Source organism: Microtus oregoni, unplaced genomic scaffold (assembly GCF_018167655.1).
Source record: "Microtus oregoni isolate MIOR12 unplaced genomic scaffold, Mior012 000001F_ref0000356, whole genome shotgun sequence".
In the NCBI taxonomy this organism is placed as follows: Eukaryota; Metazoa; Chordata; class Mammalia; order Rodentia; family Cricetidae; genus Microtus; species Microtus oregoni.
The window spans coordinates 65406715-65478803 of NW_024543060.1; the positions used below are offsets into that span (position 1 = coordinate 65406715).

The 72089-nt window shown below is 39.7% G+C and overlaps 4 protein-coding genes and 1 pseudogene across 4 annotated transcripts; 4 read left to right on the plus strand and 1 right to left on the minus strand.

The window, feature by feature from the left end:
* The first annotated feature begins 10962 nt into the window (after positions 1–10962).
* On the plus strand, positions 10963–11898 carry LOC121462122 (olfactory receptor 6C2-like). The gene has a single exon (XM_041673529.1). The coding sequence runs from the start codon at positions 10963–10965 to the stop codon at positions 11896–11898; it is 936 nt and encodes a 311-aa protein (XP_041529463.1).
* Positions 11899–20045: 8147 nt separating this feature from the next.
* On the plus strand, positions 20046–21042 carry LOC121463603 (annotated as a pseudogene).
* A 9124-nt stretch (positions 21043–30166) lies between these two features.
* LOC121463609 (olfactory receptor 6C4-like) lies at positions 30167–31099 on the plus strand. The gene has a single exon (XM_041675874.1). The coding sequence runs from the start codon at positions 30167–30169 to the stop codon at positions 31097–31099; it is 933 nt and encodes a 310-aa protein (XP_041531808.1).
* An 8091-nt stretch (positions 31100–39190) lies between these two features.
* LOC121461683 (olfactory receptor 6C2-like) lies at positions 39191–40144 on the minus strand. Its single transcript, XM_041672825.1, has one exon. The coding sequence runs from the start codon at positions 40142–40144 to the stop codon at positions 39191–39193; it is 954 nt and encodes a 317-aa protein (XP_041528759.1).
* A 19552-nt stretch (positions 40145–59696) lies between these two features.
* Positions 59697–60635, plus strand: LOC121461035 (olfactory receptor 6C3-like). Its single transcript, XM_041671740.1, has one exon. It carries the CDS (start codon positions 59697–59699, stop codon positions 60633–60635), a length of 939 nt encoding a protein of 312 aa, XP_041527674.1.
* The last annotated feature ends 11454 nt before the right edge of the window (positions 60636–72089 follow it).

A 72089-nucleotide genomic window follows, 5' to 3' on the forward strand; every position in this document is an offset into this window, starting at 1 on the left:
TGGGAACAGATGGGCTGTGTGCTCAGATGAAGGCTTTAGTGCCACTCGAATACTCAGTGTAGGGAGGGCAAGGTGGCAGCCAGCTAATCCTAGTCAAGGATCTCAGCAGGGCTGCTTGTGACTGTGCATTCCAGGTGAGGAAGCTGCTGGGAGCCTTCTGCAAGGGCTACTCTCTCAAGTCAGTTCTTACACAATGCTCTGCTTCAGCAAACATCCCAGTCTCAGGTTGGAAGAGGGCTGTGGAGGAGGCGGTGACAGTCCCTTGGCCCCGAGCCCTCTTTGATATGGCTTTGCTCACGGGCAGAATGCGCAGGCATGTGGACGCACACTTGCCACCTGCAGTATTTTCACCACTTTTCTTTTCTAAATGTTTCAGAAGTCTTACATTAATAAAGTCTTTGGTCCATTTTAGAATTGTGCAGAGTGAGAGGTACAGGAAGCTTGTATTGTTCTTGTACATGTGTCATGAGTATCCTATGCTGAAAACATAGGTGAGCATATATGTGTGAACTCACAGGTGCAATTATTTACATGGCCAATTTGCCAGATGATTACCCCTCCTCTGGTCAAATTGAATGAAGAATCTTTTGTTCCAATAACACTTAATTTTAATTCATAGCAAACAACACACAATAAATATATCTGTATGTGTGTGACAGTTACAGAACACATACAAGTTAAAAAGTCTGCAGTAGAGCTCAAAACTTTCAGAAGTGGCCTGGGAGAACGTGTTGGTGATGAGCAACCAGGAGTCAAACAAATCTCTGGTAAACAGATAGGAAAAAGTTGCTTCCTGGTGGTGGTGGCACACACCTTTAATCCCAGCACTCGGGAGGCAGAGGCAGGCGGATCTCTGTGAGTTTGAGGCCATCCTGGTCTACAGAGCTAGTTCCAGGATAGGCTCCAAAGCTACAGAGAAACCCTGTCACAAAAAACCAAAAAAAAAAAAAAAGATTTGGTGTGTGTGTGGGGGCTTTCTCTGTCTTTGTCTGTTTTTCTGTCTGTCTATCCACCCATGCCTCACCCTGTCCCCATATGTATATGTTTGTGTCTATATGTGTGCATGCATGAATGTGTGTGTGTGCTTCAATAAAATCTGGACCTAGTTTTTCCTATCTTTTGTTTTCTATAAATCAACAGAAGAGGGTGGAATAGTGGCTCAGCAGTTAAGAGCACTCTGTTCTTGCAGATGTAGGATGCAGGTTTTGATCCCAGCACCCACATCATGGCTGACAACTGTCTCAAGTTCCAGTTCCAGGGGACCAGAAGTGCTCTTCTGATCTCAAAGGGCACTAGGCGTGTATGTGGTACACATACATATATGCAAGCACAACACTCATACATATAAAATAAAAGTTGAATCTATATTGACTTCCACAGAGAATGAGAGAAGAGGGACAAATAACACCAAGGTTGTTGGATAAAGCCTCAAGAGATCAGATTACTTTTTATTTGCCTAAATTATACATAATACATATAAGAGTATGTGCATACATGCATGTACCTACATAACTTTGTATATATATATATATATATATATATATATATATATATATATATAGCGAGAGAGAGAGAGAGAGAAAGAGAGAGGGGGGCATTTAAGCCAACAGTTCTCCCCACAAGAACTATACACTAACAGAAACCTCAGTACCAGTCACAAGAAACCTCTCAAGGGGTTAGTCAGGGTAGTCCAAGTGACTCTCAAAGCAATACAAGCTATGACGCTGTCTTTGGTTGCCTCTCAGATTGTTAGTCTTTATTGCTGAAGATACCTCACACTTAGGACACTGGACTTGGGTTTTTTTGAGCTGACTCTAACATCAAAGTCTCCTTTAGTTTTCATCGTACCAGGAAGTATCTGATAAGCTTCCAAAGGAGAGAAGCAATTAATAGTCATACCGCTGTGACATCTATAAACCACAATGCGTGACAAGACAGCATTAAAGGGGCGGTAGTGGCTCTCACGTGTTCGTAGCAAGCAACTGCTCTCTAAGTGGACGTAAGGCACATCCAACAGAAGGGAAATCAGGCTGGCACTACAAACCTAACCAGCTTATATGGGCTACCGACATCTTTGAAGATCTTAGAAGAGAATCTGCTACCACAACCTTGCTAGAAAGCATACTGTAGTAATAAGGGCAGCGGGGCTGCGTCCCCAGCACCCCGGCTGCCTGCTCTGCTAGCTTATGCCCCGAAATAATTACACGGACACTGTATTCTTTTAAACACTGCTTGGCCCTTTAGCCCTAGCCCTTACTGGCTAATTCTGTTATCCCGATCAACCCATCTCTAATAATCCGTGAGCACCGGTCTTACCGGGAAAGGTTCAGCATGTCTAACCTGGCGGCTTGCTTCATGGCGTCTGTCTGCCTGGGAGCTGGGAGTATGGCGTCTCCCTGAGGCATCTGCTCCCGAGAGCAGAGCTGTCGAGTCTGAGCTCACTTCCTCTTCCTCCCAGCGTCCTGTTTTGCCTACTCCTCCCATCTATCCTCTAACCAATAAAATGGGCCAAGGCAGTTCCTTTATTAGCCAATGACCTTCCTCCATCAGCATACATACTAACTACATTCTAAATCTTATCTTTATACCCATGAGTAAGTGTAGCTATCATCCTTCATCAAAGAAGCTTCTCTCCAGCAAATGGAAACTGTTATTACATACACACGCGCGCACGCGCGCGCACACACACACACACACACATCTGGACACAACGTGTAGAGACCTCAGCCCTAACGGACAGTTCTTGCACCTACAGCTTAGGGAGCATCATAGAAGAGGGAGCAGAAAGATGTTAAGAGCCAGAATACCAGGAAGTCTGCAGTGAGACTGTCTCTGCCAGAAATGGCTGAATAACCTAATCAATAATACTATCAAAAGATATGTCAATGCATAAAAAACTATTGCTGAGAGAAGAAAAATTAACTTCTCTCAGGGATAACCATAACTGGTAATCCACTGCAAAATTGTCAGCCCTGAAACAACATACACACAAACAACAAAAATGTATTCAACAAATTGTATTTATGTATTTGAGCACACACACACACATATGTACACATATGTATTGTGTGGTGTATAATAATAATAATTGAAGAAAAAGTGGCTATCAATTTTAGAGTGATGGGGACATGAGAGGAATTATAGAGATAGGACATGGGAAGAACTAGAGGGGAAAAAAGGGAAACTGATATAATTATATTTTAATTAACGTATGTTTTAAAATTACACTTTCATAATATATTTAATATACAAAAAATAAAATTAAGGAAAGCAACTAAAAAATAAAATCTAAAAATCATAAAGTCAGCAGGGGAAAAAGAATCCATTCTTAAAACTCAAGGTGACATCATGCTACAGGCATCTGTAAGAGAAGGAACCGGACAAGTACTAGGAGGGAGGTGCTCCAGGGACAAGCATGGAGTCCTCCGTTATTTCTTGACCTAGACACCAGGTATCAGATGATAGGTTGGTATGAGATCAAGCCATTGCAATGTTAAGTGTCTGTCACTCTATTGCATCCAAGCAAGGGAGTTATGCCATTTCCCTAGTCTGTAAATTCTTGGATTGGTATCTCTGGCATGATTTTAATACACTAATGTGTCCATAAAATCTCAATCCACCCCCAATAAACTTAGAGAGTGGCTCCCTCTCTATTTTCAAGAACAAATCATTTATCAGTCTGTGTTGGATGGGCAGTACCTGGAAGATGGTACTGTGTATGGATCCATAAATGGAGTTAAACACTGTTTTTCAATGAGTCTCCTAGGGCAAGGCATGGCATGAAAAACTGCTTCACGCACTATGGAGTGCAGGCAAGGGAGTGATGAGCCTGGTCTCATCACGGTGGCTATCAAGTTTTACCAGGACTAAGTATTGAAAAGGCTGTCTGTTCTCCCACGGATACTTGTGGTAGGTTCCTGTAGGACTCAGCCATGATAAGCTTAATAGAAACAGAGCACTCAAAGGAAGTTCTTTACTTCCAACCATTATCACCTGCCAGAGTTGGACTCAGCCATGATAAGTTTAATGGAGGCCTGAGTCTCAGTAGTTTCCCCTGAGGCAATACCTGGTTGCAGGAAGGACCATAAACCAAGATAGCTGACCTCCACCCAAGAACAGATCATCCAAAGGAAATGCCTAACATTCCAACCATTGTAGATAGGATCACCTGCCAACAGACATTCACCAGGACACCCCCCAGACAAATGTCAGCCAATCAGGAGTCCTGAACCTTAGAAATCCCTCACCCCCACATTTTCTACCATAAAAACCCAACTCTAACTGAGCTCTGGGTTCTCTGTTTATTTCAATACGTTGGACATGAGGAGAGACCGGGTTTGCAAACTTGCATAAAATAAAGGCTCTTACAGAGACCCACATTGGAGCACAGGACAGAAATCTCAAGGTCCAAATCAGGAGCAGAAGGAGAGAGAGCACGAGCAAGGAACTCAGGACCGCAAGGGGTGCACCCACACACTGAGACAATGGGGATGTTCTATTGGGAACTCACCAAGGCCAGCTGGCCTGGGTCTGAAAAAGCCTGGGATAAAACCGGACTCACTGAACATAGCGGACAATGAGGACTACTGAGAACTCAAGAACAATGGCAATGGGTTTCTGATCCTACTGCATGTACTGACTTTGTGGGAGCCTAGGCAGTTTGGATGCTCACCTTACTAGACCTGGATGGAGGTGGGTGGTCCTTGGACTTCCCACAGGGCAGGGAACCCTGATTGCTCTTTGGGCTGACGAGGGAGGGGGACTTGATTGGAGGAGGGGGAGGGAATTGGGAGGCGGTGGTGGGGAAGAGACAGAAATCGTTAATAAATAAATAAATTTATATAAAAAAAGAAAAAAAATGAAAAAAATAAAGGCTCTTTGCTTTTACATACTAGACTCGGTCTCCTTGTTGGTTTTTGGGGGGACTTCAAGGGTCTGGGCATAACAGTTCCCATGAGCCCTTCCTCCACTCTGACTGTGGACAGGGAGAGTCTTGTGCTGACTCAAGGCAAGTAACTACTGTGAGATCATGACTGCAATAACTGTGTGGGGCCCGTAGGACGGGTTTACAGCCTTTCTCCATGTCTAGTGCCTTATCTTTACCCATCTGGCAGCACTCTGTCACGATATGTTGGCAGTGTGAAATATGTTTACATATGTAGATATGCACGCATGATCTAAGTTGTGACGTTAACTGTAAAACTAGTAGAAGTAATCAGTCCCAAAACTGGGAATATTCACACATTTTCTTGCCATGACATCTGAATTTTTCTTCCTTTCAATTACAATGTTATGATGAAAGGAAACCAAGTCCTGGTGATCCTGTCCCCACCCCAGGAGGAGTGGAACACACGTCGGCAGGGCAGTGGGTCCTGGTCGTCAATGCTATGTTGGCTCGCACTCATTGCAACTGCGGCATCTCCCTTTCTCTGAGGACACTGTCCTCCCCGCTACGTTTATTTTGGGATTTCTGCCAAGTTCATTACACAGAAGATTCATTAGTGGATCTCAAAACTGGGTCACCAGTGTCCCTTGTGGCTATTTTACTACAGCTTTGACAAATAAAACAAACGTTTACCCTGCTGTCATATATACCCTTCTCACCCGTTCACAAGAATCAAAATATCTTCTCTTTCAAAACCAGAGAAAACTCCTAATATCAAAAAGAAAAAAAAGAACCCCATATTATGTTCTGGAGCATTTAAAAATAGGTGAAATCCCTAAACATGTCCAGGGTACCATGTGGGAGATGAGAATCCCAGCAGACAAAGTCATTGCAGTGTCCCTAAGGTGAATGGGGATGAGAAAGAGCCAGAAATTCAACACAAGCCCTTACTAGCAAGATCTACCCCAAGTCCAGTGCAAGAAATCTGTTGCTAGTGTCCAGTGAAATTGGCTCTCCAAAGAGTGAGTATATCTTCCTAGTCGTGCTCACCTTTCTTTATGAAAGATTAGGAAAAATGTTTCAGAGAAGCACATTTGATACACATTTGTCAATATCATTCGTGTATGCAATATTATGAAGTATTGTAAAGGAAGCTTAAGTGGGAGTTGTCCCTTTTGTACAAGTCGGAAATTTAGTAAATTCGGTTAGTTGTCACTTAGGGAATAATAAACATTGCCTAGATTGTTACTTCAGTAATTGGACGAGAACCCACTTTCACTTCACAGTGAAAATAGCGTCCGTTCACAGGAAACCATTTCTGAACTGTGACTGGTTATCTAAAAGGTTACATGCTGAATGTCCCCTACATTAACTTTCTTTTTAATCTTCCAAATACATATGGGGAAAATAACATGGCTCAGTGCCAATAATTTTTTTCAGCTTTTTATCTCTTGTTTTTCATATAAGAAGAGAGTCTCCAGGATTGGCAACAAAGATAGGTATTTTAGAACAAGGGATTCCATTCTGAGCGCCTAAACGTGTGGTCGACAGACTGAGCTAATAGCCAAAGAACAAGCGTGAGGGCTTGGCAGGAGGCTGGGTGAGCTGTAGAGACAATCTTCCAGCACCTCCAGATTCTGTCTACTGTTCTCTGCAATCCCTGGGAACTTCCTGGACCATCAGAAATCTCAGGCACTCCCTTCCTCTATGATGCTGACTGTAGCCATGGGCTTTATTGGATGTTAGATAAGCTGGGTAGCTACCCTTGCTCCCAATTCTAAAAGAAGAAAACTTGAAAGTTGTTTTTCTGTTTTTTATTTTTGTTTGGTTGTTGTTTGGTTTGGGTGTGGGTTTTTTGTTCCGTCTTGTTCTGTTTTGAGACAGGTTCTTTCTATATAGCCTTGGCTGTTCTGGAATTTACTGTGTAGACCAGGTGGGCCTCAAACTCAGAGAAGTTTACCTGCCTCTACCTCCCAAGCATTGGGATTAAAGACATGCATTACCGTACTAGCTGAAAAAAATATGCAAACTGTTCACATTATAGTCTGCTTGAGACCTACAGTGAATGTTCTTTCTACTCACGTATGTAAGCAAATCTCAGACATTGCACATGCTGGCTCAGGATTAAAAATACTTCAGATTAGGATGTAATTGAATTCTGAAAGAATGAGCATGAGGTCCTTAAACATGAACTTGTCATAGGAAGAATGATTGAAGAAGTAAACATGGTAACAGGGAGAAAAAGATGATATTATTAGGGGATCATTTGGCTGGAATGTTATGGTTAAGCTAGGCGTTGTCAAATAGACATCAAAAATATCCAAGTGATATTTTAAAGTAAATAGCCTATGACAAGTTACATAGTCAATTGTAAAAAGTTCTGTGTATAATACTAATATGTCTGTATTTATAATATCTAGTTATATTTTAGAAAGCAAATATAGGCATGATATAGAATATTAGCTAGCTTGTTATTTTATTTTAAAATATTTTTCTATAAACCAAATTTTCAACTGCATAAATTATCCATATAATGAGATAAATGGGAAGTATTGGTCTTTCCAGTTGCTTTAAAATACATAAAATAGTTGACTGTACTTTAAAATTTTGTTCTAGCAGCCTGTAAAAGAAGACACTGAAGCATGCTCCTTCTCTGAAGACTGATGAATGTCAGGTTTAAAATATTTTAATATGCAAAAACATTTACGTGTGTGTGTGTGTGTGTGTGTGCACGCGCGCGTGTATGTAAGCCAGATGACAATGTCGACTGTCATTCTTGCCATTCACCTTTTTTAAAGACAGGGTCTCTCACTAGTCTATAATTTGCTAACTAGGCCAGACTGTCCGTCCAGCACGTCTAGCAATCTGCCTGCCTTCACCTCCCCAGCACTGGGTTTGCAAGCATTCACCACCAAGCCTAGGATATTTTTAACATGGGTTCTTAGGATAGAATAGAGGTTCTCCTGTTTGTAAGCAAGTTCTTTACCAACTGCTCTATCTCCCCAGCCTCATTCACTTCTGCACCTGTGTTATAAAAGATCTTCTGGTTCTTAATTATAGGTTTTAGTATATATATATACTAAATATATATAACCTATATATATATAACCTATATATATATATAGGTTATATATATATATATAGGTTATAGCATTGGTAGTACAGCTCTGAGAATTACACACAGTAGATTTTCTTACCAAAGAGACTGCTCCTAACATTACATTTCTGAAAAATGAAATGATAAGATACAGGAGCACAGTGAAGGAAATATCAACCTGATGAATCTACTGAGGAGACACTATAGTAGTGATAAAAATCCATGAATTCCTAGGGCTTCCTGTGAAGATGCTTGATAACATTTACCACAAAACCACCTCTCAACTGCACCTTCATGTTCAATTTTGTATTTTTGCTAGTTTTTTATAGTCACACAGTGAACAGAAACTGTGATTAAGTCAACTGTGAGCAGCGTGAGGGTACAACCACCGGAGTCTTTACAGTTATTCATAGCGATTGTGTAAACAGACCATCGCAAGGTCGTACAATGCACAGCCATGCAATAGCAATTGTTTAAACAGGTCATCACAAGGTCGTACAATTCACAGCCATGCAATGGCATCATTTTTGCACTCTCAAACTGGAGGAATTTGTTTGGTATCACGTTGTTTGAGATCCCTTTACTATAATGTAAAATTCTCAAATCAATAGAATTTTTCAAAAGAAAAATCTGCCACACTTTGAAGTCACTTATGTGTTGCCAAAACCTGAAGCTAACAGCACAGAACAAAAATGGTTTTCTCATCGAAAGATGTCACTTACAATTGCTGTAAAGTAAGTATATTCCTAGACTCTAATGTCCCCAAATTGTTCGGGGTTGGGTTTAGCGCCTTGATGAAGTATTTGGTGACTGTGAGCTGGCAAGAGAAGGATTCAGAGGAGGGAGACAGATTCCTGAGGGGCTGCCATTGTATCTTAAAGTGATCCATTGAGATTACTCTCCAGGTGACTCTACTGTCGTTCACACTGCCAGTTCCCATGGAACTGAGATCCTGGTTGAAGACACTTCTCCGAGACAGTGAAATAAGTGTGAGAACTTGACGTGGGAGTTGAGTTGGCTTTGTACCTATCTTAGTAATAATGAACGTTTTAGTAAGTTGTATTTATTTTATGTGGTGTGGTGTATATGTGGGTAACTAAGGACAACTTGCAGGAGTCAGTTCCTGGTACCGTGTGATCCCGGGAGCAAACTCAGGTCATTGGGCTCACACTAGGCACTTTTACCAGTTGAATCATCTAGCCAGCCCAGAGAGGAATATTTTCATCAGTCAGTGTGTTAAATCCACTCTTGCTTCTGTTGCATTAGAGTCTTTCATGAAAATTTTTCATTCGCTGGTATGTAAGAAAAATAACAAGCCCTAAGAACTGACCAAAATGTCTAAATTAAGGATATTATAACTAAGCTGCAATAAAGGAATGTAAAACACTGCCAATGAGCTATTGACCCAAATCCATTATTGCAAAGTTCACCTGTTAATTTACGTGTGTGGTGTTGGTGCATATGAGTGTGGGTGCTCATGCTTACACATGCATCTGCGTGTGAAGCCCCAGAGGGTGGTGTTAGGTAGCAGTCTTCTCTAGACACTCTCCACCATGTTTTCTGAAACAGAGTCTGTCATGGAACCCAGCATTCACTGGTTCACCTAGACTGGTGGGTCAGTGAGCCTCAGGATCCTGTGCTTCCGCCTCCCCATCTCTGGGATTACAGGTATGGGCCATCCACCATACCTAGCTTTTGTCAAATGAGTCAAAAGAATTTCTGGAAATAAGCAGTGTTTAGGCTGAATACCGGTGGGATATTGGTATTCGATACAATGACTCTTAAAGAAAGATACAGCAGAAAGAGGAAGAGATTGGTGGAGACAGTGCTTCCAACATGTGCTTTCTTACTTGAGACTTGGCATAGCATATAGGCTCAATGCCTAGCTTTATTTGAGGGAGCACATTAGAAGAAGAGAACAGAGTCTATGGAATAAAATGTATGTGTGTTGAATATGGGGCATATGTGTCTGTATGTAACCTGAATTTCTGAAGAAAGATCACTGCTAGATACACATGGATGGACTATCACATGCAGATTTTATCGGAAAGGGCTGAGATGCAACCCAGGGATGGAATGCTTGCCTAGTATGCACAGGACCCTGGGTCTATTCTCAACACTGCAAAAAAAATAAAACAGTCACAAATTCAATCCACTTAAAAATCCTAAAACTTGTTTCATATAGTTACACAGACCACACCAAGTATGCTTAAAATAACCATATACAGTTTTATACAGGGTGGTTTGAAATTGTAATTGGAGGTAGATTTTGGAGAGCCTCTATAGGAACTCCAAGTCATCTGTTATACAGCTGTGTTCTGTTAGGGATAAAGACACAGGTGGGGCAGGAAGTCATCTGCTATACAGCTGTGCTTGGTTAGGGATGAAGATGCAGGCAGGACAAGAAGTCATTGCTATACAGCTGTGCTTGGTTAGGGATGAAGATACAGGCAGGACAGGAAGTCATCTGCTATACAGCTGTGCTTGGTTAGGGATGAAGATGCAGGCAGGACAAGAAGTCATCTGCTATACAGCTGTGCTTGGTTAGGGATGAAGATGCAGGCAGGACAGGAAGCTTTCAGTGAACTTTAATTTCAACTTCAAAACAGAAAAAGTGCAGAGAAGTCAATTAATTCTTAACGCTGAATATATCATCAATGAGAACCAGTTTGAAATTAGACAAAAAATTTAAAATACATTTGAATAATGGAATAGAGACATAGAGCATCTTGAATTATTATGTTGTAACTGTTAAAATTATCTCTATGAAATATCACTTCAAATATTATAAAAACACAGGAACTTACAAGCTCGAGAGAATATTGGAAATATTAACTACCAAGACAAAGAAGACATTTTGTGTGAACCATTTGTTTGAGTTTGCTTCTCATGGTTAATAACTGTGGAACTGTAGCCTCCATATATTCTGATAGAATATCTGATTTTTTTTACGAGACCAGATAAAACCCAGGAATCAGCTATGAGGAATCATACGGTGACAACATTCATTCTCCTGGGACTAACAGAGGATCCGCAAATTCAAAGTCTGCTTTTGATTTTCCTGCTTTCTGCCTACCTACTAAATATAACTGGCAATTTGGCAATTATCTTACTTACATTAATGGACCCTCACCTTAAAACCCCAATGTATTTTTTCCTACAAAACTTTTCCCTCTTAGAAATCTTGTTCACGTCTGCTTGTATTCCTAGATACCTGTATAACCTATCAACAGGGGACAAGACTATTACCTATGGTGCCTGTGCCAGCCAAGCCTTTTTCACTGACCTTTTCGGAGTTACTGAGTTCTTTCTTCTGGCCACCATGTCCTATGACCGCTATGTGGCCATCTGTAAACCCCTGCACTACACCGTCATCATGAACAACACCGCCTGCAGAAGGCTCCTTCTCGGCTGTTGGGTGACTGGGTTTTTCGTCATTCTCCCACCCTTCAGCCTGAGCCAAAATCTGCAGTTCTGTGATTCTAATGTCATTGATAGCTTTCTCTGTGATGTGTCTCCCTTCCTGAAGATCTCTTGCTCAGACACATCGGTCATTGAGCAGATGGTTATAGGCTGTGCCGTGTTGACCTTCATCACAACCCTTTTTTGTGTGGTTCTTTCCTATGTATACATAATCAGGACCATTATCAGATTCCCTTCTGCCCAGCAGAGGAAAAAGGCCTTTTCTACTTGCTCTTCCCACATGATTGTGGTGTCCATCACTTATGGCAGCTGCATCTTCATCTACGTCAAACCATCAGCAAAGGACTCAGTGGCTGTTAACAAGGGTGTGATAGTGCTGACCACTTCCATTGCTCCCATGCTGAACCCCTTCATTTACACCTTGAGGAACAAGCAAGTCAAACAGGCCTTCCATGACTCAATCAAAAAACTTGCCTTAGAATGCCGAAATTGATGATTCAAGCTTTCATTAGATATTGATGGCCTAAGCCATCTCTAGCCATGGAAACATGCTATATTTTACTATGAATACATACTGCTAATAAAAAGTATACAGCAAATAAAAATTTTAATTCAGTATGTAACTATTAATAAATGACTATATTTATAAGAAAAAGTAGTAATGATTTTTATTTTTCTATCATAACTATCTATAACAAACTTCTTGACTCATTAAATATACATCCATTATATCATCCGTGTTAAATAATCAAAATAAAACACAAAAATAAAAACCTTGCTCTTGTATAGCAAGAATTCATAGAATAAATGTATAGCTAAAATGTAAAAATACATTACTGTTATTGTTAAGATTTATATGAAAGTTTAAGTGAGAAGCAACAAAGCAAACTACTTGTGAAAATTAAGATATAGATTATTACTCAAGAAGAAACTGCTAAAATCACCCCCCAAAAAGATATGGAAGCCTTAGCAACTATTTTACATCAAATAACCAAAAAATAATCAGAGTTAAACTAGTGATATTTAAATACATGCATACTGTAAGGATAACTGAAGTGGTTTTTTTCTTTTAACTCAGACTATCAGATCATTGAATCAAAAATTATACTGATGTCCAAGAAAATAAAAATGCACAGCCAAATGAAATGATAAAGATAATTCACTATTTAAAAACCAAATTCAATGGAGAAATAGAAACATTGTGGTTAACACAAGCTGAAATGAAGATGGATTACAAAATCAATATCCCAGTTAGAGAAGTCAGGGTAGATGTTTATACACCTCTGTACTTATATAATGAGTCAAGCAGAAGACAAAATGTGAGAACTTGAAGCAAAAGAGGATCTATAGCAAATAAGCAAAGAATATGTTTTTTTTTAAGAACACAGGAAAGGAACATATAAAAAATGTGAGGTGCCAAAAAAAGACAAAATCTTTGAAGTTTAGGCACAGATGAGGACGAAGAATCCCATGACTGTGGCATGGACCAGATCTTCAACAAAATCATATAAGAAAACTCCAAAGGAAAAAAATGGAAAACCACAGCATTCTCTACACTATCAGCTCATCCCCCCAGACCTCACCCCTGCCTCCTGGTCTGTGGACCAGGGAGGAGAACTTGAGGGAGCAGAATAGTCGAGATGGAGGAAGGACAGAGATGAGAGCAAAGAAAGAGATATCTTGATTGAGGGAGCCATTATGGGGCTAGCAAGAAACCTGGCTCTAAAGAAAGTTCCAGGAATCCACAAGGATGACTCCAGCTAAGACCCTACACTGGCCTTGCCCTGTAGTCAGACTGTGGAGTATCTTAAATATCACCATAGAACCTTCATCCAGCCACTGGTGGAAACAGAGGCAGAGAACCACATTGGAGCACTGGACTGAGCTCCCAAAGTCAGGTTGAAGAGTGGGAGGAGTGAGAATATGAACAATGCAGTCAAGACCGTGATGCGTTCACCAACTGAAACAGTTTACCTGAGCTAATGGGAGCTCACCAACTCCAGCCAGACAAGGAAGAAACAAGCATAGGACCAGACTTGTCCTTCTGAATGTGGCTGACAATTGCATGGCTAGGTCAAACTAAGGGGCCACTGGAGTGGCACCAGAACTTATCCCTACTGCTTGTACTGGCTTTTGGGAACCTATTCTCTTCGGATGGATACCTTGCTCATACTAGATATAGTAGGGAAGGCCTTGAACCTTCCCCAAAGCAATGTGCCTTACCCTCTCTGTGGAGTTGATGGGGGTGTTGTAGGGGCGTAAGTGGAGGGAATAGTAGGAGAGAAGGGAATGGGAACTTGGATTGATACGTATAATGAATAAAGATAATTTGTTTAATTTTTTTTAAAAAGAAACAAACACAGCAAAACACAAGGGCACATATGTGTGAAACACCACGAAGAAACACAGCAAAGTGAAATGGCACACGTGTGTGAAATACCACAGAGAAACAGTATTTTATACACTTACTAAAGCTAATAAGTGTCTAGGAAAAGATGGATTTCTATAAGGTGTATTTAGAAAATCATCAGTATTTGTGGGGAAAGTAGGAAATGCTGCTGGAGTAGCTTTAGTAGATATGTGTATGACTCCACAATATGATGATTAAAATGATTATAGAGATGCCATTAGTCTTGACCTTAATCACACAGCCATGTCATCGATAAGGGAGATTGATAGTGCTCTATCAGAACACTTTACCACAATCAATAAAATTAGCATTCAATAACTTAGGATCAAATCGGACAAAGAATGTGATTCAGAAAATTATCAGCCTCAGTCACAGCCCATTAAAATTTGGCTTAATAAAGAAGTATCTCATTTTTCTTTTCTTTTTACAGCCAAACCCTTTCTCCAGAAAACATTTCAATCTGTGTCTTCCAAACGCTGGGAGCAATGTGGTGAAAACTGTCTGTAGGAGCAGTACCGAGTAAACTTGGGGCAGCAGGAGCACGCAAGTGCAGCTGCTCTGTTCTTTAACATGAGGACCAACATGAGAAGCAGAGAGACAGTTAAAGAAGATAAACTTTATTCACCTTTGTTGTGTAGTAGGAAAAACATACTCACACCAAGCAATTTTAGTCTTGAAGAGAAAAACTCTGTGACTTCAAAGATCTAAAGTAGTTTTGCTGTTTATCTAAAAAAATACAAGAAGGATGGGATATTATGAAAATTCAATCTGGGTAGCATGAGGGGACCACCAAGTTTGAAGTCTGAATGACCATAAACCTCTTAAGTATTGGGGGAAAGTCATGATGTGGCTTGCCAAGGATAGGGAATCTTAACTTTCATTCTTCCTCAGAGTTGCAAGGCATTCGAACTGGCCAGTTCTCTGGTTTTTAATATTTACATCTATAAAAGATGATTTTCTTTATTTTATTTGAGAGTAAACATTTCATTTCGTATTAGATTTGTGTCAAATATAAATAATATATAATAGAAACTGGGCATGGCAGAGTCTGCCTCCAATCGCAAGCACTCAGAGATGGAGGCAGACTCAGAAGTTTGAGGTCATCCTTAGCTACATAGTAAGAAGATAATCCTAGGAGAAATATGTAGTCAGTGGAGAAACCAAAACAGAATTCATATGACATTAAACTACTCCCCGGGTCACAGAGGACATGGTCCCTTTGCTCTAAGATTTTTCACAGTGTTGATCACACCACCATCAACTTGTCAGTGGCTTCTGAGATTGCATCGCTGAAGACTGTTAAAACAAAGGCTGCTGCTAAGGAAATTACAGGGAAGCTACCCTTCTCCCTCCCCGGCCCCTAGCCCTACCGTGAACATTGAGAATCTCTGACAGGCTAGAAATTTTCCTGTTCCTTAAGACTGCTCATTCTTTGAACAGGGAAAGTGCTGGGAAATCTAGTGTAACTTTAGATGTGGCAGGAAGGAAGGAGACTAAGATTGATCTCATTAGAGAAGGAGCAACAGAAGTCTAGCTTAGCGTCAGGAGAGAGACAGTTTTATGCTTATGTGGAGACTGAGGTGAAATGGTGAGATATAACGGGAACAGAACACACGCAAGCTTCCTCATCAGCTACTGCTCCACAAATCTTGCTTCTCTCAAGGACCGATGAATAGCCATCAAAGAGCAGGTATGAATTATTATGATATATTTTTTCTACATTCTCAAGAATGTATGCAGAGAGTAAATAGATTTAAATTTTGGAACTCACTTCATTACAGGTGATACTTCAGAAAGGGAAAAAAAGCAATTGGCAATCATTTCTGATAAACCGTTAGTCTGGGGGAACACGAAGCTGGAATCTTCCTGCGGTGGCCGCTCTTTCCTTCTCCTGGCTATAAGGACCAGTTAATAAGACAGTTACTACTTAACAGGAACATGAAAACTATGGGAAAACACTCACCACCACCCCCAAAACTAGTATTGTCAAAGAATTCAAACAATATCCATGTGAGAAATAATCCAGTACCTCCCACCCCAGGTTCTAAAATCATTTTAGCACTTTTGTGGGGAGAGGCAGCATTCAAACTCTTCTAGAGCCTAAACAATTATTCTTATGTTTGTGGATAAGATAAAATATCTTAAATATATTTTAAAACTCAGTAAGTAGAGAATCTATGAAGGAAAGAGACTGGGTCTTAAACATTCCTAGAACTCCCAAACTGATAATGTAGTTTTGCATAAGTTAAATCACTGGGAAATATCTGTTACTGTTAATTGAGACATTTACAGAGGAGAAACAAATATTATTTATTGAATAAAATTGTTTCAAGATATATTTGATTCAAACTGCAAAAAATAAATAACTCTCCATCTCTCAGGAAATTTTTTTCTAGCCTAACACAGACCGTGGGTGTGCTTGCTAGTGTATAAAGTGAGGTCAAAGGATCCACCACTACAATTCTTCACAGCATTGTCAGAAGTGGCATCATGTAGCGCACACCATGGCGCTGTCATGTCGTGGGCATGGAGCCTGGGCGCCGTTTGCTGTTCCACGTCAAACTTGAGAGAACTTGTGCGCATGCGCGCGAGCCCCCCCCCCCCCCACCAGCGCGGGGAGTCTTTCGATCTGGCCATCCGATCTGGCCAATCATTATTTAGCACGTTTATCGCTCCATTATGGCCTGAGCCATTGGGTTGATGACACGTCAGGGCTTTGTCTGGCACTGTATATATTCTTCTGCTTCCACGGGGACGGGGTCTTCTTGCCTCTTTCAAACCTCAAGTGTAAGTGCTCCAATAAAGGGTGTTCTGAGAAGGATCCTGTTGCAGTCGTCTCTTCTGCTGGCAGGTGTGGCGTGCTGCAGCATCAGTTAAACAAGCATCACGTGCTAAAACACAATCCTGAAATCTGACTCATTACTATGCCAAACACTTTCAATGTTAAACTAATAGGCATCAAATACCTCTGTGGTCATCATAATCCACTCCTAGCAAAGAGAAAAACAGAAGTTCTGGTAGGAAGAAGGGGCTGGAATGAGGGTGCCAAAGGCTGTTATAAAGTTTTTAAACATTCTACAATTAGATGGAGACAGGAAGTGAAGAAGGAAAGGAGAGAAGAAAGAAAATTAAAAAGAGATGATGGTAGGGCACTGTGTTTAGTCTGCCAGTCTCCCTTGAGCAAATAGGTAGCAAGATACTCTCTCTTCCGTTAACCCCTTAAGGAGAGGGGCACGTTTCCCTGTTTCAAATATCATGCCTCTAAACACTGAGCTCTGTATCTTACTCATATTTTGGTGACAGTGTTGATTGCCAACTTTAGTAGAAAATCAGTTTGAAAGAATAGAATAAATTATGAATAGCTACCAGGGTCATTAAGAACAAGTGTCAAGCAATGAGCATGGGATCATTGTTACCCTAAATCCAAAGGTTTTTGCTGCTGTCTTGTGTTGCTATGTCACAAACAAAAGGAAATATTATCTGCTACTGTTGTAGCCTATAAGATCCTTTTGGGAATAACTTGCTCCTATTCTCAGTGTTATGTTCTGTAAATACTGGGTGCTTGTTAAGTATTTATATGAGTGAATAGATGTTGGATATTTATTTGAACAATAATAAAAATAAGAAACATACAATATCTTTGATGTTCAACTGTGAAGGCACACATTTCGTACAACTGGGGTGGATGTTTTAAAATATAAGAAATTAATTTTTCTCCTCTAATATAGAAGTCTGTAGGAGTTATCAGTAAGCCCTTGAATTAGCCAAAATGTTCACTGAATAATTATTTCCTACTAATAACACAAAGAAAACTAAAAATAGCATATTATTTATTATGAACTACTGTTATTATGATAATTCATCACATTTTCTTATTGTGGAATAGAATACTTGTTTAATCTATTAAATGTAAAGATGTATGTGCTGTGGAATAGTTGCTTAACTATGTTGTTAAAGATGTATTGCATTTGTTTATGCTGCATTTGCTTAATTGTGTAAAGATGTGTTGTGTTTCACCTTGCCTGCCTAAGGCACATGATTGATCTAATAAAAAGCTGATAACAAAAAGTTGCTAATAGTTAAGCAGAGGAGGGATAGGCAGGGCGGGCAGGCAGAGTGAAAGGGGGAGCCAGCTAACTCAGTCAGTCAGGGGCCAGAACGACAGACACAGAGGAAGCAAGAAAGCAGGATAGATAGATGAAATAAATGAGCTTCAGGGCCGCACATAGATTAATAGACATGCATTAATTTAAGTTAAAAAGAAAAAAGCTAGCTAGAAACAAGCCTAAAGCTAAGGTTGAGCACGCATGATTAATAATAAGTCTCTGTGTCATGATTTGGGGGATGACAGTCCAAGAAAGCCTAGTATATTTTCTTTTGCAGGGTAGACATCTGAGAAAAGTTGCTGAAAACAAATTTCAATGAACATTAAGTTTTGACATAAAGAAAGGGAGACTTGGCCGAACCCATATCATAGTGACATTCCTGAAAAATATAAGTTTGAGTAAAGGAACACTTGGACTGCTTGGAAGTAAGAAAATGAACGGTGATGAGTGCCAAAGAGAAAGGTATGGTGTTTGTGTAATTTGTTTACAAAGACTGATTTAAATAAGCTCAAGGTTCTTATATGTTTGCTGCAATTAGGTAGGAAGGAGGGTAGGTAGGCAAACAGATAGATGAATAGATGGCAGATGATATTGTATAGGTAGCTGATAGATAGATAGGTAGATAGATAGACAGATGGATAGATGGTAGATGATATCCTATAGGTAGGTGATAGATAGATAGATAGATAGATAGATAGATAGACAGACAGACAGATGGATAGATGGTAGATGATATCCTATAGGTAGGTGATAGATGACAGATGGTATATAGATAGATGATAGATACATAGATAGATAGATACATAGATAGATGCTAGTTAAAAAAACCAGAAAACAGCAAAAAGATTAGGAAATGGTTGATGGGGTAGAGGGAAGAATGATCTAAGGAGCAATAACTAAGAGGGCAGGGTTGTCATGTGGGCAGTACTGCAGACCACTCTACTAGCTCCACCCTTTCTTGTAGTAATAAGAGCGGTGGCGGGGCTGCGTTCCCAGCACCCCGGCCGCCTGCTCGGCTAGCTTATGCCCCGAAATAATTACACAGACACTGTATTCTTTTAAGCACTGCTTGGCCCATTCTCTTCTAGGCTAATTCTCACATATTAATTTAGCCCATTTCTAATCATCTGTGTGTGGCACCCCAAGGTGCGCTTACCAGGAAGATTCTAGCCTATGTCCATCCTGGGTCGGAGCTTCATCACGTGTGTCTGCCAGGGAGCAGGGCATGGCGTCTCTGCTGAGGCGTCTGCTCCGGAGAGAGCTGTGGAGTCTCTGACCTCACTTCCTCTTCCTCCCAGCATTTTGTTCTGTTTACTCCTCCCACCTATCCTCTAACCAATAAAATGGGCCAGGGCAGTGCCTTTATTAGCCAATGACCTTCCTCCATCACTTTCTCTAAAGCATTACAATAGGACTACATCAGTTTTATGTTCCAATTCTAGAACTTGTTTCCTTACACTGCTTCAGAGATCTCAAAAAACTTTCTACAGAAAAAGTCCAAAAGCTTACTAAAGAAATATTCCTCACTGCCAAATACAGGAATGGTAAACCGGAGGCATAACCTTGTGTTTTACACTTTGAATCTCCTATTTAGGGTTCATCTGAAATTCAAACAGCAAAGTTGTCCCCTTGAAGTGAAATGATAATGTTAAAATTAATGACAACAATGTAAGAGGATCAACATAAAATCCTAATTAGCCGAAGTTTCTTGGTTTGAGATCTAGAGTATTACAGAATGGTGGGGATGAAGAAAAAATTGGATTAAAGAACGCGTTGTCAAGACTTCTTTTAGGAAGAATCTATATCTTGAGACAATGAAGCTGAGAAGTTGCATGTTGTACATGCACATGATCTATGTTTGGTTTGGATTCTATTTGGCATCTTTAGAAATGTAGAGAATATAGAAAAGTCAGAAAATTTTATACATAAGAACAATACAGATATTTCCACAGAGGCCACGAAGCAGGACACCAGTGGTATTGCTGTCTTACCAAACATTGTCAAGAGAGAGGAAAGGGTGCGCATGCGGGCTCCCTGGCTGGGGAGTCTTCAGGTTCCGCTGGCAACTTCTTCTAACACTTCTCCCTTCAGGTCCGAACACTCATGACTTGGCACAAGACAGGGATGAGAAATCATACGGCAATAACAACATTCATCTTGCTGGGGTTGACAGATGATCCTAAACTACAAGTTCTCCTTTTTCTGTTTTTGTTCCTCACCTACATGTTGAGCGTGGCTGGGAACCTCACCATTATCACTCTCATGCTCTTGGGTCCTCATCTTAAAACGCCCATGTACTTTTTTCTCCGAAACTTCTCTTTCTTAGAGGTCTCGTTCACCACTGTATGTATCCCCACGTTCCTGTACATGGTGGCTTCTGAAGACAATACCATTACTTACAATGCTTGTGCTGCTCAGTTGTTTTTCGTTGTCTTCTTTGGAGCAACAGAGTTTTTCCTCCTCGCAGCCATGTCCTATGACCGCTATGCAGCCATCTGCAAACCCCTGCATTACACCAGCATCATGAACAACCGAGTTTGCGCAGCTCTCGTCCTCTCCTGTTGGTGTGCTGGCCTGTTGGTCATCCTCCCGCCTCTTGGCATAGGCCTCCAGCTGGAGTTCTGTGACTCCAATGTGATTGATCATTTTGGCTGCGATGCCTCTCCCATTCTGCAGATAACCTGCTCAGACACGGTGTTTATAGAGAAAATGATCCTGGCTTTGGCCATACTGACTCTCATCATTACTCTAATGTGTGTTGTTCTGTCCTACACATACATCATCAAGACCATTTTTAAAGTTCCCTTCTGCCCAGCAGAGGAAGAAAGCCTTTTCCACTTGCTCTTCCCACATGATTGTGGTTTCCATCACCTACGGCAGCTGCATCTTCATCTACATCAAGCCTTCAGCAAAGGAAGGGGTGGCCATCAATAAGGTTGTGTCTTTGCTCACAACATCAGTGGCCCCTCTGCTTAACCCATTCATTTATACACTTCGAAACAAGCAAGTCAAAGCAGCTTTCAAAGACACCGTAAAACGAATTGTATTTCTCACAAAGAAATTTCCTTACAAAGAAAGTTCCTTAGGCGCACCTAAATTTAATCTAAGTAACTGGGCTTGACAGTGTGTGTCTTCCTCCCATCACATAGATTCATCGAGATAATTTTGCTTTGATAGTTTTCTCTTATAATCCAAAAATGAAAATCATGTAAATTGTTTCACCTTCTTTTAAGTTTATTTTACTTAGAATGGTTTCTTCAATTGGTGTATTATTCAAAGATTACATTACATACATTTCCAAGGCCATGCAAAAGACATACAAATAAGAGTTGTGTCTCTGGTGGGATCTAAACACACATGTCTCATTTCTTGGGAATACTTTAACTTTTGCCCTCGACTCAGCAAGAGTCATTAAAGACTCTTCTTTAAAAACCTATACCATGTTTCAATAAGATCAAAGTCCCAATGCTAAGGGGTAAGAGCTTTCAGATGTTGATATTTCACTGGTTTGTCTCATAACACACGTGAAGGGGATGCTGACAAACCTACCACTGCCTGGAGTGTACCTGTGTTACTCATTTCCCCAAAGACCAAACATCTTTCCCTCCTGTCATCTCGTCTATGGCAAACTGGCCACAATCAAAGAACTGAAATTTAGCTCATCTTTTAGCTGCTAGCTCAGGCATTTTAGGGATGTTTTATCTGGTGCTATCAGTCTATCAGTATCTGAGAAGTACATGTGTATCTGTGTGGTGTGCTCCTCTGAAGAGCCCCAATGTGCAAGGTGGTGTTCTCGATCTAAATACCTCATTTAAAAGCAAAAGGAAAGGAGACTATTCAGTTAGTTTTGCTGAAAATTTATAAGGAAGGACAAAGTGGGGACCTGAGCACCCCTTTGAGATGGACCTTTAGTTGAACTATCTTGGCGACAAAGATGGGTGTTGTTGAATATGTGGGAATAAAGATGAAAGATCAAGGTACTTGCTTAGATGTGTGTGAGGATTATGTGCATTAGTGATTAACTTGACGTTACCAACAATGCATTGCTGTCACATTAAGGGAAGAAATAGAAACACTTTCCCTTGCCTTCTAGACAAGAACAAGTTCAAATCTGAACTCTGCACATCACACTCCCCGTATGTTCCATCGTCGTCTGTCAGCTGCGTTGCTACGCATCTGTGTCTGCACCAGTATCTGTGTCTGTCCCTGTATGTGTGTGTGTGTCTGTCTGCCGGTGTGCTGTCTGTTTCTTTCTGCATGTGTCTCTGTGTCTGTGTGGTTCTTTGTCTGTCTGTCTATCTATCTGTCTGTCTGAGAGAGAGAGAGAGAGAGAGAGAGAGAGAGAGAGAGATGAGCTGTGTTCCTGTATATGCTGTGTGTGTCTGTTATATGTCTGTCTGTCTGTCCCAACAGAGGGCTTCACTCTGAATTTATTGAACAACACAGAAACATCACATGGGGAAGGAATGGGATACTTTCCAGAAATCTTTAGCTGAGGTTTAAAGGGATTAAGTCACTGGCTCCATCTGATCCCAACCAACCCACGTAATATGGTTTATAATCAATATCCATAAATGGCTGCTTTCAACCTTAATGGTAGATTTCAGGAAGTTTGTTTACAACTTATGTTTGCTGTTTTCAGAAAATGATACACATGTATTATCTGGGTCAGGGGCATAGGAGAGTACATGACTCTCCTTAAATTAAATTAAATTAAAATTGCAGCTATGCATTAGCTTAGGTTGTAAAAGTCAATTGCATAGAAAATCCAAAGCAAGTACGGTTGGCCTTACATTATTCTCTCAAAGGCAGTTTAATCAAACAGTTTGAGCACACAGTAGGATAACATTCTTAAATCTTAAGCTACTTCAAGGTCTATTGTTAACCCTAGTTCTGAGGTCCAGCAAAAGTTCCAGGCTCTTAGGATGCAAGAGGTATTTTCAGAATACTGCATCATCACATGCAAAGTAGTCTATGAAGAAAACAACTTGGCATGTTCCTGTCTTTAATTCCTGAAGCTTGTACCTCATGTAAGCATTTTCTGTGGTGGAATACTAGTATTCTTAATTTTTTTTTCTGGGGAAACTGAAAATCATGGAGAGGTTTGTGAAGGTGAGACGAGAACCAGTAATCACTATGAAAATAACTCAGATCAAATTTTTAAAATGCTCTAAAGTGATAAAGTCTTCTCATTGTTTATGTGTTTTCTAATTGTGGAAATAAAGTTTTGTGCCTTCATAGTGTGCACACAGCTATTATTTATTCCTACCAAACATCTTCTCATTACTCAGGTATATTCCAAGTAACACCATAGACATATTAAAGGTATAACCTTTCTTTAGACGACAAAAATATTCAGAGGAAATAGGATTATTCTCCAAAGAATTTCTTTTCATATTTAAAAATTTTAAAACATCAAAAAATATAACTAACATCCTCAGGCTTCCTTTATGATAAACACACATCTGTAGGATCTGCATATTTACTAAGCATCTGTGTTAATGGTTGCACGTGAAGTGTGGCCCCTCAGCAGTCAGTATTTATAATAGTTAATCTCCTTATTTTCTTCGGACAATGGTGAAAGCTAAGAATATTCCACAAAATCATATAGCCAGGCACCTGTAATCTCAGCACTCAGGGAGCAGAAGCAAGAAGGTCAAGAGTTCAAGGCTGAGCTAGTTAACAACTTCAAGACCATCCCGAGCACAGAAACCTTCTCTAAAACCACGAAAAGAAAAATTTTAAGATTTTTTTTTTTAAAACCTATCCAGTTCACCATTCAAGAACCAAGTATATTTGGATAGGATAAATGTTTGAAATTAATTAGGTTCAGAAACATGTGTTCTAGAAAATGGGGCATTCTCCTCTTGGTCATCCACTCAATATGAGGAAATGCAAATCAGTCCACACTGTGCTGTCTTTAACCAGAGCACCCGTGGGCAGAGGTAGATGCACAATATGAACAACTAAGATCACTCTTACATCAAGTCCAGTCACTACTGAAACTGTACCAAGTCTGATCAACCAAAATGTTCAGCACTTTGTGGTATTAACTTTTATAGAAAGATTAGAATTTCACATGGAAATAGCTAATTTTTCCATACGTATCTCCAAAGATATGTGTCTATGCCACCCTGATCTCAACTCTTCCGTCTCTACCCCCTCAGAATTACCAGTTTCTTCCACTACAAGGTTTTTCCTGCTACAGGCCCCTAAGGAGTAGTGAGAGTGGGAGAACAGTCTTCCCCAGAGAAGAGCATAAGAAGCAATTATCAATATGAACTGATTACCCCTGAAAACATACATACAAGTACCATTATACAGACTGGGAAGATTATATTTAGAAATATATATGTTTATATTTCTATATATATGTGTGTGTATGTGTGTGCATGTAGCAGCAATTAATGAAAAAAGAGGCCATGAATTTGAAAGAGGGAGCAAACAAAGGGAGAATGATGCAATTATATTATAATCTCAAAAATAAACAAAAAAAAGAAAGTTGTTTAAACAACAGTTTTTTTCTAGATGGAAGATCCACGGAGAGAGAAAACTGTGTCACCCATGTCTCATATTCCTGTCAAGGCTGTTAGAGTACTAACCTAAAGTCTTTTTTTTTTGTTTTTTGAGTTTCTCTCATAGGTTTTGTTTTTATTTTTTTCTTATATATATATATATTTTATTTTTTTTAGTTGTTGCAAAAAAAAATTTCCGCCTCTTCCCCGTTTCCCATTTCCCTCCCCCTCCTCGCACACATCGCCCCCTCCCCCTACTCCCCTACCCCTCTCCCCCTTCCCCCCACTCCATTCCCCCTCCCTCTCTAGAATGAAGAGCAGTCCAGATTCCCTGCCCTGCGGGAAGTCCAAGGTCCTCCCACTTCTATCCAGGACCAGGAAGGTGAGCATCCAAACAGGCTAGGCTCCCACAAAGCCACTTCAGGTATTAGGATCGAAACCTAGTGCCATTGTTCTTGGCTTCTCATCTCTCAATATTACTCACCCTTATGCATGGGCTTTATCATCCTTAAATACTATTTTCTTAAACTCTACAGAACCTTCTAGCTTACAAGTTTGAAAAGTTCACTAATTGATCAGAAGTTGATCTTCAGATTTTCTGGTACAATGTATTTAGAATGGTACTGTCCCTCTTTGGGCTTCTTCCCCGGAACTTCAGACAAATTCCAATTTTGGATCATCCTACAAACTATCTGACCATGGCTCCTCAAAGTTAGCAAGACTGTTGAAAGCAAGGAATGTTAGAGACTCCATCACAGACAAGAGGAGACTAAAGATACACAGCAATTCAACAGGATCACTCTGGGTAAGATCATGAAGTGCAGAAGGCAACTAGGTAAATGTTTCTAAAAATATGAATAAATGGTGGAATTTGTTTAACAATAACCTATCAGTACCAATTGATTTAGTTATAAAAGGCATCAGAATGATGTAAGGAGTTATTAATAGGAGACACTGAGCACGTGGTATGTGATAAGACTCTACCATATGTATGGTTGTCTCGATTGCTCTGTAATCTAAAATGCTTTCTTAATTTTTTTTATTGAAAATAGATTCTTTTTATACAATATACTCTGATTGGAGTTTCTCCTTCCAGAACCTCTCCACCTCCCTTCCCATCCAAATCCCACCCTTTGGAGGGTGGTCTGAAAGAAGATGCCCATAAAGGGAGTGACACTATTAGGAAGTATGGCCTTGTTGAAATAGGTGTGGTCTTGTTGGAGGAAGTGTGTCACTGTGGAGTTTGGGCTTTAAGTTCTCCTATATTCAAGACATTCTCAGGGTCACAGTCCACTTCCTGTAGCCTTATGATTAAGATGTAGCCAACTCTATATCTGCTTGCATGCCTTTGTGCTCCTCACCATAACGATAATAGACTGAACCTCTGAACTGTAAGCCAACACCTCCATTAAATGTTTTTCTTCATTAAAAAAAAACAACAAATCCCACCCTTTGTTTCTCTTTCTCATTAGAAAATAGGCTTTTAAAAAATAATAGCATAAGATAAAACAAAAACAAATGGAATAGGATAAAAATAGAAGTAAAAGAGCCAGAGAAAAAAGTGCAAGAAATGCATACAAATGCAGAGACACACACTTTGCACCCAGAAATCCCATATAAACACAAAAAACCATAATATGTATGAAAAATCTTTAAAGGGGTCTGCTCAAGAGAACTACAATTCATAAGTTGCATACCTATTTTCTCTACCTAAAAAAGATCCGTGGCTTTCCAAATGACTTGAAGACAATTTAAAAATACCTCTGGTACTACAATATAAGCTTGTCTGGAAAGTCATATGAAGATCATTGCTTTGTATAATTGATACATGCTAGTAAAGAAATGATCTCTTTTGCAGGCCACTCCGTACAAGGATGACATCCAACCCCATCACTTCATCCCTGAGGCTCTTCTCTCCAGCCTGATGATGACCTATGCTTAACACTCCCCTTGAAACCTCCTCACATGTCTCTCCAGGATGCCTTCTTTAAACATCTTTTAAACCTTTGTTCTTTACTATCACAACAAAAGGTTATTATTAATCTCCAGTATCAAGACCTCCAGGGAACATATTGTTTGTTAGCACAATTGATCCTGTAGTGCCTGTTCTGAAGACAGGGAAAAATGTCACTGTGAATATTTAAAAATCTCCAAAAATCTAACACACACTCTGCTCTAATCATCATCTCCCCCAAGAACAGAGCGAGCCCAAGAGTCCTCTGGTATGTCATTCGCAAGTTAATGAATATTTGAAAAATTGTTTGACACTTTGCTCTATAGCATAGAAAATGTAAAAGAAGGAAATTTCCCAAGGCAATGAGACAATCACTGAAATGTAGAAGCGTGAAAGGTTAGCAACAGCATGGGTGACACTCTGAAGTGTCACATGAATCACTGACATCACAAGTATTTTCCATGCAGAAGGGAAATCCATTAGTGTTATCCAGTGTTGCTAGGCATTATTCTAAGAAATGTGTCTGGAAATAATGGTATGGCCACAATACAACATTTATTGATTAAGTGGATTGACGTGACTGTCAAAACAGAGAAACTATCATACGCTGATACCCACTATGTTTCTCACAATAACAGACATGCTGCACTCGAAATATTATGTCTTTACTCTCACAGTGTGATATCAACTTTATTGTGACCATGTGTGTCAACATCTAGCATCCACTATATTCTACTGACAGTGTTATGTTAATCAGGTTCATGGGGGTTGCTCATTAATAAATTATGCCCTTGACTAGATTAGCAAGAAGATTTATCCATAAAAAAGAACAAAGCTATATACTGATCTTTTAGGAGAGACATACAATTAATTTTTGTTCCCCAATTCTTGTCATCGTAAGCCCAGAATAATACTTTAAAAGTACCATATGTGCTTTTATATACACATTATATACACAAATATTGCAGCTTTTTAATTCTGTGAAGAGACAATATTTTTATTTAATAAAATAAAGTTTAAAACAAGATGTCACTTCAGAGCTGGAGAGATGACTCAGAGTGTCACAGCTCTAAATGAGATGTTTCCCCCAAATCCCTCCCCTAAGAGAGAATCCCAAGGAAGAGGAACCAGAAGGAGTGGGGAGACAGAAAGGATGGAGGATGTCAGAAGAACAAAGCCCTCTAAAACAACCCAGAAAAGTCATATGTACTCAGAAAGACTGGAGTAGCAATCAGAGGACCTACATGGGTCTGCATCAGGTCCCCTACATTTAAACTATACCTTTCAGTTTAACACTTTATTGGGGGACTTCTGAATGTGTGAACAAGTGGGTCTCCGATGCTTGTGCCTTCTCTTGTGGTTCTTTTATTTTTCTGTTGCCTTGTCTTGTCCAACTTCAATATAAGGATTTTATCTTATTATATTTTATTTTTCCTTATATTGTGTTGTTATTATCTTAGAAGCTTGTTATTTTCTAATGAGAGATAGAAAGGGGATGAATTCAGATGTGAGAGGGGATAGGTAGGAACAGACAGAAGTAGAGAGAGGGAAACTGTATTCAAAATTCTATGGTATGAGAAAATGATAAAAGAATATATATTTAATGAAAGAAAAACACAGTAAAAAAACAATATACATCTTTAAGATTCCAGTAGACATTAAGCATCATGATTCTTGACCTTTCTATTGGGAGACAGCATTGTTGGACCAGTCCAACCACAGCCCTTAAGCCATTATAATAAATCAACTATGTTTGTGTATATGTAAGCATATGAATCATGTACACACACACACAAACACACACACACACACACGCACACACAACACTATCAGTTCTGTTCCCGTAAAGAACCCTGAGTAAACACTTCACTTCCTTCCTCCTGCCATGGTTATCGCTTCAGTTCCCACAAGGCTATTATTCCAACTCCTACATGGAGGCAGCTTTCTCACGGGTCTGTTTGGAGCATCATCCCTAGCTACCTGTTAAATTTAATCCCCAGTACTCTTTTTGAGAGAGACTAACTAACATTTCCTGGACCTGAGTCTCAAGGCAATCACTTATCCTCCAATGGTCTCTGATGAGTCAATTAAACAAAATAGTCTTTCCCTGAACCTTATATAAAGTTGGAAAAAGGCCCAAGACCACACTTTAGACCATATACAAGCAGTAGGGCTTTCAGCTGACTGTTCCTATATCCAGTTGCTTCAAGTAATTCCTTGGGAATTACAGGTTGAGTCTATGTGGACCCATGAAAGGGGCAGTAAGTGACTGGTTAAAGATGAGGAAAACTAGAAACGTTTAGACAACCTCCACAGAAGCCCGCATCTGCGCTCTGTGAGAAAAGGGGGCCTGTGGGAGGATTCAGATAGGAATGATCCACTGAGTCAGGTTCCATCCATATCTACCTCTCCACTCTGACTCACAGCACCAAGAATCCACAAGCCTGCAACTGAGCTTTGTGAGCAATCAGGGTACAGGTTAGTATTAAAACCTGTCTTTGTGTTAGTTACTGTCCCAAATTCCAGTCTGTCCAACATCTCCATCTGACTCACCCCACCTAACGTCCAGAGGCAAATCCCTCAGCTCCTTCCCTCTGTCAAAAAGTGAGCCTGTCCATCCGGTCTAAGGGCTGTCTACTACCCTTTCTGCAACTTTTGATACTAAAAACCACACTTTGGTTTGTTTTGAACATTTTTAACGTGAAGGATAAAGAAAGGTCTTCCATCCTTCACACAGAAAAAACATCTCTGGCCACTGGAATTCTTCCAAATGCTAGAATGTTCACACAAAGATAAAATCACACTGTTGGGAAGCAGGGCACCAGCATATATTATAGTCTTATATAAGTCATAAAATATAAATTCCCCATATTATTCCACAATAGAAATAATTGTAATTTTGTTCTTTGCATACTCCTGTAATTTTATTGTTTCCAATATTTAATTATTGCAATGATAAATGAAAATATTCACACAATGATCCATGGGTGCTTGTGTTGTGTTGGATATGAACATGAATTTGGAAGACAAAGCAGTGAAATCTCCAGAAGCTGAATGCTAATGGGCAGAAAGTGTTCCAGCTAGACAAGAAAACCTCTTCAAAGTCTCCTCTAACAGACTTAGTTAGTAAACACTAAAAGAAAATCTGGGGGGCCCAGGAACCCCTTCCCTGAAAATACTGATATTATGGAATAACAATCCCATTACAGATATCTATATCTATATATATCTATACAGAATTCAGTATTTGAAGGCTTTTTTGAGCTCTGTCCTAGGCACAAAACCTAAAGAGAGAGAGAGAGAGAGAGAGAGAGAGAGAGAGAGAGAGAGAGAGAGAGAACCAATCCTGCACTGCCTGTGGGTGTTAGCAAATGAAGAAACAGAATAAAGCAGGTGGTGAATGTGTTGTGATGGCAACAATAGAGTGGATCATCGAGACAGTGAGCTAGGGAAAGATGGCACGTGCTACTACATCCTCTGATGTTTGAAGGAAGAATAAGGCATAAAAATTAAAATTGAAAGGCTGCACCCAGGAAAGCCCAGTTGGTCATGGGACTGCTTGCAGCAAAGTCATAGGATATACATTTTAACACAGATTTGGTGAAGAGCAAGTTTGAAGCCAGCAGCCATTGTGTCTGGATGACTCAGAATAGATGGATTCCCTAAAGACAGATTTTCAACGGAACTCTGAGACCTCTTGACTGCAGCGTTGGGCTTTGCTCACCATCATCGCCCGTTTCTCTCTTTTTCAGCTTTATGAGGCACAAAAGTCGGTGATGAAAAATCAGACTCTGACCGAATTCATTCTGCTGGGACTCACAGACGCCCCAGAGCTTCAGGTCTGTGTTTTCCTGTTTCTCCTGCTCACGTACATCCTCAGCATTGTGGGGAATCTCACCATCATCCTCCTCACACTGCTGGATTCCCACCTCCAGACACCCATGTACTTCTTTCTCAGGAACTTCTTCCTGGAGATCTCCTTCACATCCACGTTTACTCCCCGGATACTCTTCAGCATCTCTACGGGAATCAAGACCATCAGCTTTGCTGGCTGCTTCACGCAGTACTTCTTTGCTTTCTTCTTTGGAGCCACTGAGTTTTACCTTCTCACGGCCATGTCCTATGACCGCTATGTGGCCATCTGCAAACCCCTGCACTACACCACCATCATGAACAACAGGGTCTGCTCCCTGTTGGTCCTCTGCTCTTGGCTGAGTGGCTTCCTGATCATCTTATTCTTAATCATCTTGACCAGTCAGCTGGATTTCTGCGCATCCAATGTGCTCAATCATTATTACTGTGACTATGGGCCCCTCATAGAAATCGCTTGTTCAGACACAAGGTTGCTGAGGCTCATTGAATTTGTCTTAGCCGTCATGACCTTGATAGTCACCCTGGTTCTGGTGATTCTCTCGTACACCCACATCATCAGGACCATTCTGAAGATCCCTTCTGCACAGCAGAGAAAGAAAGCCTTTTCCACATGTTCTTCCCACATGGTTGTCATCTCCCTTTCTTACGGGAGCTGCATCTTCATGTACATAAAGCCTTCAGCAACAGAAGGAGTTGCCTTCAATAAGGGTGTGGCTGTGCTCAATAACTCAGTTGCCCCTTTACTTAACCCATTCATTTACACTCTAAGGAATAAGCAAGTGAAACAAGCCTTCAGTGATGCTGTCAGAAAAGTACTGCATCTTCACTCCCTTTAGTGGCCTGATAATGAATGAAAATGTGGGGTGATGTTCAGGATCTTCCTCCTCTCCCCTGAAGTGACTTCTCAGGTAAGCTGGGTATGGCTGGAGTCAGCAGTCTGTTTCAAACTAACTCAAGACCTTTCTGATATCTACTTTTGATGACAGAGGCAGAAAAATTGTATTGGTAGACTGTATACAGAATATAGCTAGTTAAACTCTTTTGCCTGTCATAAATTGGGGGAATCAATCTAATTACTGCACCTATATTATTCCCATTATCATCTCTTAACTTTTCAATCAATAACTATCAAAAACATAAATACACTGTGTCAGAAATTCCTACCTCTTTCTCAGAAGTGATTACTATATCGTGTACAATTTTTTTTCATGACAGGGTTTCTCTGTGTAGCTTTGGAGTCCCTGCTGTAAGTAGCTCCTGCTCACCAGGCCTGCCTCTGCCTCTCAAGTGCTGGGATTAGAGGTGTGCACCACCACTACCCAACTTGAATTTTTCTTTGTGGGTTGCTTTTATTTGAGCTTTAAACAATTTCATTTCTCAAGTTTCTTACTCTGATAACTCTTCAGATTGCCTCTCTGCCTGAGGAGATGACTCAACAGATAAAGTGCTTGCTTTAAAAACATGAGGACCTGGATTCAGATTCCCAGCACTGATGTAGTAGCTGGGCATGTTGACTTGTACCAGTAACCATAACATATAAGACAGGATCAAAGATGAGCTGATTCTAGATATTCACTCTCTAGAATGTAAAAGGTAAGCTACAGGTTCAGTGAGAAATCCTGTGTCAAATGGTAAGGTGGCAAGCAATTGAGGAAAGACTTCAGATGTCAACATCTGACCTCCACACTCTCACGGAAAAGCAAGTGCACACACACACACACACACACACACACGCACCCCCACACACCACACAGACACAATAAACATACACCCTCACTCATACATGCATACCACATACAACACACACACAGAAACACAAAACACACAACCTCACAAATAAGTACTCCCCACATACATCATACACACAGAGACACATAAAACACACGCCCTCACACATACCCACACCACATAAAACACACACATACAAACATACGAAACAAAGAGACACATAAAATACACACCCTCACGCAGACACACACCACATAAAACACACAGAGAGAGGGAAGAGCAAGAATATGAGCAAAGAATTCCCACTGAAACAGCCTACTTGAGCCAATGGGAGCTCACTGACTCTGACCTGACAATAGAGGAACAAGCATAGGATCAAACTAGGTCCTCTGAATGTGGGTGTCAGTTGTCTGGCTGGAACAGACTACAGGGCCACTGGTAGTGGCACCAGGATTTATCCCTACTGCTTGTACTGGCTTTCTGGAGCCCATTCTCGTTGGAGAGACACCTTGCTCTGACTAGCTATAGTAAAGAAGGCATTGTTCCTGCCTCAAAGCAATGTGCCAGACTTTGGTGACTTCCCACGTGAACCCTTATCTTTTCTGAGGAATGGAAGGGAAGATGAAGGGAGTGGGAGAAGGGGAGGAATTGGGAACTGGGATTGGTTTGTAAAATGAGAAAATATTTTTTAAATAAATTAACTTAAAAAAGAGTTGCTGTGGTCATGGTGTCTTTTCATAGCAATAAAAATCCAAACTAAGACAGTCCCCAGAGTCTATCATAGTCTCAACAATGTCTAAAAGTCCAAAGATCAAAGTCTTTTCTGAGAGTCTTGTGATCTTTTCACTGTAATCCCCATAAAATCAAAATCCAAAACAGATAACATACTTCCGACATAAAAAGGCACAGTATATACATAAACATTCCAAAACATAGGAAAGTGAGCATAGTGAGGAAATACTGGACCAAAATTAGACTGAAAATCAATTGGGCAAACTCCAAACTCTTCATCTCCATGTTTGATAAAAAAACACCTTCTGATCTCCATTTTTTTCCAGCTTTGTTGACTGTATCACACCTCTTTCTCTTGGGCTGTTTCCACTGCCTGTGAGCTGCTCTTCTCAGCAGGTATCCCACAGCTCTGTCATCTCCAGCATCTTGGGGTCTTCAAGGCAATTGAGGGTTCAGCTGCACAACTTCACACAATGGTCATCTCTAAGCTTTCCTCTAATTCTTTTTCACAAGTTGGAAATAAAGCAATGTGGGATCTTGTCCCGAGGGGACTCCTTTGATTCCATTTCTTAATCTCTATTTTTCTTCATGAAATAAAACTTTAAAATCACTCAGAAACATTTACAACCTCTGTGGGAATTCCTGGACATCGTTCACAGGGACAAAACAAACAAACAAAACAAAACAAAACAAAAACAAAAAACCCCCTAAAATTAAGATAGTTCTCTACAGAAGCATAATCTGCCTCTGTCTCCCTTCCTCTCCGAAGATCTGGGTGTGTCTCTCTCACTCTCTTTTCAACATGTTTCCTTTTCCCTAACCCAGCAACACGATTGGTGAGCTAGGTTAAACAAGGGCTGTTTGTGCCACATTATAGTATCAGTTTGGACAAGGACAGTGGTGTGGGAGGTCCTTCTCTTTATGTGTTGCTTTTATTGGTTAATGAATAAAGAACTGTCCTGGACCTGAGCAGGGAACTGAGGTAGGTGGACAAAGCTGGGCTGAATGCTGGGAGAAAGAAGAACAGAGTAAAAGAGAAGCCATGGAGCCTCCACCAGATTCAGACATGCCAAAACATTGCTGGTAGGCCATGACCTGGTGGTGATGCATAGATTAATAGAGATGGGTTAAAATAAGACATAGGGACAGCCTGCTTCAGGGCTGAGGGGTCTGGAGAGCCAGTGAGGAGTATTCCTGCTGCTGGGGCTTCATTGTAGCATCTCACCCTGTCCCCCCAAGCCTGGCTTTTTGTCTGCAAAGTCCTTTAGACCCAGCAAGAGGCCCTGCTCCTGTGCTGAGGGGATCTGGAGAGGTGAGTGAGTGGCCAAGTGGCCAGACCATCCCAGGGATCTGAGTTCAGGCCCCCTCCAATTCCCTAAGCTTTTCTGGTTGTCCATCAGTGTGTGTTCTTGGCTACTGGCTTTCTTTACCCCAATCCACCCAGTTCCAAAGCAATCCTTTTCACCTGCAAGGTCCTTAGATCCCCTAGCACAGCCTGCTTCAGGGCAGAGGGAATCTGAGAGCCTGCTCCAGTACTGAGGAGACTTAAGAGAGGACAGAGCAAGAAAAACTCCCAAGTACACAGTCAGCCACAGCAAAGATTGGACCAAAACCTCAAGACTCTGCTGGCCTCATTTGAAGGAAGAGATGGGCAAGAATTCCTCCAACATCCTGAAAAGTAATATAACACCAGAAACCAGCGAACACATAACAGGAAGACTTGAACATCCTAACCCAGAAGAAGTAAAAGAAATCAACTTTAGCCGGGCGGTGGTGGCACATGCCTTTAATCCCAGCACTCGGGAGGCAGAGGCAGGCGGATCTCTGTGAGTTCGAGACCAGCCTGGTCTATAAGAGCTAGTTCCAGGACAGGCTCCAAAACCACAGAGAAACCCTGTCTCGAACCCCCCCCCCCCAAAAAAAAAATAAGGAGCCTGCAAGATGGCTTAATAGGTTAAAAAAAAAAGTTTGCCGGGCGGTGGTGGCGCACGCCTTTAATCCCAGCACTCGGGAGGCAGAGGCAGGTGGATCTCTGGGAGTTCGAGGCCAGCCTGGTCTACAAGAGCTAGTTCCAGGACAGCACCAAAGCTACAGAGAAACCCTGTCTCGAAAAACCAAAAAAAAAAAAAAAAAAAAAAAAAAAAGAAATCAACTTTAAATGTAACCTTATGAAAATGATGGAGACCCTTAAACAGGAAGTGAAAAAAAAAGAAGTGGAAGAGAAGACAAACAAAAAGTTATAAGAAATCAATAAATCCCTCAAAGATATCCAAGAAAACCAATAAAAAGCAATCAAACAGGTAAAGGAAACAGTTCAAGACTTGAAGAGCAAAATGGAGGAAATAAAGAAAACTCAAACCAAGGGATGGCTGGATATGGAAAATCTGGGTAAATGAACAGGAACTACAGAGACAAGTATAACCAAAAGAATACAAGAGATAGAAGAAAGAATCCCAGGCGCCGAAGATAATATAGAAAAAATAGACTCATTGATCAAAGAAAACAAAATCAAACAAATTCTTAACAGAAAACATCCAGGAAATCTGGGACACCATGAAAAGACCAAACCTAAGAATAATAGTTGTAGAAGAAGAAGAATTCCAGCTCAAAGGCCCAGAAAATATATTCAACAAAATTATAGAAGAAAACTTTCCCAACCTAAAGAAGTATATTGCTATGAAGGTACAAGAAGCTTACAAAACACCAAATAGACTGGATCAAAAAAATCCCCTCTCCATATAATAATCAAAACACAAAACATACAGAATAAAGAAAGAATATTAAGAGTGGCAAAGGAAAAATGTCGAGTAACATATAAAGGTAAACCTATCAGAATTACACCTGACTTCTCAATGGAAACTATGAAAGCCAGAAGGTCTTGGATGTGTTGCAGACACGAAAAGACCATGGATGCAAGCCCAGACTACTATACTCAACAAAGCTTTCTTTCACCATCAATGGGGAAAACAAGATATTCCATGACAAAAACAGATTTAAACAAAACATATCCACAAACCCAGCCTTACAGAAAGTACCGAAAGGAAAACCTCAACTCAAGGAAGCCAACAACACCCACAATAGCACAGACATCTGACAACTCTCCACCAACACAACTCAAAGAAGGGAAACACACAAAACACTACCACCAAAAAATAACCAGAGTTAACAACCACCGGTCATTAACATTGCTTAATATCAATGGACTCAATTCACCTATAAAAAGGCACAGGTTAAGAGAATGAATACAAAAACAGGACCCAACATTCTGCTGCTTACAAGAAACACACCTCAACCTCAAAGACACTACCTTAGAGTAAAGGGTTGGGAATAGGTTTTCCAATCAAATGGACCTGAGAAACAAGTGGATGTGGCTATACAAATATCTAACAAAATTGATTTCAAACTAAAATCGATCAGAAGAGATGGATATGGAGACTTTATACTTATAACAGAAACAATTCATCAGGATGAAATCTCAATCCTGAATATCTTTGCCCCTAATATAAAAGCACCCACATATGTAAAAGAAACATTACTAGAACTCAAATCACACATCAAACCCCACATAATAACAGTAGGAGATTTCAACACCCCTCTCTCACCAATGGCTATGTCAAATAAGAGAACTAACAGATGTAATTAATCAAATGGACCTTACAGACATCTGTTCCGTTTACTCCACCCACCTATGTTCTAACCTATGAGGCCAAGCAATTTCTTTATTAATTAACCAATGACCTTCCCACATCAACTGCTAAGAGGAAAGTTCATAGCACTAAGTGCCCACATTAAAAAACAGAGAAAGCTCACATTAGAGACTTAACAGCACAGCTGAAAGCTCTAGAAAAAAAAAGAAGCAGACTCACCCAGGAGGAGTAGAAGACTGGAAATAATCAAACTGAGGGCTGAAATCAACAAAATAGAAACACAGAAAACAATCCAAAGAATCAATGAAATAAAGAGCTGGTTCTTTGAGAAAATCAACATGATTGACAAACCCTTATCCAAACTAATCAAAAGGCCGAGAGAGAACATACAAATTAACAAGATCAGAAATGAAAAGGGGGACATAACAACAGACACTGAGGAAATTCAGAGAATCATTAGGTCTTATTACAAACGCCTATATGCGACAAAGTTCGAAAATGTAAAAGAAATGGGCTTGTTTTTAGATAAATACCATATACTACAATTAAATCAAGACCAGGTGAACAATTTAAATTGATCTATAAGTCATGAGGAAATAAAAGCTGTCATAAAAATCCCTCCAGAATGGGAGATGAGAACTTGAGGGAATGTGATGGTCAAGGGGGGAGAGGGATGAAGTGGGAGAGTAATGAAAGAGAGATCTTGATAGAGTCACTATGGGATTAAGGAGAAACCTGGTACTAAGTGATTTCCCCAAAATACACAAGGATGGCCCCAGCTAAGACTACTAACAATAGTGAAGAGGGAGCCCTAACTAGTCTTCCCTGTAATCAGATTGGTGAGTACCCCAACTGACATCATACAACCTTCATTCAGCAACTGATGGAACCAGATGCAGAGATCCACAACCAAGCACCGGGAATCAAATTGAAGAGAGGGAGGAGGGAATATATGAGCAAGGGAGGTCAAGGTCATGAGGAGAAATCTACATGGACAGCTGAACCAAGCTCGTGGAAACTCAGGAACTCTAGACCAATAGCTGTGGAGCCTTCATGAGACCAAACTAGGCCTTCCATGTTGTGGAAGACAGTGGTGAAGCTTGGATTATCTTTGAGGTACCTGGCAGTAGGAGCAGAATCTATCCCTGGTACATGAGGTAGCTTGTTGGAGTCCATTATGGTGGGATGCCATGCTCAGCTTTAATGCATGGGGGAGGCGCTTGGTCCTGCCCCAACTTAAGATGCCAGACTTTGTTGACTTCCCATGGGAGCCTTTACCCATTGAGAGGAGTGGATGGGGTATAGAGAGGGGTGGGTGGGAGGAGGAGTGGGGGGAACTGTGGATGGAATGTAAAGTGAAATAAAAAAGTAAATTAAAAAGGGGGTGGCTCCTCATTTGCTCCTCCCACATCCTTGCTGGAGTACTGATGGTCTCTGTTCTGTGCACATCACGGCTGTGTGAGTCCACGAGCACTGCCATTCTGCCATGTCCCGAAGACCGCACTGCACAGCTCTGCATTCTAGCCTTGCTTTTGTTCTCTATGATCTGCTTGAGGTTTTCTGAACCTCATGGTGATAACTGTCTTCATTAGGGTCAATCACTCAGCTTAGTCTCAACACTTTTACCAGTTATGAGTCTTTGATTCTTCAAAAAGAAGTTGCTCTGACCAGTTTTGAAGATAGCACTATTTATGGGGATAAACACAGATATTTAGAGTCGCATTAGACATGAGCATTAGGAAAATGACAGGAGCAGCTTCCCACCTAGGGTCTGCGATCTCTTTATAATCATACTACATTTGTATTACCAGACATAAATTTTTGCCAGTAGGGAGCGTCTCAAATTCACTTGGAAAGTAATTGGTTACTCCTGTAGCCTATGTGACTTTATAGCACCAGTCAGTACCTCTTTCATGGATATCAATATTATTTTAGCATAGAAGGCTCACTGGTGGTTAGGAAATTGATATCTTTCCCCCTAGCACCCTGCATGGCATCTTCTGGTACAAGGAAAGCTAGCCAGCAGGGAGGAAGCTTCCAGTACAGTTCCTGGCTGATTTATCCTATGTCGTATAACCAAACCATGTGGTGTCTTCAACAATAAGATTATAAGTTATGATTGTCATCCAAGAGCAGGGGCAGTATCCTGTACTGTTTTGGAGATCTTTGGGGTTTTCCTAATAAAAAAGACATAGGGCGGTACCCCATATCTGACTCTGGAATTTTCATTTCATATCTTGTAGCGTCTGGGAACAGTATAACCGCCCCCCCCCCCCCAGTTAGAGTACATATGTTCAATTTCATTTAAAATATTTTTTAACTAGCTTACTAAATAGTGGTTTCCATAATGCTTTTTACACATCATTGTTATTAACCCTCTTCTCATGATCTTCTCTCCCCTAGTCCTATTCTTACTTAAGCCTCCATCATACTACTGATCACCTCTATTTTCTTTTTTGACTCCCATTATAAATCTTATCTATCTATCTATCTATCTATCTATCTATCTATCTATCTATCATGATTAATATAGTATTCTGTCTGCATGTATACCTGCATGCCAGAAGAAGGCACCAGATCATTATAGATGGTTGTGAGCAATCATGCAGTTGCTGGGATTGAACTCAGGACCTCTGGAAGAGCAAGCCAGTGTTCTTAACCTCTGAGCCATCTCTCCAGCTTCATCACTTCTATTTTTATATCACTTGTGTTCTGCTGTTTCTCAAAAATTCATGAGAAAGTTCATCCAATACAGATCCAATCAAGAAGAGACAAACATATATGGACTTTAATGGTTTATTATTAATTAATATTTTAATTCTATATTTGATCTTTCTTTTTCTTCATTGAGATCATGGCAAATTTTTTGAAGGAATCACTGAAGGCTTGTCTCACTTGCTTATTTCTCAGAGTATAAATGAAAGGGTTCAACATGGGAGCAATTGATGTCATTAAAACTGCCACACCTTTATTGATAGCCACAGATTCCTTTGCTGAAGGGTTGATGTAAATGAAAATACAGCTTCCATAGGTGATTGAAACTACAATCATGTGAGAAGAACAGGTGGAAAAGGCCTTTTTCCTTTGCTGGGCAGAGGGGAATCTCAGAATGGTCTTGATGATGTGTCCGTAGGACAGAACAACACACACGAGGGTCAGAATGAAGGTCAGCACTGCACAGACAATCACCAGCTGCTCTAGGAGCCAAGTGTCTGAGCATGAGATCTTCAAGATAGGAGATGCATCACAGACAAAATAATCAATAATATTTGAGTCACAGAATCTCAAATTTAGGAACAGGGTCAGTGGTGGGAGTATGATCAGCAGGCCAGCCAGCCAGCAGCAGAGAACAAGCTTCTGACACACCTTGCTGCTCATGATGGTTACATAATGCAGGGGTTTGCAGATGGCCACATAGCGATCATAGGACATAATGGCCAGAAGAAAAAATTCAATTACTCCAAAAACATCAGTAAAAAACACTTGAATGATACAAATATTATAAGTGATGGACCTGTCTCCTGTTGCTATGTTGTACAAATATCTAGGGATACAGGCAGATGTAAATGAAATTTCTAATATGGAGAAATTTTGTAGAAAAAAGTACATGGGTGTTTTAAGGTGGGAATCTAATATAGTGAGGGATATGATTGTCAGATTCCCAGTTACACTCAACATGTAGGCAAAAAATAGAAGCACAAAAATTGGAACCTGAAGCTGAGGGTCATCTGTTAGTCCCAACAGAATGAAGGTGGTTACTGTGTTGTTTTTCATCACTGACTACTGAATTATTCAGTCTTCATGAAAAACTTAGAGATGTCTCACTTGAAAAGTAGCAAAGCCAGAAAGCAGTGAGCAGAGAGTGTTCTAGTAAACTTATTCATGTGTACTTTCTTCTGTAAGTAGTAGCTGATACTGTCAATATTCCTGTGAGCTTAGTTATTCAACAACTTACTTTAATCAATTGGTTTGGCAGTTTGTGATACATTTTTAAAGAAAAATAAATAACTGTTGCAACATTAAGATTCTTCATTTTTATGTTTGTAGTCTGTATCTAACTGGATCTTCCTCTGTATGGTGTTGTATTTGAATCACAAAGTATTCTGATTCAATGAAAGCATTGTTTTCATATGTCTATTTCTTCTGCATTAGAAAGGTTCCCAATCAAATGCAATCATACCTTTCCTAGAATACTTGATCCTCGATAAAATGTGAATATATAACAACTCATCTGGATTCCACGAACAGGCTGTGTTGCTTTAACTGTAACGTGTATTTTATATTTTGTCGTGATGATTAAGCATGCATTTGTGATGTATGTTTTCTGTTTTAAGTTGTAATTTCTTCATTGGTCTATAATGTCTCTGATTATTTTTATATTTCTTCATTAGTGTGGAGTTGATACTCATTGTTTACTGGAATATACAATCGACTATATGTAGAAAATGTTTCTTCCAAGCTGAGAAAAAACATATATCCTTTATGCTTTCAGTGTATTGTGTATGGAAAATACTTTAAAAACTTATCACTACTATCGAGTTTAAAACCAAGTTTAAAGTACTACAAGGCTTTCTATGTGCTGACTCTGAATAACTACTTACTTTTGACACTTAGTTTGAATGTCGCTTTACTAAGAGCAGCCTAAATGTCCGTCGGTTGCATTGCTCATTTGTCTCCTGTGTCTGCTTCACACTCTTTCTGAGAAAGCAAGCATACTGAAATCAGGGATGGCTCTACTCTTTTTAACCAGGATGGAATCAACACAGTTCTACATAGTAATCAAAGTGTAAGAAATAGTTTAGCAGACTATAAATCTATACCATGGACTTGCACACTGAAAGGGGTATTATCCTCTTTCTGGGCTTCATCGTCAAACTGGTTGGTGACTGACTTAAACTTTTCTTTGTGTGTTTGGTGTGTGCACATGTGTGTATTTGCAGGTGTTTAGGTATTTATCTGTGCACATGTGTGTATTTGCAGGTGTTCAGGTATTTATCTGTGCACATGTGTGTATTTCAGGTGTTCATGTGTTTATGTGTGCACATGTGTGTATTTGCAGGTGTTCATGTGTTTGTGTGTGCACATGTGTGTATTTGCAGGTGTTCAGGTGTTTATCTGAATGAACATGCATCTGGAGGCCACAGGTCCACACCAGGTACCTCCTCTATTGCTCTCCATCTTATTTTCCGAGACAAGGTCTTTCACAGAACTGGGGCTTGCTGATTTGGCAGAGCTAGCTGGCCAGTGAACTCCAGGAGTCTTCCAAAGGATTGCAGGCACATACCACAGCACCAGCTACTTATGTAGTTGATGGGAATCTGCACGTGGGTCCTCACTGACAGAGCCATTAACTCAGCCCCTGTTATGGACTGGATTACACTTTTAAAATTTTGTATTTTTCTATATTTGCATTTGTTATTTTCTTTTGCGTTTGTACCAAGAGACTTAGTTACTAGTGAATAAACTCACTGCTGCTTCCCATGCTGTTCAAAGTGCCACGTAGCCTCTCCTCCCTACGTAAGCTGTCATTATAACTTTGTTACTGGCAAGTTATTAGTTTTCTTGAGCCATCTGCCAGTAATGTATTCAATCAAGGAATTCACATACCTTAATACATAATATTCACATGCTATTTACATAGTGATATGGAGCAAATATTTTTACATCTCCATAAATGCACTGAGTCCATTTATCTTACGACACTACATTTGTTTTAAAAGCTAAGAACTCTCTCTAGTTTTATGAACTGTTAACATTTCAAAGTTTCACCTGTATTAAAAACAACATGAATGTTTGCCAACTTTTAAAACAACTTCCTATATTCTATTACATATCTCTTTATTTTCTGTGACTGTTAAAATGTCTGCAAAGTCTATTTACATTTTTGCACAGTTATCTAATTCTTAGAAATGTCACCTTTATGAATAACAGCTTCATTTATTTTGTACCTTTGTGTACCAGGATGTTGTCTTCGAATGACCTTTACTTAACTTTTCCTTGACCTTTCAGTGTGGCCCGGTCACAGAACAGTTATCGAATCAACACAGTAAATATGTTTATTATACCTTTTTTCAATATTAATTCTTTTACACAATCTTATTATGGACGCCTGACTGGCCTGGAACTCACTATATATGCATGCTGGACTGTCCTCGAACTCACAGAGATCTGCCTGTTTCTGTCTCCCTTGTGCTGGGATTAATGATGAATACCACCATGTCTGTTTTGTTTTTTCTTTAAGATTTTTGGCGGTTTTGTTTGATATAGGTTCTGTCCTATCAGGTTTCCATTCAGAAAATTACATTGTGGAATATTCAGCATTTCAGTTTCTATTTTAGGATTTCATTACCATTTTCTACCTTATATTTTCTTTAGTTAATATTTCAATGGTGTATGAAAATAAGAGTTAGGGATTCACTAATTTTTGATTTAAAGTAACAGCTGTACTATTGTTTTTCTCAGCTGACACTTAGTATCAGCAGCCCATTTAACCAAGTGTATTTTGATGCTTGAATGACCATCTTCAGTGTTTGAGTTATTCTTGAAAAGAAAGCAATTTTGTTTCCATTTTCTTAACAAAATCCCATGCTATGTGAACAGTTGCTGTTTTGCTTTTAAACCAGTCTCTGCATCAAGAAATGAGGGCTACATGTCCCCTTAATTACATGGCAGGTTTATTGTCACCAGCAATGGGACTGAGAGCCAGCAGTGGCTTTTGAAGATCCATGACATTCCTGGGAACTATAGAGACTGGATGATGTTGGTTAACGGAATGCATTCTTTTCAGCCTCCCTTCTGCTGCCAACTCAGATCTCCTAGTGTCTACTCCTGGAGTTAGTTTGTGGTAACTCGCTTATTCCTCTACTGCTGTGTGAGAGCCCTGGCTACAAAACGACCTTGATTTATTCTATTACAGCCGTAATTCTAGCTTTCAAGAGGCAAAGTTTAAAAAAAATAATTGCATTTTCCAAAGATATTTTTTATTAAAACTTTCCAGAGAACCAACTTTGTTCACATCAGGATAAATTATCATGCTGGGTGATTTTTTAATGCATACACCTTTCCCCTTAAAACAGGAGAGTGAGGTTATGAATCACAGCACTGACCATCTGTAAATTTACATTATTTTCAGGTTTTGATGAAAAGCAGCATCCGAAAACACAACCCAGAACTCTCTGTGCATTTTTATGTAACAATTTATATAAATATTTACAGTTGATTTTGGTCGATTTGTAGTTGATTGATGCCAGGTTGAATATGTTTACCAGAGAAAATCATCACCAAATATGAGGCTGAATGAAGTAGCCACCGTACTTACTCTGTTGAGAGCCAACATCAGCTTCAGCGGATTCTTCAGCAAGTGTCCCGGAGTCTATTTGGATGCAGAGACCCTACCAGCAAAGGCTCATGTAGAACTTTCTGGTTTCACTGCACCCATGCCCACTTTCTCTCTTGTACTGTGGGAAGGTCAAGCCCTAGAGTCCCTCAAGATTCTTTCATCTCCAACACCCTGGAATTTTGTTCTCTTTTATCCTAGGCACACATTCTCGATTTCTTTGGTTGAAAATAAAATGTAGCCACAAATGTTGTCCTCTGTTTTTTCAAACCATTGACATGATGATTTCTTTTGGTATTCTGTTACAATTTGCATTTGATTTATTTTTCAACCTGAAACTAAATAAATAATTGTCTGAGTCCTCAGTGACCTGTGTTCAGACATCACTAATTAGTCTCTGTAATGAACTTGAGCTCAAAGTCCTGAGAGATGCCTCAGTGGGGGCAGTGTCCTTAGAGACCCAAAGATGCAGCCATAGCAACAGGAACAGGCCAAGACATGAAAGGAAAGGAAAAATTTAGATGGCCAAGAACCAGCTTGTGTCTCCTGTGTTTTCCCCTCACCATTAATGAAAGGTGAAAGATTAAATATATCGCAACTTCTAATTTTTCCTCAGGTATTAAGTTGATAATACAAAAACATTGTCAAACTTGAAGCAAATTTCCATTTAATATTTGAAAGTAAATGGTTGCAAAAATTTAAAATCTTAGAACGATTTTTCTATTATTTACAGCTATAGCTTCCTTTTTCACTTAATTGTATAAACTGTTATAAAAAATGACCAAGGAGATATATTGTAATGCACACTATATGCTTTTCAACTTCTACTTATATTTTAAATCACTTTTAGTTTGCCTCATTTTATTAGATCTTTAAGAATTTTAACAAACCCTGATTGCTCTTCGAGCTGAAGAGGGAGGGGGACTTGATCGGGGGAGGGGGAGGGAAATGGGAGGCGGTGGCAGGGAGGAGGCAGAAATCTTTAATAAATAAATTAATTAATTAAAAAAAGAATTTTATACAACATATTTCCATCAGATTTATCCCTTATCCTCCCCTTTCTATACCCACCCAACTTTGTGTCTCTTTTTTGAAACTCACAATGTACAATTTGGGCTGTCCATACACTCTTGGATGTGTGGTTTTCACTGGAGGGCGGTAAGGTCACTAGAGACTGAACCCATAAAGGAAACTAACTTTCCATGTTGGAATTCTATCTGCCTGAGCCTGCATAAGTCTTGTGTAGTGTCAGATGCTGAATTCATACATGTAACTGTCACAGCGAATCCAGGAAACACCATTTCCTTGTAGTCGTCCACCATCTTAAAATCTTTCCATCCCTATTTCCAAAATGATCCCCTGGGGCTGCAGACTGAATAGCCACTTATCATGTACACTTGGGTCAGTCATGGGTCTCTGTGTCAATTTCCATCCATTTGCAGTGAGCAGTGACTGATGCACTAATCCATGAATATAACGGCAAGTCATTAAGAGTTAGTATAATACTGTGTTCTTTTACTTATATAATTCCAACTTTATTAAAAAGAACCTTCAAATAAGAAAGTCATGCATGAAAATTAACCAGACCTAAAGTCTATACATCTCAACGAACATCTATGCAGTCAGATTAGCCATTCTGAAGCTGTAAAGCTTCACACTGGACTTTATACTTCAATACCAAATATATTTTTCTGTACTTATCTACACTAAAAAAATAACATGCCATGATAGAGTTACAACTAGAAAAACAACCTAATAGAATAATAGCATTAGATTAGCCTCTATGCCCTATGGCCTATCTACCCACATTTTTTTTGTCTTAATAACAGGGCCAGGTATAGGTTTGACTCGTGGGCCTTAAACACAATCAGAAGGTTGTTTACTACCTTGATATTTGTACCACAGTTGTACCAGTGGGCTTGTGTTGACAGGCTGGTTTTCACTGTAGCTTGTTAAGTTCACAGCCTGCCAAGACTGGTGATTTTATTTCTCCTCCAGTAGAGTGCACAGCTCATTCCAGTGCTTTAAAAAAAATCTAACCAGCAGAGATGAAGCTTCCACATGTATACCAACTTGTTTTCTCTATGTTATAAGCCAAATATGTGGTGTTTTCAACAACAGGGTCTCACTATAACATTTTGAAGGTAACCAAGAATATGAGCAATAGCCTGTAATATTTGGGGTTCTGTGGGGGTCTCACTTGTCAACAACCCCCAAAGGGGCAACACATTCTTGTCACTATGCTTTTTATTTGTTATTCTGTGGTGTCTAGTAGGGGCATTTTTGTCCCATTGTAGGGTAATTACGCATTACATATATATGCATATATGTGTGTGTGTGTATTTTTAAGAAGGTTCTACAGCAGTATGTTTCCATATGCCTTTTTCTGAATGACTTTAGCATTAATTATCCTTCCCTACTCTCCCTTATCTACCCTCCCCTTACTCTCTTCTCCATTAAACCCATCCTGTACCATTAAGACCCTTTAGTCCTTTATACCACTTTATTATGTCTCCTCTCTCTTGATATCACCCTTACTAATATTCTGATCTCTAGGGCATTCCAAAGAGAACATGCATGCCTGAAGATTCAAGGCTAACATGCACATTATATGTAAGAAAACATATAGTTCATCTTTCTGGAACTGGATTACTCCATGAACTTCTGACGTGAATGTGGTGAAAATGGAACACTTATTCACTGCAGATTGGCGCTCCCATTATGGAAATCAGTGAATGTTCCTCAAGAGCTAGAAATAAATCCATATGACATAGTTATCCGCTCTTCAGCATATATCCCTTAATTTACAGTCTATGAAAGAGATAGCTGCTCATTCATGGTAATTGTTGCCCTATTTATAATTTCCAGAAGATAGGAACAGCCATTTAGTAATCCCCTGTGCTATGGCACCTTTTGATTAGCTTGTCACTTGATTTTGTATTTATGACTGCTTATTTTTTGAGATGGTCTCATGCCTCAGTTTGTGTATCAACTGGATATGTAGCAGAAGAGAACCCTGAACTTCTGATCCTCCTATCCTAGCTTCCCGAGTGCTGGAATTATAGGTGTATACCACCACACCCAGCTTGTCCATTGCTGGTGGGAGTATAAACTTGTATAGTCACTATAGAAATTAACATTGTGATTCCTCAGACACTCATATTTGTTTTCTAGCCATAAATAAAGGACATTGAGCCTATAATTAGTGATCCTAGAGAAGTTAAATAAGGAGAACCCAAAGAAAAACATATAGGCATCCTCCTAAATATTAACCTTCATCAGGCAATGAAAAGAGATAGAGACAGAGACCCAATTTGGAGCACCAGACAGAAATCTCAAGGTACAAATCAGGAGCAGAAGGAGAGAGAGCACGAGCAAGGAACTCAGGACCATGAGGGGTGCACCCACACACTGAGAGAATGAGGATGTTCTATCGTGAACTCACCAAGGCCAGCTGGCCTAGGTCTGAAAAAGCATGGGATAAATCCGGACTAGCTGAACATAGCGGACAATGAGGTCTACTGAGAACTCAAGAACAATGGCAATGGGTTTTTGATCCTACTGCACGTATTGGCTTTGTGGGAGCCTAGGCAGTTTGGATGCTCACCTTACTAGACCTGGATGGAGATGGGTGGTCCTTGGACTCCCCACAGGGCAGGGAACCCTGATTGCTCTTTGGACTGATGAGGGAGCGGGACTTTATTGGGGGAGGGGGAGGGAAATGGGAGGTGGTGGCGGGGAAGAGACAGAAATCTTTAATAAAGAAATAAATAAATAAAGAAGCTAGAGTTAATGGGCCAAGCAGTGATTTTTTTAAAAAAAAGATCCCCCATACCATTCCTGGGCATATACCCAAAGGAAGCTCCATCTTACCCCCTTGCTTAGCCATGTTCATTATTGCTCTATTCATAATAGCCAGAAACTGGAAACAACCTAGTTGTCCCCCAACAGAAGAATGGATAAAGAAAATTTTGATATATTTACACAATAAAGTATTATTCAGCTGTTAAAAAATTATAATACGAAATTTGTAGGAGAATGGATGGAACTAGAAAAAATCATTCTGAGTGAGGTAACTCAGACCCAGAAAGACAATATGGAATGCATTTGCTTATATATGGATGTTAGCCATTAAGTTAATGATAACCAGGCTACAGTCCATAGACCCAGAGAGGTTAGGTATAGAGAAAGGGTAAGGGAGGTACACCTGAATATTAATGGGAAGGGGAACCAAAAATTTTATGGGTTTATTGGGAGTGGGTGGAGATGGGAACAGAAGGATCAAGTGGGGAAGGGAGATCAGGTTGAGGGAGGGAATTCTGGGAGAGACAACTGAAATTGAGAGGCATTTGAGTGATGATATGGATACATAGTACAGCAGAAACTTTCTGAAATATATGAAGGTGATCCTAATGAGGCCTCCTAAAAATGGAGATATGGAGTCTCAACTGACCATCTCTTGTTACCAAATGAAGCTTCCAGTAGCAGACCTGGGTTGCACTCAATTGGGTTGTTGGCCAAGTGAGTCTCATGGAAATCCCCAAACAACCCAAGTTGTTCTAAGACAATGGTTGCACTTCACAAACTGAGAGTGGGTTGTGTGGAGGTGTGGTGGGGAGGGGTAATGCAGAGGACAACACCCACACTACTCAATGAACATGGAGAGGTTGAGCTGGTACCTACATGTAGCTTTTGCCTCTACATTCTAATTTCTTTGGTGTAGGAAGGTAAGGTACTCTGCAGGCTACCAAAAGAGAAATGCAAACATCAACCCAGCTATAATCTGTCCTGTCTGCTATATATGGTAGTGTAATGGTAGCCCAAAGGTGGGGGGAGTGACCAGCCAATATCTGATTTGACTTAAGACCCTCTTCATGAGATGGAACCCATACCTGGCATTTCTTGGATGACCAAGAACTAGAGATTAGATAGTCCAGAGTCCTAGGGTAAAACCAAATACTTCTGATCTTTAAAAAACAGGATAAGTAGGAATAAATGCTTTCTAATGACATTCTTTCTTGCTTATCGATCAGTTCCTTATTCAGCCATCAACAGAGAAGCTTCCTTCTGCAGCAGATGGGAACAAGACAGAGATACACAGCTGGATGTTATGCAGAGAGAGAACAAGACCCTCTAAATCAACTGAGAAAAGCTCATATGAACTCAGAGACTGAAGAAGCAAACACGGGGCCAATATGGGTCAGAACCAGGTCCTTTGCATCTGTATTCTTTGGGGTTGTCTTGTCCATCTTTGATACGATGGTTTTTGCTTCCTTTTTATTATACTTTATTTTGTCAATTTTAGCTATTATCTCTTAGACATCTGTTCTTTTTCTAATGAAAGATCGAAAGGGAGTAGATCTGGAGGGGAAGAACTGGGAGTAGCAGAGGGAGGGAAACTATAATCACAAAATAGTGTGTGAGGGGCTGGAGAGATGGCTCAGAGGTTAAGAGCATTGCATGCTCTTCCAAAGGTCCTGAGTTCAATTCCCAGCAACCACATGGTGGCTCATAACCATCTGTAATGAGGTCTGGTGCCCTCTTCTGGCCTGCAGGCATTCACACAGACAGAATATTGTATACATAATAAATAAATAAATATTTAAAAAAATTAAAAAAACAAAAACAAAATAGTGTGTGAGAAAAGAATCTTTCAATAAAAGGAAAATATTTTTAAATAAAGAAAGTAAGAAATATGGTTGTTTGAAGGAATGAATAAATGTTCTGTCCTACCCTCCCCCACCAAACACTATAGTTAATAATATTAATTTTTTTTGAGTTTTTCTGTGTAGCCATAACTGCCCTAGAACCTGCTCTCTAGACCAGGATGACAATGCCTCCCAAGGGCCGGAGTTAAAGGTGTGTGCCACCATACCCATCTATTAATGATGATTTTTTTATGTATGAGCATTTTTGATAGATTTAATGAGATCAAAAGAGATCATTTTCATTCATGGCAATCATTTATTTCAGAGCAAGCCTTTTTCTTTTAAAGTTATTACATATTAATTTTTAGATATGTTTTAAAACATAACAAGTGTGCATATTTATGAAGTATCACATGATGTCTTGATACAAGAACACACAGGATACAAATTTAGTTTCTTAAAACATTAATAATTTCTGTATGATAAAAACATTCAGAATTTTTTCAGGCTTTTGAATGATATTGTATGGTACCATTATCTCTGCAGCAATCGTGTATGCAGTAACTGTAGCATCTGACTTCTACCCACCCGCAATTTAGTTAAAAGTTTCCCCAGCATTCTCTTCCTCCCTGCTCCTGATAAACACCTTCTGGTTCCCCACTTCTCTGAGGTCAGCCCTTATATAACCCACATATGAGGGGAAATACTTACTTGCCTGTCTGTGCCTGATTTACTTCAGCAGAATTGTCCTATCCCACCTCTATCACAAATGATAGAATTTCATCCTGTTTTATGATTAAAAGCATTCCATGTTGTGCATGTACAACATTTTGGTTAGCCACTCATTAGCCTGTTCCCACTCTCTGTTCTATCACTGAGAGTACATATGGGGTGGTATTGATTTTTTTTGTTTGTGTCTTCTTCTGTTTTCAGGGCCCAAACAGTGCCTGCCTTAAAGAAAGAACATATAGATCTGATATCCATTAAATGAATTAGTGAATAAGCCAATTGAAAATTTTGGATTAGAAGAAAAATTGTGACTTAATTTTTGCTGAAGATGTAAAACTCTCTTGGCAATTGCTTTTCTATTGTTTTGCATAAAGTGATAATTGAGATCAAGATTCTTATATCAAGTTATAGCCACTTTTGCTACTGTCAAGTTCATAATGGCTTGAGGAAGCATACACACCTCAGTAGAATCTATCTTTATCCTGTTTCTTGGGCTTCCCTATTGTACTATTTTAGCCTCCTTCCTGTAAAAACAAACAAAGGCTCCCAGCAATCATCTCCACTTACGATAGTTGTTGCCCTGACTTAGAGCAATGAGCATTGGTGACATCTAACTTCCTACCTGCTTAGTTAATAAAAATGCAATGAACTAAATAAGCAAATCCCTAGTGATGTACATTCACTAATGAACCTTCTGAGTTCCCTAATTTCAGGTTTACAAAGTATATCGAGTTCTGCTTCTTTAGAGACAGTGTCTTTGGAGACAGAAGGATACAGTATTGGATAAAGTCTATTAAGATTGTAGAAGAATCTGATTATAGACTAAATCATAGACTTAGACATAATACATAAACAAACATATAATACATTAAATTGAAATTAAATCTATGGATACACCAATAAAACATTATTAAAGCTTGTTATATGAATAACTTATTATATTTGAGAAATTTTAATGGTTTAAGGAAAACAGAAAATACATAAAATTACATAATTAATTGCTGATTTTATTATAGTGGTGACTATTTCAGATTTTGTTCTACAGTTGTATAACCATGATTTTAAGTACTGCCTAAAAAACACTCAAAGACCTCTTGGGTAAAAAGGCATTTAGAAATTGCATTCATTTGACTTGGTGGAAGAAAACAGGCAGGATGATTGATACACATAACAATTTTTTTTGAAGTAAGTGTCATTTTTAATTGCAAAGCTAACAAATGTCTAGTTACAGCCCCTTGAAAAGCTAAGAAATGTCGAGGTACAGCCTTCCTCCCAAACCAAAATGGGTAGTAAACTAAATCTCTAGGCAACATATTCAAAGCTGAGATTAAAAATTAAAGGAGAGGCGGATAAGACAAAACAAGTCCTCAGATCCAATTAAGAGAGCCCAACTGTATACAAGCTTACCAGCAGCAGAGAGGCTGGAACACATCTTAACAACCCCACTTGCAACATTGACTTCAAGTTCCCTTGTTCCAGTTTCCAACTCATGAACAAAGATCATGTTTTATTAATTCTATTTCAGAATACTTCTCATAAGTTGTTTTATTTACAATGCCAACTTTCAAAGGCTCACTGAAGTTAACTGGACAATGAACTATGCAGAAATCACTTTACAGAAAGAGGGAAAGCCCAAAATGCCACTTTCCACAGAGAACCCAAAAGTTCAGTTTTATTCAGAATACTGAAAAAAACAAAAACAAAAGAACTTTAGCTCATAGAAGAAACTCAGCCATAGGTCAGATCTGTACTGGAACTACACATGCAGTGAGGACGAGACTGCGTTTGTCTACCGTTCTCATATTAACATTTATAAACAGAGCAGTGCAACTAGCATGTGGAGCAACCCTTCTAGTGTTACAGTGTCAGGCACAGCACTTCACTCTCTTCACACCACTGGTTCTCTTTGTGTACCTGGGCCTCGTCCTCTTCAGTAAAGTCATTTTTGATATTGAAGGTTTTACGAATCTCCTCAGGAGTTTTCCCCTTAATCATATTGGCCACAGTCTTGCATGTGACATCAAGCAAACCTTTGATGTCTAAGTAGTTTGCAACCTGAATGCAAGAACACATTAAAAAATTATCCATTACGATCAAGTAGGTTTCATCCCAGAGATGCAGGGCTGGTTCAACATATGAAAATCTATCAATGTAATCCATCATATACATAAACAGAAAGAGAAAAAGAACCGTATGATCATCTCATTAGAAGCTGAAAAGCATTTGATAAAACCAATACCCATCATGATAAAGGTCTTGGAGAGATCAGGGATGTAAGGAACATATCTAAATATAATAAAAGCAATATATAGCAAGCCAACAGCCAATATCAAATTAAATGGAGAGAAACTCAAAGCGATTCCACTAAAATCAGAAACAAGACAAGGCTGTCCACTTTCTCCATATCTCTTCAACATAGTTCTTGAAGTTTTAGCAATAGAAATAAGACATCAAAAAGAGATCAAGGAGATTCAAATATGAAAGAAAGAAGTCAAACTTTCATTATTTGCAGATGATAAGATAGTGTACATAAGTGACCCCAAAACCTCTACCAGAGAACCCCTACAGCTGATAAATAAATACCTTTGGTGATATGGCAGGATACAAGATCAACTGAAACAAAAATCAGTAGCCCTCCTATATATACACAAAGGATAAAGAAGCTGAGAGGAAAATCAGAGAAATATCACTTTTTACGATAGCCACAAATAACTTAAAATATCTTGGGGGTGATACTAACCAAAGAAGTGAAAGACCTATTTGACAATAACTTTAAGTCTTTGAAGAAAGAAGTTGATGAAGATATCAGAAATGAAAAGATCTTCCATGCTCTTGGCTAGGTAGGAATAACATAGTAAAAATGACAATCCTACTAAAAACAATCTATAGATTCAATGCAATCCCCATCAAAATCCCAACACAATTCTTCACAGACTTTGAAAGAACAATAATCAACTTTATGTGGAAAAACAATAAAGAAACTTCTGGAGGCATCACCATCTCTGACATCAAGCTTTATTACAGAGCTACAGTAATGAAAACAGCTTGGTATTGGCATAAAAACAGAGACGTTGATCAATGGAATCGAATCAAAGACCCAGATAATAATCTACACATCTACGAGCACCTGATTTTTGACAAAGAAGCTAAAATTATACAATTAAAAAAGGAAGTATCTTCAACAAATGGTGTTGGCATAACATGTAGAAAAATAAAAATAGATCCATATCTATTGCCATGCACAAAACTCAAGTCCAAATGGATTAAAGACCACAATATAAATCTGACCACACTAAACCTGATAGAAAAGTGGAAAGTTGTCTTCCTAACTATACCCCAGTACCACAGAGAATAAGGACAACAATAAATTAATGGGACCTCCTTAAACTGAAAAGTTTCTGTAAAGCAAAGGATATAGTCAATAAGATAAAAAGGCAGCCTACTGAGTGGGATCTTCACCAAGCCCACATCAGAAAAAGGACTAATCTCCAAAATATATAAAGAACTGATGAAATTAGACATTAAAATTCTAAATAACCCAATTTAAAAATGGGGTATGGAACTAAACAGAGACATTTCAACAGAAGAATCTCAAATTCCAAAAGATACTTAAGCACATGTTCAACATCCTTAGCCATCAAGGAACTGCAAATCAAAACAACTCTGAAATACCCTCTTACACCTGTCAGAATGTCTAAAATCAAAAACACTAATGATAGCTTATGCTGGAGAAGATGTGGAGTAAGTGGAATACTCATCCATTGCTGGTGGGAATGCAAACTTGTGCAACCACTTTGGAAATCAGTGTGGCGGTTTCTCAGGAAATTGGTAGTCAACCTACCTCAGGATCCAGCAATACCACTCTTGGGAAAAATACCCAAAAGATGCTCAATCATACTACAAAACGTTTGTTCAACTATGTTCATAGAAGCATTATCTGTAATAGCCAGAACCTGGAAATAACCTAGATGCCCCTCAATGGAAGAATAGATAAAGAAAGTGTGGCAATCCACACATTAGAGTACTACTCAGTGGTAAAAACCAATGACATCTTGAATTTTGCATGCAAATGGATAGAATTAGAAAACACTATCCTGGGGACTGGAGAGATGGCTCAGCGATTAAGAGCATTGGCTGCTCTTCCAGAGGTCCAGCAACCATATGGTGGATCACAACCATCTGCAATGAGATCTGGTGCCCTCTTCTGGCCTGTAGGCATACATGGAGGCAGACATTGTATACAGAATAAATAAATAGAATCTTAAAAAAGATTTATTAACAAAAAGAAAACACTATCCTGAGTGAGTGAGGTAACCCAGGCCTCAAAAGATGAATAAGGTATGTACTCACTCATAAGTCGATTCTAGCTTTAAACAAAGTACATTGTGCCTACAGTTCATGATCTTAGAAAGGTTAAGTAATAAGGTGAATCCAAAGAAAAACATATATACATCTACCTGGAAATTGGAAACAGGCAAGATCACGTGATAATATTGGAAGAATGAGGATGGAGGGTAGAAAAAGAAGAGGAGGGGAGAAGAGGAGGGTTGAGAACTTGAGGAAATGGGATAGTTGAGATGGAGGAAGAAAGAGATGAGAGCAAGGAAAGACATATCTTGATTGAGGGAGCCATTATAGGGTTAGCAGAAACCTGGCTCTAGAAAAATTCCCAGGAATCCACAAGGATGACCCTAACTAAGAACCTAAGCAATAGAGGAGAGGGGGCCTGATCTTGATTTGCCCTGTAGTCAGACTGATGAATATCTTTTTTTAATAATTAAAACTTTATTGAAAAACTGACACCAAAATAGGAGATCACTGTTGTATACTTTATAAAATCAAACACACTTACATTGTCTTGGTAGAGTCACTAAACTTGATAAGACTTTCTGTGAAAAATGCAAACTCAGGAATTTGTATAGATGAATAGTGTTGCTTTCTTCTAAATGAACAGCCTTCTGTGAGCCTGGCTTTTTCTCCTGTGGGCTGGCACAGAACTGGTGAACAACCTACACAAATAACCACTGTCTGAGCATGGCTGAAAACTGTAGTAATATTGCAGCAGCCTGAACATTTCACATCCATGAAGTAAGAATTTGGGCTCTGAACCAGCCATTTCTTTTTATGTTTTTTCTTTTCATCTTCCAAGGAAGGGTGTAAAAGATCTCTAGCCAGAGGCATGGTGGGCTTGGCCAGCACCAGCACTCCAGATCTCTGAGGTGAGGTGCTTGCTGGCGAGTGCTCGGCTCCAGACTGATGAATATCTTAAATATCACCATAGACTCTTCATCTAGCAATTTATGGATATAGAGGCAGAGACCCACATTGGAGCACTGGACTGAGCTCCCAATTTCCAGTTGAAGAGTGGAAGGAATGAGAATATGAGCAAAAAAGTCAAGAGCGTGAATGGTTTACCCACTGAAACAGTTTACCTGAGCTAATAGGAGCTCACCAACTCCAGCCAGACTGGGAAGTAACAAGCACAGGACCAAACTAGTCCCTCTGAATGTTGTTGACTGTTAAATTACTGGGGCAGACTGAGGGGCTACTGGTGTGGCACCAGGATTTATCACTGCTGCATGTACTGACTTTTTGGGATCCTATTCTCTTTGGAAGTATACCTTGCTCAGCATAGATATAGTAGGGAGGGTCCTTGGACCTTCCTCAAAGCAATGTGCCTTATACTCTCTGAGGGTTGGATCGGGGTGGGGTGGGAGGGTGTGTGGAGGGAATGGGAGGAGGGAGTGGGAACTTGGATTGGTATTTTTTTAAAAAATCTAATAAATTAAAATAAATAAGTAAATAAAATAAAATAGGAGATCAGGTACTATTCTCCCCTCCCCCCCCAGACCAACGCCCCTTACCTTTTCCCCCTAAATGGCAGGGCCCCTTTATAGTAAGTCTTGTAACTCCCACAGCTGCAAGCTCAAGGGCCTCCCTCATTGGATTCACCTGTCTCATCTTAAACCTTTTACTCTTCCAGCTCAAGATACCCGCTCGTATATGGTAACTGAAACAGGACCTTGCTCTCTTATGTTCCAGAGGATACTAAGATCAACCACTCTTTTTTCCAGGTCCCAACCCCACCTGCCTCCAATTCACCCTCAAAAACCTATTTTCCCTTCCCAGTGAGATCCATACATTTTTCTCTAATTCCTCTTTGGGTTTAAAGCCTGTCTGGGTTTGAAGACCAGGGCAAGACCGTGTTTTACTTTACAGCTAATATCCACTTATAAGTGAGAACATATCATGTTTTCTTTTTGGCTCTAGGTTACCTCATGCAGAATTATTATTTTTTTTAAGTTCCATCCATTTGCCTGCAAATTTCAAGATGCCATTGTTTTTAACAGTTGAGTAATACTCCATTGTATAAATATACACATTTTCTTTACCCCGTTCTTCAGTTGAGGGACATCTAGGTTGTTTTCAGGTTCTGGCTATTACAAATAATGCTATGAATATAGTTGAGCAAGTGTTCTTGTCATATGATTGTGCATCCTGTGGATATATGTCCAAGAGTGGTATAGCTAGGTTTTGAGGTAGTTTGATTCCCAGTTTTCTGAGACACTGCCATATTGATTTCTAAAGTGACTGTACAAGTTTGTACTCCTACCAGCAGTGGAGGAGTGTTCCCCTTGCTCCACATCCTCTCTAGCATAACAAAGTACAGATTCACCTGCCTCAGCCTTCCAAGTGCTGGGATTAAAGGCATGCACCACCACCACCTGGTCCCAACCTTAATCTTAACCAACCATCAAATTAATAAATTATTGTACAAGTCTCCTTGGGTATCCCATGTAATTGATATAAAAGGATGGATTTTTTTTCTAGAGAACTTGACAAACATAACATCCATTTCTCAGTGTTAACTGAAAGAAAACAGGATAGGAAAGTTATAGAACATTTTGTACAGTAAAATCTCACAATGTCTGCATTTGTAGAATATATAAAATACAATAAAATATAATAATACAATAGAATAACTGAGCCTGTGATTGTTTATGTGATACATAGAAACTATCTGATTTGTTATGGTATATGTTCTTTTGACTAATAAAAAGGTTTGAAGGAAATGCAAGGGTAAGGAGAGGATAGGTCCTCGTACACCGCTGTGACTCTGGATCTCATATTGTGGGAAAATAAAAATCAAGGAAAAGATATAACCCTAACTTTTGGAGATATTAAAGTAATTTTTATTTTAGTTCTCTATTCTGCTCTGCACTGGCAGAATTTACTAATTAGTAAACTATCACTAAGAGTGTCAACGCGGATCCCATTGTAGGACAGGTTAGCCCTGAGTTTAATCCCAAGTGAACAGAGAAAGAATCATCTCCTGAGCATAGACTGAGTCCATGCTCTTATTAGGAAAATTGCTTGACCAAAGGGAAGTCAGGTCGAGCGTTATCAGTTGATTGGTACACTTTTTCTCTGTCTCTCTATAGTGTTTGGTTTTCAAGAAAGAGGAGTCACGACATCACCACACACGTCTTGAGCTTCTGTGTGCATCCTTCTGTTCTTTAGCTGAGTGTATCAGGGATTTATAATCTGGCCAGAAAAGGTAAGACTGTATTTATGTTTGCGCAGATTTCAAACACTGAGGCTGTTAGCAATTTCACAAGCAATTCAGTGTGAAGTTTTTAATATGACAGGATTCAGTGTAAAATTTAGTCAAGAGCGACCTGAATAAGAAAAACTTTTGGAGAATATTATAAATATGTCTAATTTTGTGTTTTAAGTGGCAGAAATTAAGTCATATTTGTAGACTGTAGGGTTTTATATCTAACTGGTATTATCATATACACCAAACTGTATTTCACATTTGTTAATAAATGAATTTTTATCTATCGTTGGAAGATTTACTTTACTGGAAAGATGCAAGGATCCCCGAATTATCACTTAAGTACATTTATTACTATTAACATTGAATTTTATTATATTTTTAAAATATCATGTAAACCATATAACAGTTATCTGTCCATTTTGATGACATAATGATGAAAAATAAATGTCTATTCATAAAGAGAAAAATCACAGAGACTCAGAAAACAAGACAGAAAAAGGTGGACAGTGCCCATTTTCAGCTTTGGTACTTATCCCTTGCTGACTCCCTGTCTAGAAAGTAGCCCATCACACTGTGATAACCACACATGCTGTGCTGTCTGTTAGCTCTCAGGAGAGAGTAGGAGATTACAGTGTAGAGTTTGATGAAGTAAATCCTACAGATATTTTTATTTATTCTGTTGATTCTTTGAGAAGGAAGGCACTATTATGCTTTGACGTAATAAATCTTTTGTATGAGTTCCTTTTTGTCCTCAAGAAAGTTTAAAGATAAGATCACAAAGTGAACTTAGTAAAAAGAAGATGTCGAAATGCTGTAAGTGGCTCATAATTAACAGAAAGTAGTTACTGACCTCTGGCTCTGCTTAAATTATTTTTCCTTGCTATTGTTTTTATTCCCACAAATTAGGACTTACTTGTTTTTATAATAATAGAAAATCCATTCTCATTTCTTGTGGAGGCCCAAAAGTGTGAACCTATTTTCATCTTGTCTGAAGGTCAGAGAGTTTCAGCTCACTCAAAATTTTTGATAACAAGTACAGTTAAACATCCTGAGCTAAGGTGTGGTTTCTTGTGTTTTGGACCTTAACATGGCCCATACAGATCCATCCACTCCACTCTGCCTAATGGTCAGGACATTCAAGCATACTTCTGCTCCTTCTTTTGAAATAGGTGGTTTGACCTAGGGAGTGCCTGCCTTCAGGATACTTGGTCTAGGTTAGTTCACTGCCTAAACAACAGAATGCCTTTATCATGGGTTAGTGGCTTGATGGCTCTAAATATTGAAGGAAGTAACTATTCGAATTGTCCTTTGTACTGTGTTAAAGGAGTCTTTTGTCTTCTTCCACCTGTCATATTGGGTTATAAAAGTGCATGGAAAATTAAAGGCAAACAAATTTCAGTATTCATTGGAACTCCCTCTTGGTACTATTCTATATTTTCTGTTTTATTATTTTCACTTGCAATTTTGTTCTCTTTACTTATTTTTCCAACCCACATTCCCCTACCCTGGTAGTGGTATTTTTGTCAAAGCTGGTCTCTGACAATTTCAGTGTTCACAAACACATTTGTTTTTCTGGTCATTTTAAAATAACACATATTAAGTTTGAAAATAACCATGACAGCATTTAGGTTTAGTAAATACGATTAGGTGCTCAGTTTCTACCAATAAATTATAGAAGTTTGGAAAATAGTATTATAGTTGAAATTAAAAATTATGTATTCAGTTATGAAAGCATATGATGTATGAAACCAGAAAGTAATGTTTTATATTGGAAATGAAGACAATATTAAAATATTGTTGCAGAAATCTATAGTTCAAAAGTACTCTACACATATAGAAATTATGATTGTATGTAAAGGTTTTGTGTATAATTATTGAAGGGAGCTTTATAACCCATTTAAAAATGTTTTCTTTCAACAAGATTTTAATAGGAATGAAAAGATATTGTTTCATTTTACTGGATATAGTAATATCAATATTTAAGCTTTAATTCGTCAACATTAAATTTGCACTTTGATTTTTATCAATAGATTCTATGGACAATAAATCATTATGAGAAACCACTCTGTGATTACAGAGTTTGTGCTCTTGGGCATTTCAGACACACCAGAGCTTCAGGCTGTAATTTTTTTCTTTTTATTCATTGCTTACATATTAAGTGTGTGTGGAAACCTAACCATCATCACCCTCACCTTGCTTGACTCTCGCTTAAAGATGCCTATGTATTTCTTCCTCCGGAATTTCTCCTTCTTAGAAATTATATTTACCAGTGTTTCCATTCCTAGATTTTTGGAGTCAATAGTTACGAAAGTTAAGAGCATTTCCTACAACAACTGTTTGGCTCAGTTATTTTTCTTCATCTCCATGGGAGTGTCTGAGTTCTTTCTTCTAACTGCTATGTCTTATGATCGCTATGTCGCCATCTGCAAGCCACTGCATTACACCGTCATCATGAGTCAGAAAGTCTGTGCCCTGCTTGTCCTCACCTCGTGGCTGGGAGGGTTTCTGACCATCTTCCCGCTGCTCATGTTATTCCTCAAGTTAGATTTTTGTGCTTCGAATGTCATTGACCATTTCTGCTGTGACTACTTCCCCATTTTACAACTGTCATGCTCAGATACATGGTTTTTAGAAACAATTGGTTTTTATTTTGCCTTTATCACTTTGTTGTTCACACTGGCCCTAGTGATCTTGTCATACATCTACATCATCAGCACCATCCTGAGGTTCCCATCTGCCAGCCAGAGGGAAAAGGCTTTCTCCACCTGCTCCTCCCACACGATTGTCATCTCCATCTCGTATGGAAGCTGCATCTTCATGTACGTCAAACCTTCTGCCAATGAACGGGCATCGCTGACCAAAGGGGTGGCTGTTCTCAACACTTCAATTGCTCCCATGTTGAACCCTTTCATTTACACGTTGAGAAATCAACAAGTCAAACAAGCCTTCAAGGATTTGATTAATAAAGTAATGTTTCGTAGAAACAAATGAAAGCCATTGTTAACATGAATATCATTGTACCTTTTCAAAATAGGATGAATGAAACTTTACAGTATGAGCTAATTGATTTTATCTTTTTAACTAAGTATTTTGTGTGTTTGGGTGTTTTGCCTGTCTGTATACCTGTGTACCTATTGTAAGCCTGATACCCACAGAGACCAGAGGAGGGCATTGGGTCCCTTGGAAGTAGAGTCATAGATGGTAGTGAGCTACCATGTGGGTTCTGGGAATTGCACCAAGTGTACTCAGAAAGGAGAGCAATAACTTTTAACCTATGAGCCTTCTCTCCATTCCCTCAACCTTCTTTTTAATTTTAAAGTTACTATGTCCTGTCTTCCATTAAACCTGTGTGGGTATTGTCCAACATTTCATCTGCATTGAAACATTCCACCCTGGAGGATGTGGGATTACTCTAAACTGTTATAGAACATTTGATAGTCATCATTATTGTGGAATAAGAATCTGTTCTTTGCTGCTGTCTCTGTCAACAAAAATATGATACTAATGGTAAAGTGCATTCACACTTTTCATTATTTACTTGTTTTCTTCTCTATTTCATTGGGCACAGTTTTTCAATCTTCCCTTTCTAACCTTGATACAAATGTTATTATGTTTTATATTCATTTTGATTGTACATTCTATCGTGGTTATTCCTTTCTGTTTGTCCATTTGGGATGGTGAGCATATTTGGGAGTTTGTAAATGTGTGTGTGTGAACGTGCATGCCTGTGTGTATGGTGGTTAGAGGACAGTGCTGGGTGTCCCCTTCTCACTCTTGTCTTGTTCCTTTGAGGCAGAATATTTCATCAACTTGAAGTTCAGCTAGGTTTGCCATCAACAAGTCCCAGTGATCCACTTGTTGATGTACCCTTCAGTTCTTGAGTTATAGTCATTGATGGGATTATGCTCAGATTTTATGTGTTTACTTATAGCCAACGTCTTCACCTCCTGATTGTGCATCAAACACTCTTAACCACTGAATTTAGGGATTCTTTTCCCCTCTCTCCAGGCCTTCCTTACTGGATCCTGTGTGTCTTTCCCCAGACCACATGTGTAGGAGGGCCTGCTTGTTTGTCCCGGCCACTTGGCTAGTTTAGCCCCAAATAACCACACAGAAATTGTATTCATTAAATCACTGCTTGTCTCAGCTCTAGCTTCTTATTGACTAACTCTTACATATTAATTTAACCCATTTCTATTAATCTGTATATCACCACAAGCTCGTGACCTACCAGCAAAGTCTCAGCCTGTCTACCTCCAGTGGCAGATCCATGGCTTCTCTAACTCTGCCCTTCTTTCTCCCAGTATTCAGTTCTGTCTTCCCCACCTACCTAAATTCTGCCCTGTCAACAGGCCAAGGCAGTTTCTTTATTCATTAACCAACAAAAGAAACACATAGACAGAAACACCTCCCACACCATGAATGCATATTAATTTCTTTCTCTGTTGCTGTTGCAAATCGTATAACCAAAAGTAGCTTAGCTCTGGAGGGTAAAGAGTATATTGTTGCTGGGAGATATGACAGCAGGCAGGCATCATTGTCTAAGCAGTTAGCTGAGAACTCACATATTCTAGCATGTGAACGAAGGAGAGTACAAACTGGGAGTAGAGAAAAGTCGTATACTCTCAAAGTTGCCATATACTCTCAAATGCACCCTCCAGCAAGGCTTCACTTCCAAAGCCTTCCAGACAGTGCTACCAACTAGAGACCCAGTTTTTAAATACCAAACCATTTGGACATTAGCACACCATGCTAACCGTGCTTTCAGGTAGAGTCCTCACCTTTTTCTCTCTCATCCACCCAAGATCCCACCCAAATTTTCTAGGATCCCACCCTATCCACACTACCAGGTTGGCCCTTCTTTCTTCTCCTTCCTAGGCCACTGAGACCTAGCCTGTCTTTTAGTGATCCTGCAAAGACTGGTAGGACCCTCTCTTTTCTCCTCCCTAGGCTGCAAAAGATTGCCTTTCCCAGATCTTGTGCTGATGATGCTATACTTTTCCCTAGGCTGTGCATGACCTCATTTTCCTTCACCAGGACTCCATACTCGTTAATACTGTTGATTCTCTAGGCAGTGCCCAGCTCTCATGGTTGGCTCCTAGAAAGAGGCCAGACATGGCTTCACTCTTTTCTCTAGATATCTTTGACTGAGGATATTTTCTATGCACCTAGTCCATATAGCTTACCTCAGTGGGAGAACTGCTTCCCACAGATATTTCCCCTAGGGATAAACTGAAGATACTCGCCTATCGCTGTACCTTAGAACTATCTGTAGATGTACAAGTGGGTGATAAGAGGCTTACTTCACTCTGTCCCACTCCCTGGGGATTCATCCAAACTGCCCAGACCACTATACACCCTCTGGACACTCCCTAGTTGCCCACGTGGCTCTGGATAGACCTGTTCTCTTCAGCTTAATTTCCTTTGGACTTTATAAAAGATCCCAAGTCTGTAACTTCATCTTTGGGGGTACAACTGAGTAGGCTTAAAATCTTATCAAAAGACACAAACATTAACTTAACTCCAGATGCCCAGACCCCATAGCAAAAATGTAAGTAATATGAAAATTCAAGAAAATAGGTTCCCATTAAGGATCATTAGTTCCATAGTCTTTCCTGGAATCTCACACTGTCTACAGTACCAGGTATGCCCTGTAGAAGTCCTTGTATTCATAGATAAATACTAGGGGAACCAGGAATGCTAAACATTTCTCTGTGAACATGTGTGTCCCTCCATCTATATGTGTTTCTTGAAGTTTTTTATTTTTAGCTTTTTGTTCCATTTGTTTGTTTTGCCATATTCTAGTTTGTTTGTTTTTTATTTTATCTTATTATTATTGTCATTTATTTTTTTGATGCGTGCTTGTGTGCTAATGAAAAAAAAGAAAGGGGGTGGATTAGGATTGGTGAGGAAGTGGGAACATTTGAGAGAAGTTGGGGAAGGGGAAACCATAATCAGAATATTTGTATGAAAAATATCTATTTTCAATAAAAGTAAAATAAAATAGGAAGTTAAACTAGCATTCATTGTACTAGAAGGTGCTATGTAGTTTTCTTGGGAAAAGTCATAAAAAGTTTTCAAAAGCTGTAAACCATGTAAACTACAATAATTATCAGTGTTGCAAGATACAATCATAGATGCAATAGTGGCATGGATGGTAGAGGGGTCAACAAATACTTTCTTATTGAACTTATGGGTCATGCCACAGAATTAAATGCATGCTTGATAAAGTATATCTAACTAAGAACTCATGAATGCAGAGTTCATAGGCCCCGCTGTTCTGCTAAATGGACATAAGTATTAAACTGTCTTATACATTTGTATCTCTCTACCGCCAGATGAGAACTACTTTCAACTTCATCATATTAGTTTCTTAGTGGTTAATTCATGAACTCAGAACTCAGTCAGGAAAGACTAGACTGAAAAGATGTCTTTCTTTTTTTGCATTTCTCTGTTTTATTCTTTTTTTTTAATTTTTTTTATTGCGAAAAGAAGAAAAAAAAACATAAACAAAAAAACAAGTTTCCACCTCCTCCCAGCCTCCCATTTCCCTTCCCCTCCTCCCACCCTTCTCCCCCTCCTCCCACCCTTCTCCCCCTCCCCCACTCCTCTCCCCCCCCTCCCTCTCCAGTCCACAAAGAAGTCCGGGTTCCCTGCTCTGTGGTAAGTCCTAGGTCCTCCCCCCTCCGTCCATATCTAGGAAGGTGAACATCCAAACTGGCTAGGCTCCCACAAAGCCAGCACATTAAGTAGGATCAAAACCCCCTGCCATTGTCCTTGGTGTCTCATCAGCCCTCATTGTTCGCCATGTTCAGAGAGTCCAGTTTTATCCCATGCTTTTTCGGTCACAGTCCAGCTGGCCTTGGTGAGCTCCCCGTAGATCAGCTCCACTGTCTCAGTGGGTGGATGCACGCCTCGTGGTCCCGAATTCTTTGCTCATGTTCTCCCTCCTTCTGCTCCTCCTTGGGACCTTGGGAGCTCAGTCCAGTGCTCCTGTGTGGGTCTCTGTCTCTATCTCTATCCATCACCAGATGAAGATTCTATGATGATATGCAAGATATTCGTCAGTATTGCTCTAGGATAGGGTCATTTCAGGTTCCCAATCCTCAGCAGCCCAAGGAACTAACTGGGAACCTCATCTTGGGCACTAGGGAGCCCCTCTAGGGTCAAGTCTCTTGCCCACCCTAAACTGGCTCCCTTAACTAAGAATTGTGGTTCCGTGCTCCCCTATCCACCTTTCCTATATCCCAATTCTCCTGTTTCCCAGGTCCCCCCTCCTTCCCTTCTACCTTTTCTCTCCCCATCTCCCTTTACCCCCATCCAACCCCATCCCCAAGATCCCATTTTCTCCCCGGAAATTTGGTCTACTTCCCTTAGCCAAGAGGACAACTATATGTTTTTCCTTGGGTTCACCTTCTTACTTAGCTTCTTTAGGTTCACCTCTTGTAGACTCCGTCGTCCTTATTTATGGCTAGAAAACAATTATGAGTGAGTACATCCCATATTCATCTTTTTGGGTCTGGGACACCTCACTCAGGATAGTGTTTTCTATTTCCATCCATTTGCATGCAAAATTCGAGAAGTCATTGTTTTTTACCGCAGCGTAGTACTCTAATGTGTATATATTCCATACTTTCTTCATCCATTCTTCCATTGAAGGGCATCTAGGTTGTTTCCAGGTTCTGGCTATTACAAATAATACTGCTATGAACATAGTTGAACAAATGCTTTTGTCATTTGATAAAGCATCTCTTGGGTATATTCCCAAGAGTGGTATTGCTGGGTCCAGGGGTAAGTTGATCCCGAATTTCCTGAGAAACCGAAACACTGACTTCCACAGTGGTTGCACAAGATTGCATTCCCACCAGCAATGGATGAGGGTACCCGTTCCTCCACAGCCTCTCCAGCAAAGGTTATCCTTGGTGTTTTTGACTTTAGCCATTCTGACAGGTGTAAGATGATATCTCAAAGTTGTTTTGATTTGCATTTCCCTGATTGCTAAGGAAGTTGAACACGACCTTAAGTGTCTTTTGTCCATTTGAACTTCTTCTGTTGAGAATTCTCTGTTCAGTTCAGTGCCCCATTTTTTAATTGGGTTAATTAGCATTTTAAAGTCTAGTTTCTTGAGTTCTCTATATATTTGGAGATTAGACCTTTGTCTGTTGTGGGGTTGGTGAAAATCTTCCCCCAGTCAGTAGGTTGCCTTTGTGTCTTAGTGACCATGTCCTTTGCTTTACAGAAGCTTCTCAGTTTAAGTAGGTCCCATTTATTCAATGTTGCCCTTAATGTCTGTGCTTCTGGGGTTATACATAGGAAGCGATCTCCTGTGCCCATCTGTTGTAGGGTATTTCCCACTTTCTCTTCTATCAGGTTCAGTGTGTTCGGGCTGATATTGAGGTCTTTAATCCATTTGGACTTGAGTTTTGTGCACGGTGAGAATATCTCTATTTTCATTCTTCTACAGGTTGACATCCAGTTGTGCCAGCACCATTTGTTGAAGATGCTTTCTTTCTTCCATTTTATACTTTTAGCTCCTTTATCGAAAATGAGGTGTTCATAGGTTTGTGGGATAAAATCCGGGTCTTCTATATGATTCCATTGGTCGACTTCTCTGTTTTTATGCCAGTACCACACTGTTTTCATTACTGTAGCTCTGTAATAGAGTTTGAAGTCAGGGATGGTAATGCCTCCAGAAGATCCTTTATTGTATAGGATTGTTTTGGCTATCCTGGGTTTTTTGTTTTTCCATATAAAGTTGATTATTGTCTTCTCCAGATCTGTGAAGAATTTTGATGGGATCTTGATGGGGATTGCATTGAATCTATAAATTGCCTTCGGTAGAATTGCCATTTTTACTATGTTGATCCTCCCAATCCAAGAGCAAGGGAGGTCCATCCATTTTTTGGTATCCTCTTCAATTTCTTTCTTCAATGCCTTAAAGTTCTTGTCAAATAAATCTTTCACTTCCTTGGTTAGATTTACCCCAAGATATTTTATGCTGTTTGTGGCTATCGTGAATGGTGAAGCTTCTCTGATTTCCCTCTCTGCTTCCATATCCTTTGTGTATAAGAGGGCGACTGATTTTTTGGAGTTGATCTTGTATCCTGCCACATTACTAAAGCTGTTTATCAGCTGTATAAGTTCTTTGGTGGAGTTTTTGGGGTCGCTTATGTACACTATCATATCATCTGCAAATAACGAAAGTTTAACTTCTTCCTTTCCAATTCGAATCCCCTTGATCCCATTATGTTGTCTTATTGCTATTGCTAGAACTTCAAGCACTATATTGAAGAGGTATGGGGAGAGTGGACAGCCTTGTCGTGTTCCTGAGTTAAGTGGGATGGCTTTGAGTTTCTCTCCGTTTAATTTGATGTTAGCTGTCGGCTTGCTGTATATAGCTTTTATTATATTTAGGTATGACCCTTGTATCCCTAATCTCTCCAAGACTTTTAACATAAATGGATGTTGAATTTTGTCAAATGCTTTTTCAGCATCTAATGAAATGATCATATGGTTTTTTTCTTTCAGTTTATTTATATGGTGGATTACATTGATAGATTTTCGTATGTTGAACCAGCCCTGCATCTCAGGAATGAAGCCTACTTGATCATAATGGATAATTTTTTGGATGTGTTCTTGGATTCGATTTGCCAGTATTTTGTTGAGGATTTTTGCGTCGATATTCATGAGTGAGATTGGCCTGTAGTTCTCTTTCCTGGTTGAGTCTTTGAGTGGTTTTGGTATCAGAGTAATTGTGGCTTCATAAAAGGAATTAGGTAATGACCCTTCTGTTTCTATATTGTGGAATACATTAAGGAGTATAGGTATTAGGTCTTCTTGGAAGTTCTGGTAGAATTCCGCATTGAAACCATCTGGTCCTGGGCTTTTTTTGGTAGGGAGGTTTTTGATAACAGCTTCTAATTCTTCGCGACTTACAGGTCTGTTTAGATTGTTCACCTGGTCCTGGTTTAGTTTTGGTAGATGGTATTTGTCTAAAAAAGCGTCCATTTCTTTTACATTTTCCAGTTTTGTGGCATACAGGCTTTTGTAGTAAGATCTAATGACTCTCTGAATTTCCTCTGTGTCTGTGGTTATGTCCCCCTTTTCATTTCTGATCTTATTAATTTGCAAATTCTCTCTCTGTCGTTTGATTAGTTTTGATAGGGGTTTATCAATCTTGTTGATTTTCTCCAGGAACCAGCTTTTTGTTTCATTGATTCTTTGGATTGTTTTCTGTGTTTCTATTTTGTTGACTTCAGCCCTCAATTTGATTATTTCCAGTCTTCTACTCCTCCTAGGTGAGTCTGCTTCTTTTTTTTCTAGAGCTTTCAAGTGGGCTGTTAAGTCTCCAGTATGTGCTTTCTCTGTTTTCTTTAGGTGGGCACTTAGTGCTATGAACTTTCCTCTCAGGACTGCTTTCATAGTGTCCCATAAGTTCGAGTATGTTGTTTCTTTATTTTCATTGAATTCAAGGAAGACTTTAATTTCTTTCTTTATTTCTTCCTTAATCCAGGTATGGTTCAGAAGTTGACTGTTCAGTTTCCATGAGTTTGTAGGCTTTCTGGGGGTAGCATTGTTGTTGAATTCTAACTTTAATCCATGGTGATCTGATAAGACACAGGTGGTTACTAATATTTTTTTGTAACTGTGTAAGTTAGCTTTGTTACCGAGTATATGGTCAATTTTTGAGAAGGTTCCATGAGCTGCAGAGAAGAAGGTATATTCTTTCCTCTTTGGGTGGAATAATCTATAGATGTCTGTTAAGTCCATTTGCTTCATTACCTCCATTAATTCTCTAATTTCTCTGTTAGGTTTCTGTCTGATTGACCTGTCCATTGGTGAGAGAGGAGTGTTGAAGTCTCCTACTATTAGTGTGTGCGGTTTGATGTCTGCCTTGAGTTTTAGTAATATTTCTTTTACGTACGTGGGTGCTTTTATATTAGGGTCATAGATATTCAGGATTGAGACTTCTTCCTGATGAATTGTTCCTGTTATGAGTATAAAATGTCCCTCTCCATCTCTTCTGATTGATTTAAGTTTGAAGTCAACTTTGTTAGAAATTAGTATGGCCACACCTGCTTGTTTCTTAGGTCCATTTGCTTGATAAGCCTTTTCCCAGCCCTTTACTCTGAGTAGGTGCCTGTCTTTGTGGTTGAGGTGTGTTTCTTGTAGACAGCAGAATGTTGGATCCTGTTTTCTTATCCAATCTCTTAGCCTGTGCCTTTTTATAGGTGAGTTGAGCCCATTGATATTAAGTGATATTAATGACCAGTGGTTGTTAACTCCGGTCACTTTTTTAGTAGTAGGGTTTGTGTGTTTTCCTTCTTTGATTTGCGCTGGTGAAGAGTCTCTAGATGTCTGAGTTATTGTGGTCATTGTTGGACTCCTTGGTTAGTGATTTTCCTTCTATTATTTTCTGTAAGGCTGGATTTGTGGCTACGTATTGTTTAAATTTGTTTTTATCCTGGAAAATTTTGTTTTCTCCATTTATAGTGAATGAAAGCTTGGCTGGGTATTGTAGTCTGGGCTTGCATCCATGGTCTCTTAGTTTTTGGAGAACATCTATCCAGGACCTTCTGGCTTTCATGGTTTCCATAGAGAAGTCAGGTGTAAGTCTGATAGGTTTACCTTTATAAGTAACTTGGCCTTTTTCCTTTGCAGCTCTTAATATTCTTTCTTTATTCTGTATATTTTGTGTTTTGATTATTATATGGCGAGGGGATGTTTTCTTTTCATCCAGCCTATTTGGTGTTCTGTATTCTTCTTGAACCTTCATAGGTACATCTGTCATCAGTTTGGGAAAGTTTTCTTCTATAATTTTATTAAGTATATTTTCTGTACCGTTGAGCTGCACTTCTTCTCCTTCTTCTACTCCAATTATTCTTTGGTTTGGTCTTTTTCTTGTGTCCCATATTTCCTGAATGTTTTGTGATGAGAGTTTGTTGGACTTGCTGTTTTCTTTGATCAGAGTGTTTATTTTCTCTATGTTATCCTCAGATTCTGAGATTCTTTCTTCTATCTCTTGTATTCTGCTGGTTATACTTGATTCTGTAGTCTCTCTTCGTTTACCTAGATTTTCCATGTCCAGCCGGCCCTCTGTTTGTGTTTTCTTCTTTGCCTCCATTTCAGTTTTCAAGTCATGAACTGTTTCCTTTATCTGCTTGATTGTTTTTCCTTGGTTTCCTAGGGTATCATTCACTGATTTACTCAATTCCTCGAACTTTCTATTATACTTCTCATCCATTTCCATAAGGGCGTTTTTTATATGCTGTTTAAGGGTGTCAATCACTTTCATGAAGTCAGTTTTTTCTACTTCTTCTTGATTAAGGTGTTCATGTCCTCCTGTTGTGGGGTCACTGGCTTCTGGTGGTTTCGTGTTGTTTTTCAGATTGTTGGGAGAATTCCTGCATTGGCGTCTGCCCATCTCTTCCTCCCAATACTCCCTTTTGGATCTTCTTTTACAGGATCAGGTCTTCTTGCCCACTGATGTACCTTCCCAGTGATGTCACTCCCCAGAGATGTTTCTCCACAATGATGTTTCACTCGGTGCCCAGATCGAAACTCTGCGCTGCTTGGTTAGCTCGCGAACAAAGGGCCCACCCCGCTCGCTGCGGGCAGGCTATGGGAACAAAGGAGCTACTGGCCACTCCTTTGTCCTCCAGGTTCGGTCCCAGCGTCCTAGCAGGCTGGGCAGGGAGGAGCTATGCCCCAAGGAGGGAGAGAGGGAGGGAGACAGGGGGTGTGGGGATCTGGATGTAAGCTGAATGGGATAGAAATAGAGAGGCGGTTTGGGCAGTATAGCCCCTGTAGGATGGCCTGGAAGTGTGGGCGGGCTGAGGTATGTTCCCAGCTGCCGCAGCACTCACTCACCACAATGATGTTTCACTCGGTGCCCAGATCGAAACTCCGCACTGCCTGGTTAGCTCGCGAACCTGAAAAGATGTCTTTTTGGCAAGATAGAACCACTGCATTTTGGAACTCACAGCATCTGAGTTGGCCTGAACTTTATCTGTACAGAACTTGTACAAGATCATTCAGTCGCATTATAGATGAAAGGTACGGAAGCTGTCTTAGTCATTTTTCTATTGCTGTGGTCAAACACCACGATCAAGGTAACTAGCTTAAAAGGAGAAGTATTCATTTGGGCTTATGGTTCCAGAGGGGTACAAGTCCATCACCATCACAGTGGGGAAGCATGACAATTGAAGAAGAAGCTGAGAACACTCATTTTAAACCAGAAACAAGATACAGAAAGTGACCTCAGAATAGCTCATGGGATTTGAAATCTTAAAGCCTGCCTCTAGTAACACACTTCCTCCAGCAAGCACACACTTCCTATATGTGTTACCTGAACAGTTGAGTCATCAGGGGAGCAAATGATCAGATGCCCAATAGTAAGGGAAATGCCATGCAAACTCTCATAGTCTACCCCTTGACACCCATGAGCCTGTGGCTGTACTGTGGTGCAAAATACCTTCAATCCAATTTCAAAAGTCTCTTAGAGTCTCAACACTACTTAATTGTCTCAAGACCAAAGTTTGTTCTGAAACTCAAGGGAATTCCCTAACTGTAATTCCATGTAAAATAAAAGTAAACTATGTTCTTTTAACCTACAGCAGCACAGAATATATGGTACTACTCCAAATTGAAGGAATGGATCATAGTGAGGAAATATTGGATCAAAACAATACCCAAACCCAGCAGGGCAAGCGCCAGATCCTTAGCTCATCATCCAGTGCCAAAAGTAGTTCTACCCTTTCAGCTGTGGGACCTGCAACATACATTTTTCTGTTAGGCTGGTTCCACTCCCTGTATGCAGCTTTCCTTGGCAGACATTTCATGGTTCTGGTCTCTCCAACATCTTAGGGTCCACAGTGCAATGCAGGTTTTACTTCCGCAGTTCCACACAGTGGGCTCTCTGGGCCTTTGCTTAGGGATGCCCCTGCTGCACAAGACCTGACTTCACTGGCTGTGTTTGGCCTGGCCTGGTATGAAGTTTGTCCCCTTTGACTCACATTTGCTGCAGCTTTTTCCCTTTCTAGGATCAGAAAGTTCTCAGGAATTTTCCTTATACAAATTGGAAGCTTAGATGGACAGGGTCTTTATTCCAGTACAGATCAGGCCTCTCCTTAATCTCTTTATCTCTCTCATCACAATCCTTGGCTGAAATATTGTTTCCTGGTGCTCTTTTACTCTTTTTTTTTTATAATTTTTTTTATTAAGAAAAGAAGAAAAAAAACATAAACAAAAAACAAGTTTCCACCTCCTCCCAGCCTCCCATTTCCCTCCCCCTCCTCCCACCCTTCTCCCCCTCCTCCCACCCTTCTACCCCTCCCCCCACTCCTCTCCCCCTCCCTCTCCAGTCCACAGAGCAGTCCAGGTTCCCTGCCCTGTGGTAAGTACTAGGTCCTCCCCCCTCCGTCCATATCTAGGAAGGTGAACATC

Bases quoted from the DNA above. Each gene is read 5' to 3' on its own strand.
- LOC121463609 (XM_041675874.1), top strand. From the start codon at position 30,167: ATGAAAAATCAGACTCTGACCGAATTCATTCTGCTGGGACTCACAGAC.
- LOC121462122 (XM_041673529.1), top strand. From the start codon at position 10,963: ATGAGGAATCATACGGTGACAACATTCATTCTCCTGGGACTAACAGAG.
- LOC121461683 (XM_041672825.1), bottom strand. From the start codon at position 40,144: ATGAAAAACAACACAGTAACCACCTTCATTCTGTTGGGACTAACAGAT.
- LOC121461035 (XM_041671740.1), top strand. From the start codon at position 59,697: ATGAGAAACCACTCTGTGATTACAGAGTTTGTGCTCTTGGGCATTTCA.